The sequence below is a fragment of the Miscanthus floridulus genome, chromosome 1, assembly GCF_019320115.1.
Source record: "Miscanthus floridulus cultivar M001 chromosome 1, ASM1932011v1, whole genome shotgun sequence".
Lineage (NCBI taxonomy): Eukaryota > Viridiplantae > Streptophyta > Magnoliopsida > Poales > Poaceae > Miscanthus > Miscanthus floridulus.
The window spans coordinates 65,507,748-65,579,836 of NC_089580.1; the positions used below are offsets into that span (position 1 = coordinate 65,507,748).

At 44.1% G+C, this 72,089-nt stretch overlaps 2 protein-coding genes and 1 non-coding gene across 7 annotated transcripts; 1 reads left to right on the plus strand and 2 right to left on the minus strand.

Annotated features, from left to right (window-relative positions):
• Window positions 1-19,392: 19,392 nt before the first annotated feature.
• TRNAE-CUC (transfer RNA glutamic acid (anticodon CUC)) lies at window positions 19,393-19,465 on the minus strand. Its single transcript has one exon. It is a non-coding gene; the product is annotated as a tRNA-Glu (tRNA).
• Window positions 19,466-20,613: 1,148 nt separating this feature from the next.
• Window positions 20,614-29,239, minus strand: LOC136534230 (uncharacterized). Its single transcript, XM_066526716.1, has 10 exons — window positions 28,806-29,239; window positions 28,524-28,667; window positions 28,297-28,421; window positions 27,386-27,682; window positions 27,175-27,308; window positions 25,959-26,058; window positions 25,530-25,622; window positions 25,384-25,452; window positions 25,219-25,290; window positions 20,614-21,126 (listed from the first exon to the last, which is right to left on the minus strand). The coding sequence occupies exons 1-10, from the start codon at window positions 29,227-29,229 to the stop codon at window positions 21,103-21,105; spliced, it is 1,482 nt and encodes a 493-aa protein (XP_066382813.1). The 5' UTR covers window positions 29,230-29,239; the 3' UTR covers window positions 20,614-21,102.
• A 158-nt stretch (window positions 29,240-29,397) lies between these two features.
• On the plus strand, window positions 29,398-34,153 carry LOC136534320 (uncharacterized). Of its 5 annotated transcripts, none has more exons than XM_066526804.1 (14): window positions 29,398-29,526; window positions 29,627-29,959; window positions 30,057-30,110; window positions 30,195-30,322; window positions 30,800-31,177; window positions 31,255-31,385; window positions 31,747-31,864; window positions 31,928-32,017; window positions 32,160-32,187; window positions 32,264-32,332; window positions 32,429-32,513; window positions 33,201-33,261; window positions 33,343-33,494; window positions 33,687-34,153. In XM_066526804.1, the coding sequence occupies exons 1-5, from the start codon at window positions 29,451-29,453 to the stop codon at window positions 31,004-31,006; spliced, it is 798 nt and encodes a 265-aa protein (XP_066382901.1). In that variant the 5' UTR covers window positions 29,398-29,450; the 3' UTR covers window positions 31,007-31,177; window positions 31,255-31,385; window positions 31,747-31,864; window positions 31,928-32,017; window positions 32,160-32,187; window positions 32,264-32,332; window positions 32,429-32,513; window positions 33,201-33,261; window positions 33,343-33,494; window positions 33,687-34,153. The 5 variants fall into 5 exon arrangements, with proteins under 5 accessions (XP_066382901.1, XP_066383107.1, XP_066383057.1 ...); XM_066527010.1 differs by having other exon boundaries at window positions 30,926-31,177; XM_066526960.1 differs by having other exon boundaries at window positions 30,195-30,321; window positions 30,904-31,177.
• Window positions 34,154-72,089: the final 37,936 nt, after the last annotated feature.

Here is a 72,089-nt window from a genome sequence, read left to right on the forward strand (position 1 = left end):
ATGCCTCCACAATGACATGATGCTGAGGCCGGCAGCTCTAGTTCAGCGCCACCTGCCCCGTAGACAGACCCTGCTCTTCTAGCTATCCTTGAGCGGATGAGGCAGGACCAGGCACGACAGGCTTAGGAGACAGCTGCTACATTTGCTTAGTTCTAGACTCGGTAGGACGAGTTCCAGTGATAGCAGCTAGTTATTCAGCAGCAGACATAGGCTCTACAGCAGCAGCAGCAGCAGGCTATGCATCAGCAGTAGATCCTCATGCAGCAACAGCTTCTTGGATTCATGTAGCATATAGTGACAGCGATTGGGGCCCCACCGCCACAGGCTTTGCCCTAGCTTGGTCAGCCCGCCACCACTTCGATGACTCCAGCGTTATAGCCCAGTGGGCTTTAGAGTCAGGGACAGCCACCAGCACAGTATGCTTCACTGATAGAGCAAGTGTCCTAGTGGTTCGCTTCGCCAGTGGTAGCCCCATAGGTTCACACCACTCTAGACGGGCTTCACACCGGCACAGACGTCGTTGCTGCTTGAGCCAGACACTTTAGTCTCTAGGAGTCTTGGAGCCTCCTTTAGTGAGTTGACAGGGTAGCCCACTCCTCCATACCTACATGCTCTAGGTCCTTCTATGGCTGCACCTATCACAGCGATGATAGAGATGCTCCCCTCCTCCATGGTATCATCAAAGCCGGTTGCTTCAGTTATACCAGCTCAGCCTACTGCAGCACCAGTTCCTGATCTGACCCAGACTGCTTCAGCATCACTACCAGCTATAGAGGGTCAGACAACTCAGAGCTTAGGATCAGATGATGATGGCACCCAGTTCCACCTCGCTCCTCGTACCTCAGTGCCCGACTTGTCCACTGCAGCCCCGCCAACCGACCCTTAGATTTTGGTGTTTGACGCCAAAGGGGGAGAGGGTTCGAGTATGTTAGGCTTAGGGGGAGCTACTTATCTAGGGGGAGCTTAGTTTTTATATTAGCTTATCTATTACATTTGGAGTTTTTATATGTGAGATACACTATTATGCATTTGTGTGTGTGATACATTATGCATTCATGTTTACTACTATTTATGTGATAGTGCTATCTACGTGATCGTGATATATGACATGTGTGCTCTCTACTTTGAATTCTTTATATGTCATATCACTTGTGCTTTACTCATTTGCCTTTGCTTCCGCGTTTTACTCCATCGCAAATGAGCTCTATTACTTGTACTCATGCTTATTTCATATCTTTTGAGTACATCATGATGGCTTGGGTCATATAAGCTTGTCTAACACTTTTGTTCTTATTGCCAAAAGCTTATATGAACCAAGCATGTTAAAAATCTCATCTCTTTCACATACTCGAGGTAGTATTGTCATCAATCACCAAAAAGGGGGAGATTGAAAGCATCTAGGCCCCTAGTTGAGTTTCGGTGATTAATGACAATACGTGATTACTGTGACTAACATGTGTTTTGCAGAAACAATTGAGTTAGGTCACAGTAATGGAGATTGATTGGGCAATCAATGTTGTCATGCCCCTACGATGGAAATCATTTCGGTTTTCAAAGGATGGACGACAAGGTTAAGGATGGACTAGTTCTAAGTGTCGATTGGAGTTGGAGAGACACTTAGAGTAGTTTAGGACTTTGTTTTTCCTTTGGTCATACTATTAAGGGGGGTATGAACAGGTAGCTTGACCTAGGTGAGACTAGTGAGTTAGGTGTGGTGCACACTTATTAAAACTAGCACAAGGTAGCTCCACAATAGCCCTTTGATCCAATGGAGCAAACTTCATTCACATATGTTCGGGAGTTGGAAGTGAATGGAGGGTCAAATACTAACCGGACGCTGGCTCCAGTGTGACTAGATGCTGGCTCAGGGTCTGGTCAGTTCATTTGACCAAGGTGAAAGCGTCTGAAAGTGACTGGACGCTGTGAGGTCATGTCACCGGACGCTGAGGGCCAACGTTCAGTCGACTCTAGTAAGGTCCTAATGAGGGAGAATCCTGATCGGATGCATCCGGTCAATGCTGACCGGACACTGATCAGGTTTCGGTTACTGACCGGACGTTGCTCAGCAAGTGACCAGATGAAGGGTTGAGATGGCGACTAGAGGGGGGGTGAATAGTCTTTTCTAAAACTTAATCGTGTCGGCTAACCGATACAAATGCGGAATTAAAACTATCGGTCTAGCCAAGACTATACCCCACTATATATGTTCACTAGCACCTTGCAAAGATAACAAATATGCAACAAAGGTGCCGGGCTAGTTAGAGCTCTCCTAAACAATTCTAGGAGCAAGGTCACACAAACCTATGCCACTAGTACTTTAAGCAACAAGGAAGCTCCTACACATGCTAGTAAGCAAAAGCACAAAGCCAACTAAGCTCACTAGCAAAGCTCAATAACAAGGCAACCAATGCCTAATTAGAGAGCGCAAATACTTAGCTACACAAACTAAGCAATGTGACTAACAAGGTTACTAAAACCAAATTAGCCACGCAAGGGAGCTACTTCTATGCTACACGAGCAAGAAGATAATTAGCAAGCTATACAAGCTATCTAATTACAAGAGCAACTACACAAGCTTAATATGTATAAAAGTAATTGCAAGCTTGTGTAATGGGGATGCAAACCAACGGGAAGAACAAGGTTAACACGATGATTTTTCTCCCGAGGTTCACGTGTTTGCCAACACGCTAGTCCCCGTTGTGTCGACCGCTCACTTGGTGGTTCGGCGGCTAATTAGCATCACCCGCTAAGCGCACACGTCGGGCGCCGCAAGAACCTACTCCTTGAGTGAGGGTAGCTCAATGACATGCTTTACTAGAGTTGCTCTTCGCGGCTCCCGCGGGGCGAGCACAATGCCCCTCACAAGCACTTCTCCGGAGCGCCGCACAAGCTTCTTGCGCGCTTCGACGGAGACCACCACCAAGCCGTCTAGGAGGTGGCAACCTCCAAGAGTAACAAGCACCACTGGCTCGCAACTCGATCACCTAGTGCCACTCGATGCAACCTCACGATGCAATCGCACTAGAATCGCTCACTCACACAATCGGATGATCACTATCAAGTATATGTGTGATGGAGGGCTCCCAAGCACTCACAAGCATGGACACTAAGTCCCTTGAGGTGCTCAACACCAGCCATGGCCGAAGGCCACTTCTATTTATAGCCCCAAGGGCTAAACTAGTTGTTACCCCTTCACTGGGCAACGGTCGGGCCGACCGGACGCTCCGGTCGTGTTGACCGGACGCTGGACCTTAGTGTCCGATCGCCCGCAGATGGCCACGTGTCCTGATTCCAACGGTTACTGACCTGACCGGACGCAGCAGCTTCAATTGACCGGACGCTGGACCCCCAGCGTCCGGTCATTTCTAGTAAGGTACCAACCTCGACCAGACGCGTCCGGTCACACTTGATCGGACGCAGCCAGCGTCCGGTCACACTCCAGCTTCTACGTCATCGTACGTCAGCCTGATCGGACGCAGCCTGCCAGCGTCTGGTGCATTCAGATCCAGCGTCCGGTCACTTGACCGATGCTGGCATCTCCTCCATTCTCTTCACCCTTGCTCAAGTGTGCTAACCACAAGAATTTGCATCCGACGCAATAGAAAATAGACATTCCATTTTCCCGAAAGCGCCGAATATCAACCCTGCAAACACCACCTCCTTTGTAAATGTACCAACACCACCAAGTGTACACCACCATGTGTATGTGTGTTAGCATTTTCACAATCATTTCCCAAAGGATGTTAGCCACTCAACTTGCCACGCCACTCGATCCTAGCGACAATGCAAAGTTAGATCACTCGAGTGGTACTAGATGACCGATATGCAAACAAGTTTGCTCCTCTTGATAGTACGGCCATCTATCCTAAACTTGGTCATAAACTTCTCTACACACCTATGACCGGTGAAATGAAATGCCCTAGGTTATACCTTTGCCTTGCGCAATCCATTCCATCTCCTTCAATGTCAATGCAACACATGCACCAACACGATCAACAATGATATGATCCACTTCATATCATCACATGATCATATTGGTTCATCGATCTTGACTCTACTTGCTCTTCACCGTTGCCATCGTCCATCAGCGCCAAGTCTTGCTCAAGCTTCACCGCCACGCGGTCCATCACTCCAAAGCCTTCGACTTGCCCTTCACGCTTACAACCGGTCCATCAAGCCAAGTTATGTCTTGATCTTCTCCACCTTGATCACATGACTCAATGTCATGTCTCATGTGCAATAAGCTCCTTCATCATCACATGTGTGAGCTTTGCAACATCTCCAAGCCATTTTCACCTTCATGGCATATGTTGCTCACACACATGTACCTGTGGACTAATCACCTGTGTATCTCACATAAACACAATTAGTCCACCTAAGTTGTCACTCAATTACCAAAACCAAACAAGGACCTTTCACCGGACGCTGGTGGTCCAGAGTCCGATCAACATCAGTAAGGTTCCAGTGAGGGGAAAATGTGACCGGACGCGTCCGGTCAGTGCTGATCGGATGCTACCAGTGTCCGGTCAACACTTAACCACTGGAGTTCGGGGTGTACTGACTGGTGCGTCCGGTCAACATGACCAAAGTGTCCGGTCACCCTGTAGAGGCACATAGCGGTTCATTTTTCGGCCGGTGTTATAAATACCACCTCTGCTCGTGTGTGGGGGGTACTTTTGCTCATTCCAACAGCTGAGAAACACCTTAGAGAGTGCCAAGAAGAGCAAGGTCCTAGTGAGGTGATTGAGATTTGAGAATCCCAAAGAGAGCCCTCATTAGTGAAGATCAAGAGTAGCAAAGTGTGCATCCACCTTCTCATTAGGCTTGTCGTGGTCAAGTGAGAGTTCGTGCTTGTTACTCTTGGTGATCGCCATCACCTAGATGGCTTAGTGGTGATTGGGAGCTTGGTGATCACCCGGTGGAGCTTGTGGGTGACCCAACTCAAGTTGTGAACTGTTGTGGGTGATTCACCACGACGAAGTGTTGAAGAATCAACCCATAGAGAGCACTTGATCCTTGCGTAGATCAAGGGGGAGCTACACCCTTGCGCAGGCGCTCCAATGAGGACTAGTGGGGAGTGGCGACTCTCCGATACCTCGGCAAAACATCGCTGTGTTCCTCCCTCTTTATTTACTTTGAGCATTTACTTTGAGCAATTCAATTCATGTCTTTACATTCTTAGAATTGCCATGCTAGAGTAGGATTGGAACTTAGGTTACAAGTCTTTTGTGCGGTAGAACAATTAGGAACACTTTCTAGGCACAAGGGGTTAATTAGGCTAACCATAGAATTTAATTATTGCAAAGAAATTTAGAATTAGCCCAATTCACCCTCCCTCTTAGGCATCTTGATCCTTTCACTCGCTAATACCAAGAAAGGTAATCTCTCCGCTACTAAATATTTCCCTAAGATGAAAGGTTTCAGTGATGAGATGGTGGCAGCGGGGCGATCTATCACCGACGACGAGCTGGTTGAGTACATTCTCACCGGATTGCCCACGGAGTATGAGTCGCTGGTTACCTCTCTCGTTATGAGGGTGGAATCGGTGATGCTTGATGAGCTGTATGCACAGCTCCTCAACTTTGAGACCAGGATAAATCTGGTCCATGGTAGAAAACAGACGTCAGCCAATCTGGCCGGTCGCGGAGGTGGGCGCGGTTCAAACCATGGCTATGGCTCCCCATGTGGGCATGGTCGCGGTCCTCCCAGCACTAGAGGCCATGGTCATGCCCAAGGATGCAGCACCAACAGTCAGCAACACGGCAGCTTCAACAACAACAAGAAACATGACAAGCCAATCTGCCAAGTGTGCGACAAGGAGGGGCACACCGCCCTTCGTTGCTGCTACCGGTTTGATGAAAACTACACAGATGAGAAGGTAGGGGCGGTGGCTTCTTCAAGCTCCTACAACATCGACAACAACTGGTACACAAACACTAGTGCCTCTGATCACATCACCAGCGAACTTGAGAAGCTGGCGGTTCGTGAGAAGTACAACGGAGGAGATCAGATCCACACTGCGAGCGGTGTAGGTATGGCATTTAGTCACATTGGTTAGTCTATGATTACTACCCCTAGCCATAATCTTCTTTTGAATAATGTTCTGCATGTTCCTAAGGCAAACAAAAATCTTATATCAGTTCATCGTTTCACATCCGACAACTCAGCATCCATGGAATTTCATCCAAATTATTTTTTGGTAAAGGATCTGGACACCAAGAAAATTCTGCTTAAGGGTCCATGTCGGTGCGGACTGTCTCCACTTCCTTCCACTTCAGCAATAAAGCAGGCCTTCACCGCGTCCAAACCATCCCTATCCTAGTGGCATGAGCGTCTAGGTCATCCTACATCTCCTGTAGTTCGTCAGATTGTTAGTAATAATGAATTGCCATGTACCTCTGATTCCAGTCATGAGTATGTGTGCGATGCGTGTCAGCAAGCTAAAGCACATTAGTTACCATATCCCATATCCACCAGTGAGTCTAGTGCACCTTTAGATTTGGTATTCTCTTATGTGTGGGGTCCTGCTCTTGAGTCTGTTGGTCGCAAACAGTATTAAGTGAGTTTTATTGATGATTACAGCAAGTTTACATGGATTTATCTTATAAAGTTTAAGTCTGAAGTATTCCAGAAATTTCATGATTTTCATAACCTTGTTGAGAGGTTATTTGATTGAAAGATCAAGGTTGTCCAAACGGATTGGGGTGGTGAATATCAGCGACTTAATTCCTTTTTTACCAAGATTGGTATTTCACATTTAGTCTCATGCACGCACACACATCAATAGAATGGTGCTGCGGAGCGAAAACATCAACATATTGTTGAGGTCGGGCTTGCCCTTCTCTCCCATGCGTCTATGCCCCTAAAGTTTTGGGATGAAGCCTTCATAGCCGCAACATACTTAATTAATCGCCTGCCAAGCAAAGTCATTGCCTCCTCCACGCCTCTAGAGCAACTATTTCATCAAAAACCAAATTACTCAGCCCTCCGTACGTTTGGGTGTGCTTGTTGGCCAAATCTTCGACCATACAACACACACAAACTTTAATTCCGATCCAAACAATGTGTCTTCCTTGGCTATAGTGCTCTTCACAAAGGATTCAAGTGTCTAGATGTATCTTCTGGACGGGTATATATTTCTCGTGATGTAACATTTGATGAAAATGTGTTTCCCTTTGCAAAGTTACACCCTAATGTAGGTGCATGGCTAAGGCTAGAAATTCTCCTGCTTCCATCTGAAACAATGGCTAATCCTGGGGCCAGTGACATAGCTGATCAATCCACTAATATGCCAGTTAGCACTGTTAAAAAATTTGAGTGCAGGAACTCTGGATATCAAGAAAATCCAGCATCAAATGGTACTTCTACCAGCTGCATGGAGTTCCAGGAGGATTCAGTGGAGACAAACAGCACAATGCCTTCTACGCCAGGTTCTGCATCTGCGCCAACATCCCCCTCGGGATCATGGCGTGAGACTCGCGGGCCCTTGCCAGCCCACGCGCTTTCTCCGTCTGGCGAACCCAGGGGCGCCACGCATCCTTCGCTCTCGTGCATGGGCCTCGATGGTGGTCCACTCACTGAATCTGTGGGTGCCACGGCCTCGCCACGTGACGACACCGATGGCGCGGGCATCCAGAGCCCTACATCATCCACGGACGCGACAGGTGCATCGGGGGCTTAGCTTCCAGGGGAGATTTCCTCTCTAGAATCTGTTGTGCCGCCTGATGCTATGCACCGCCCTACAACGCATCTTCAATGGGGCATCAGAAAACAAAAGGTATACACCGATGGAACCATTTGTTATGGATTACTAACTTCCACTAGTGAACCTTCTGGTCTTGACGAGGCATTAGCAAACAAGAATTGGAAAGAGGCCATGAACTCTGAGTATGTAGCACTAATGAGGAACTAGACATGGCACTTGGTTCCACCGTAGAAAGGAAGAAATGTAATTGGGTGCAAATGGGTTTACAAGATTAAAAGGAAGGCTGACGGGACTTTGGACAGGTATAAAGCTAGGCTAGTAGCTAAAGGGTTTAAATAGAGATATGGCATCGACTATGAAGATACGTTCAGTCCGGTTATTAAGGCAACGATAATCCGAGTTATCCTATCTTTAGCTGTCTCATGTGGCTCGTCCCTTCGGCAGCTGGATGTACAAAATGCCTTCTTACATGGTCTCTTAGAGGAAGAGGTGTATATGCATCAGCCTCTAGGTTTTGAAGATCCAGAGAAAATAAATTTTGTATGCAAGCTGGACAAAGCATTATATGGGCTCAAACAGGCTCCAAGGGCTTGGTATTCTTGCCTCAGTGACAAGCTAATTCAATTGGGATTCTAGGTGTCCAAGGTAGACACTTCACTGTTTTACTTTAGCAAGGGAGGCATCACGATGTTTATACTTGTCTACGTCGATGACATCATTGTTGCAAGTTTAAGTGAAGCAGACACAGCCACCTTACTTCAAGATCTTAAAGGGGAATTTGCTCTTAAGGATCTTGGTCCTCTACATTACTTTCTTGGTATTGAGGTCACAAAAGTGCGTGATGGCATTGTTCTCACACAGGAGAAGTATGCGCAGACTTGTTAAAAAGAGTCGGCATGGGAGATTGTAAATCGGTAAACACACCTCTCTCTAGCAGTGAGAAGTTATCTTTATTTGAAGGAACTCCATTAGGTCCAAGTGACGCAACAAGGTACAGAAGTGTCGTTGGGGCATTATAGTACTTGACTCTCACTAGACCTAGCATTGCATTTGCTGTAAACAAGGTGTGTCAGTTTCTCCATGCTCCAACTACAACACACTAGGAGGCAGTGAAACGAATTTTGAGATATGTGAAACAATGCACCAAGCTCGGTTTGAAGATTCATAGGTCGGCTTCTACCCTAGTTAGTGCCTTCTCTGATGCTGACTGGGCTGGCTGTGTTGATGACCGAAAGTCCACTGGAGGCTTTGCAGTATTCCTAGGCAGAAATCTTGTATCATGGAGTGCAAGGAAACAACCCACAGTATCTCGCTCTAGTACAGAAGCAGAGTACAAAGCGATTGCCAATGCCACAGCTGAGGTAATGTGGATCCAGACTTTATTATATGAGATAGGGGTTAAAGCACCTAGAGCAGCTAGATTATGGTGTGATAATCTAGGAGCCACCTATTTGACAAGCAACCCAGTGTTTCATGCTCGAACAAAACATATTGAGGTGGACTATCATTTTGTGAGAGATCGTGTGAAGCAAAAGCGACTTGAGATCGACTTTGTGTCTTCTAAAGATCAGATGGCGGATGGATTCACCAAGGCTTTGCCGGTTCGGTTAATGGAGAACTTCAAGATCAATCTCAACTTAACCAAGTTGTGATTGAGGGAGGCTGTTAGAAGTAAAGTTTGTAACGTGTAAACATGCATGACACATATGTAATCTGCTAACATGGAAACTTGTCATGGCGCTAGGATTGGGGTTGATTGTTAGTTGCCTTGTAAATAGGATCTGCTAGGATCCCACCTGTGCCTAGAAGGTTCCATGGGCGCGTATATGTACTACCATGGATGGGGTTGTTCCATCCACTGATTTAACACGCAACATCGTCGGAAGTCCCCGACGTTCAACTACGCAAGTTCTGCCCTCTGTTATTTTTCACCTACTTCGTGCACAGTAGAGGATGAAAGCCCAGGCAGACAAGCGCCGTTCTGAGCACATGTTCGAGGTCGGCCACTCCGTCTGCAGCCGTACGTCCAGAGCTCGCTATCGCCATGCTCCTACCACAAGCTCTGCTTCAAATACTTCGGCCCCTTCAAGATCATCGCCAAGGTCGGCGTGATGGCATACAAGTTGGTGCTTCCTCCTACTTCCACCATCCACCCAGTGTTCCACATGTCGCTCCTCAAGCCAGCACCACCTTCTGCTCCGGCTGTGGCGGCGTAGCTGTCGGACCCCGACGACATGCTCCAAGTGCCTAAACGCGTCCTCTAGACAAGGCTTCACCAATGCGGCACCCACGCCGTCCAACAAATGCTGATCAAGTGGAGCGGCCTCGACTACGACCTTGCCACCTAGGAGGACTCCGACGCCATTCAACAGCACTTCCCCGGCGCACCGGCCTGGGGACATTTTTTCCTAGACAAAGGATAGTTCATACCAGGCTTCGTCTTGTAGAATCAGGGGTCCGTAGGCCATCACATGAGCTATAAAGAACTCCATCTTATAGCCACCCACGTGGAGGGGTTGATGTCAGCGGGCCACACCCGAGTGACCCGTCTGCCGCTCCTAAGCCCAAGAGATAAGGAGCGTCAGGATCACTGGCCAGAATGGGCCTATGAAGCTTGTAACACGAAGCCCATCAATGAGTGAGGATAAGTAGCAGAGAGCAAGTAGCTATGAGGCATCAGAGAAACCCTAAACTTGTTATTACTATTTCAATTCCTGTAATAGAAGGGTCGTCGCTGGCCAGCTACCGCCACACCACTGTTCTTCTTCTTCCCTTCCGTAGTTTAGTCGCCGACGCGGCTAACAGTTATGCAGGCCATAACTTGTGAGCCAAGGTCATCAACCACTCAGAGTTTGGTCGATGGCCATAGAGCAGTGCTGAATCTAGCCAAAAACTTCATTGGAATCAACTTCTTCACGTGATATAAAAATTTTTGAGCTTAGATGGCAATTTGCTAAAGGATTATTTATAAATTTTATTAGGGTCGATGGTCCATGATAAACCGTCATAGGCCCGCCTTTGCCGTAGAGAGGAAATCAGGAATCCACCTTGATGGGTGAAGTATTAGAGGTGTTGACGTGTAGTATTTGTTTCTTGCGTTGTATTCTACTATAATGCAACTGCCAGTGTTATCTCATTGCTTCATATGCTTTTCAGTTAGGTTTAGAAGCACTAAATCGTATGGCGCATGTCAAATGTTTTGAGGTTTGACGGTGGATTCGACGCAAGGATTCTAGTCTGCCTTCAATGTTTAGTGGCTCTGTCCAGCCAGAGCATCGCATAGATTTGATGAACACCATTGGGAAGCAAACTATTGAAGCACCGAGATAGAAAATTGTATTTTCTTAGTTTCATGTTTTTTATATATAATTTGAGGATGTAGCATGCCAACTTATTAACATACTTCATCTTCCCTTAAAGAAAAATTGTGCTCTTCCTGGATGTGTTCAAGAAAGGTTGGGCAGATTCCCTCTTCAGCTGATTGATGTGAACGGCGGTAGATGCAGCCTTTTTTTATTTATCATCAGTAGAAGAATTTGAGGTCATTTGCTATGTCGTCCATTTATCAATTTCATGCTGTCACGAGGATCGGCTATTAACTGGCTCCTGCTGAAATCACGATGCTAGAAGAGAACGTAACCTGGTGTTTGACGGGTGTGTATGGGCCACAGAACGATCAAGAAAAAAATTATGTTCCTTCAAGAGATTACAGACCTCAGGCAGCATATAAGGACATCATGGCTTATCATAGAGGACTTTAACCTCATTTATAGAGCCAAAGATAAAAACAACGATAGGTTCAACGTTCAACGTCCGAATGCTCAACAGATTTCAAAATACAATAGACAATTTGCAGCTAGCACCTCTGGAGTTGAAAGGGAGGCAATTCACATGGTGCAACGACTAACAAAACCCAACGATGACGAAAATTGATCATTTCCTAGCATCAACCGAATGGTTGGAAATCTTCCCAAGAACTGACCTCCAGGCTTTAGCATCTTTGGGCTCTGATCATTGCCCATTATTTCTTTAGGGAGATACGGATTTTGACTTCTACCGAGGTTTCCATTTTGAGGCGCACTAGAAACACATGCCGGAATTTACACAAACGGTCCAGGTGGTATGGGAGCAACCAGTAAGCTCTCAGGACCCGATGCTGCGTATGCATGTCAAACTTTTGTGCACAGCAAGAGCCCTTAAAATATGGAGGCGAACACAACTCAGTGATTGAAAACTAAGAGACGCCATTCTTCACTTGACTCTATTAGAACTAGAGAAAGCACAAGAAAGATGCACGCTGACGACGGAAGAGTTGGAATTTAAAAGATACCTGAAGATGAAATCTTTAGGCTTCACTGCCATTCAAAGGGCAAGAGCCAGACATCATTCCCGGCTGACTTGGATTAGAAAAGGGGACACTAATACCAAGTTTTTTTAGCTGCACACTAATGCTAGACATTAGAAAAATTATATTAGCACAATCCAAACTAATGAGGGGCTCGCCGTCACTCAACAGGACAAATCTAAAGCTGCACTAGAGTTCTTTTCCAATGCTGTTGGTAGTAGAATGCCGAGAGGTCAGGCTATCAATTGGGAACTGCTGGGCTATTCCCCGCACAACCTCGATGATTTAGACACGCCATTCATAGAAGAGGAATTGCTCAACACAATCAGGGAATTACCGTCGGAAAAAGCTTCGGGCCTGGGCAGCTTCATTGGAGTTTTCTATAAAAAAATGCTGGGAAATAATCAAAGACGATCTTTACGCAGCAATACTTGGTTTCTATAACCACAGAAATGCTAAGATGAGTTTGTTCAACGAGGCCAATATTGTGTTTGTGCCGAAAAAAACAAGATGCAAGGACTTTAAATGAATATAGACCAATAAGTCTCATCAACAGCATGGTTAAAATCATCACTAAGATGCTGGCGAACAGATTGGCGCCACACTTGAATGAGTTGGTGTCGCATGCCCAAAATGCTTTCATCAGGAAAAGGTGTATTCATGATAATTTCATTTATGTACAAAGGGTCATCCAACTCCTACACAAGAACAAGAAGCCAGCTTTGTTTATCAAATTGGACATTTCGAAAGCTTTCGACTCAATAGAATGGCCCTATCTCCTTGAGGTGCTTAAAGCACTCGATTTTAGCAGGAAGTGGCACAACTGGATATCAGCAATTCTCGGCACTTCATCATCCAAAATTCTCATTAATGGTAGACCGACTCAAAATATTCCTCACGCGAGAGGTCTCAGGTAGGGCAATCCATTGTCACCTCTATTGTTCATCATCGCCATAGACCCGTTACAACGTATCATCGAACATGCAACTCAGCGGGGTATTCTACACCTGGTTTTGCCCAAGGCTGCAAACTTGCGATGCTCTTTGTATGTGGACGATGCAGCCATATTTGCAAACCCGAACGTTACAGAGTTGAAGAATTTTCAAAAAATACTAAAGTTCTTTGGAGAATGCTCGGGGCTAAAAATTAACATGGAAAAGACAGAGATCTTTCCGATAAGGGTAGAGCCCGACTTAATACCTTCATTCATCTAGAATTTCCCTAGGAAAATTGGAACTTTTCCAGGAAAATATCTTGGGCTACCACTTCACACAAGGAAGCTAAGGAAAATTGAATTCCAACCGCTAGTAGATAAGATAGGAGCCAGGCTGCCAGGATGGAAAGGAAAATTATTGTCAACCTCTAGAAGAGAAACATTAGTAAAAATAGTTCTTTCCTCCATTCCAATCTACAACTTCACAATTTTCTAGGCGCAAAAAAGGGTGCTCAAAAGGATTGACAGATTACGCCGCAGTTTCCTTTGGCACGGTGAACTCTAGAGAACGTTACCGGGGGACATTCACTTATAAACTGGACAACCACATGCCTCCCAAAGGAAAAGGGGGGATTGGTATCATGGATTTAGAGAGATTCACAAGAGCTTTAAGGTTGAGATGGCTATGGTTCAAGTGGAAACAAAAGGAAAGAGCATGGTCAAACCTGGAAGTCCCATGCGACAAGACCGATCATGAGCTTTTCAACGCATCAACCGTAGTAAATATTGGCAATGGAAAAACAGCTTTGTTCTGGACTTCGTCATGGATTAACGGCGCTTCAGCAAAAACAATCGCGCCTAGCTTGTTTAAGAAGACGCACAGGAAGAAGATTACAGTGCAAAAGGCTCTAGAAAATAACAGATGGATTGGCCACATATATCCTCCGAATTCACAGGCAGATGTCTCTGAATTTGCCGACCTTTGGGAGGCCATCAAGGATACGCAGTTGATCAACAATATGGAAGACCATATAAGATGGTGTTGGACAGAAAGTGGAGAGTACACAACAAAAAGTGCTTATGAAATTCAGTTCTAGGGGACCTTTTCCAAGCTCAGAATTATGCCAATTTGGAAGGCCAAGACAGAACCAAAATGCAGATTCTTCGCATGGACACTAATGCACAAAAAAATTCTGACGGCAAACAACTTGATGAAGCGAGGATGGACAGAAGACCCCATATGTAAACTATGTGCAAATGATCAAGAGACTAAAAAGCTCTAGTTTGGTTTTGGTGAATTAATGAAACCCTAAGTGTTAACCTAGTTTATCAAGTGATCATGAGATAGGTAGCACATTCCAAGTGGTGAAGCAAATGAAGATCATAACATGATGATGGTGATGCCATGGTGATGATCAAGTGCTTGGACTTGAAAAGAAGAAAGAGAAAAACAAAAGGCTCAAGGCAAAGGTATAAATGGTAGGAGCCATTTTGTTTTGGTGATCGAGACACTTAGTGAGTGTGATCACATTTAGGATCGATAGTCATACTATTAAGAGGGGTGAAACTCATATCGAAATGCGGTTATCAAAGTGCCACTAGATGCTCTAACTCATTGCATATGCATTTAGGATCTAGTGGAGTGCTAACACCCTTGAAAATGTTTGTGAAAATATACTAACACATGTGCACAAGGTGATACACTTGGTGGTTGGCACATTTGAGCAAGGGTTAGGAACTTCACCGACGGAGTGTCCGCCCGTAGAGTGCGGACAGTCCGACGGTGCCACCGGCGCTCTATACAGAAAAGACAGAGGTCACTGTAAGTGACTGGACGCTGGTCTTGGTAGGACCGGCGCGTCCAGTCAGTGGATGCGTGAAGACGTTGGCGTCGGTCCACAACTAGACACTGGGTCACTTGGTGACCGGACGCTGAAGGGGTGCATCCAGTCCTGCTAACGTGGCAGCGCACAGACGAGACGCCGAGTGACCAGACGCTGGGTGAGTTCGGTCGAGCGTCATGATTTTTCGCTTCTGAATGCTTACTAGAAACGACCGGACGCTGAGGTCCTACGTCCGGTCACTTTGCAACAGCGCGTTCGGTCATCACTTGACCGTTGGGATCGGGCGCTTAGTATTTGAAGAGAGGAGACACGTGGCGTGCATCGCACGACCAGACGCTGGGGTCCTGCGTCCGATCGATATGATCGAAGCGTCCGGTCACTCCGTGTTGTGCCCAGTGAAGGGGTACAACGGCTCTATTTCATGGGGGCTTCTATTTCAGCCCTATGGCCAGCTCAAACTTACTCTCTTGGCCATTTGCATTGACATAGCAACCTTATGAGCTTAGCCAAAGCCCTCCCACTCATCTCCATCATAGATTCATCATCTTTGTGAGATTGGGAGTGAATCCAAGTGCATTGCTTGAGTGTTTGCATCTAGTGATACTTGGTGTTCGTGTTTCGCTGCGGGATTCGCTTTGTTACTCTTGGTGGTTGCCGCCACCTAGACGGCTTGAAGCAGCGAGGATCGTCGAGCAGAGGTTGGTGATTGTCTCCGTCTCCGATCGTGGTGATTGTGAGGGGTTTTTGACCTTTCCCCGGTGGAGAGCTAAAAGATACTCTGGTGAATTGCCCATGGCTTGTGTGATCCTTATCTTGTGTTGGTTGTGCGGCATCCTATTGAGGGTTTGACGTGTGATGCCAATTAGCGCGTGAACCTCCAAGTGAGTGAATCACCACAACGGGGACTAGCTTGCCAACAAGCAAGTGAACCTCGGTAAAAATCATTGTGTTCATCATTTGATTCCGAGGTGATTGGTATTCATTCTTGTGATTGATTGGCTCCTTCCTCGACACAGCGGTATAAACAAATCGCTCACTCTTTTTATATTACCGCAAACTAGTTATCAAGTTCTTTAGTGTAGCTAGTTGTGAGAGCTTGTTAGTTTGGTTAGTGTGGCTCTTTAGTTAGCCTTTGAGAGCACACTAACTTAGTGTAGTGACATAGCTATTGTATGGATAGAAACTATATAAACTAGAATTGTGATAGGTGGCTTGCATTTTTAGTAGGCTAGCACAACACTTGCTTCGCCTCATAATTGTCTAACCGGTTTGTTAAATATTGTTGTAGAAATTTTTAATAAGCTATTCACCCCCCCCTCTAGCCATTAGGACCTTTCAAGTGGTATCGGAGCCGAGATCACCGTGATTTCAGGCTTAACAACCTTCGGTGTAAAAATGGCTCAAATCAACAACACCAAGAAGCCACCCCAATTTGATGGCTCAAATTATCCCTATTGGAAAGCTAAGATGATAACTTATATCAAGTCAATCAATAGGAAGGTTTAGAAGGTGGTAGAGACAAAGATTGATATTGAAGATAAAGAGGCTCCCACCGCCACCGAAGAAATGCTACTCCAAAATAATGACATAGCTCTTAGTGCCATCCATGATGCTTTGGATGAGAGAACTTTTGAGCAAATCAAGAACATTGAGAGAGCTCATGAGGCATGGAAGAAATTAGAGGAATCATTTGAGGGCACTCAAGCCATGAAGGGTGCAAAGGCATACATTCTCAAAGAGAAGTTTGCAAGCTTCAAGATGAAGGAGGATGAGAGTGTGCCGGAGATGTTTCATAGGCTTCAAGTGCTTATCAATGATCTCAAAGCACTTGGAGAAGAGGTGAAGGACAAGGACTTCTCCCACAAGTTCTTGAGATGTTTGCCTTCAAGATTTGGCACATTGGTCACTATTCTAGTGAGGAGTGGTTTGGACACCATGACACCAAACCAAGTATTGGGAGATATAAAGATCGATGATACATATAGAGATGATAATGAGAAGGAAGAAAAGAAGGAGAAGAAAGATGAGAAGAAGGATGACAAGAAGAAGAGTGTGGCATTCAAGGCCACATCATCCAAGGGCAAAGCAAAGCAAGAAACATCAAGTGAAGATGATAGTTCATTTGATGAGATGGATGATGAAAAGATGGCTCTCTTTGTTAAGAGATTTGGTAAGTTCATGATGAAGAAGGGCTACCGTGCTAGAAGAAAGAAGTCTTCATCCAAGAACAAGGAGTCAAGAAGGTGCTTCAATTGTGGAAGCAAATATCATCTTGTTGCTCAATGCCCATACAATAGCGACAAAGATGATGATAAGAAGAACAAGAAGGACAAGAAGGAAAAGAAAGAGAAGAAGGACAAGATGACATTCAAGAAGAAGAAGGGTGGTTCATATGTGGTCACTTGGGATAGTGATGCTTCCTCAAGTGATGATGATGATAGTGACGATGACAAGACCATCAAGAAGAAGGCACTTGCAAGCATTGCTATCAATAAGAAGCCTTCTCTCTTCGACACTCCATCATGCTTTATGTCTAAGGCCACTAAGGTACAAATTTGTGATGATGAAAGTGATAAAGAACATGAAAACAAAAATGAAAATAAAAGTGATAGTGATGATGAACCTACTAAGGATGAACTATTTGACATGCTAGAAGATGCTAAAGAACACTTTCAGAGACACCAACCTCATAATTGTCTAACCGGTTTGTTAAGTGTTGTTGTAGAAATTTTTAATAGGCTATTCAACCCCCTTAGCCATTAGGACCTTTCAGAGACACCAACACACCTGTGTAAAGATTGCCCTTTCACTAAGGAAGTGTGGGAGTTGATCAAGATATGGTTCATTTTAACTGACCTCAGCTCCATAAACACGACTGGGTCGCTTCATAATTACTGGCGAAGATATAGGAGAAAAGTTGACAAAAATCAAAGACGGCGCTTCGACGGGATCATAATCTATTTTTGGTGGAATATCTGAAAAGAGAGGAATAGGCGAACTTTCCAAAAAAAAAAGTTTGAGCCCAAGACAAGTCGTAAGTTTGTGTAAAGATGATATAAGTCGGTTTTCTTTGGCGACGGCTCCAATTCATAATACGGCGAACTAGCAGTAGACCTCTTCTACAGTTTGGGCCAGGGTTCTTGTTTTCGGAGTGTCCCTAGTCTCAGTCTTTTACATGTTTTCTTTCGTGCAATTGTTTTTTCTACAGTTTTGCTGGTTCCATTTTGATTAGCTGGGGATGCTGGGTGTAAATAAGGAGTTGTATTTGCTCTTTTTTTTTATATCGTCTAATAAAATCCACGGCAAAGCTTTTGCCGCCCTTTCGAAAAAAAAACTTGGCTTGGCTCGTTAGCTCGTTGACAGAAGTTGCTATGTTGTTTGTACTTTGAACACTTGACCTAGCTATGATATCTGTGGCCGGGTAAGATCCGGTGTTGCTTGTATATACATGCTAGAAACACATTGCTTGAAGTGCTTGGACTGTTTGGATGCCCGCAGCGCTCTGTGTTTAGTTCACGAAATGAAATTTTTTGATGTCACATCGGATGTTTCGAGAATGTCGGAAGGGATTTTCGGATACTAATAAAAAAACTAATTACATAGCTCGAGACGAATTTATTAAGCCTAATTAATCAATCATTAGCGCAAGTTAGTACTTTAGCACTTATGGCTAATCATGGACTAATTAGTCTTAAAACATTCGTCTCGCGATTTCCAACCAAACTATACAATTAGTTTTTTTTCGTCTATATTTAATACTCCATGCATGTGCCACAAGATTCGATGTACTCCCTCCATTCCTTAATATAAGCCATATAGATTTCTAAAGAAAATTCCAAAATATAGGTACGTATCAGCTCCCACAACGATTAATTTAGAAACCTTTCCACCGTACATAGCACATGCCTCAACCAATCCCTTAGATTTAGGAAGTAATCTGATTGAGAGAGAGAAGATGGCCTGATTTTCTTTTTTTTCCTCGGTCTCACATCATTCCCCAAGCTGTGCGTTAATATTGGTGCTAAAAACTATATGGCTTATATTAAGGAACGGAGGGAGTAATAATTTAGGGTAAAATTTTTTGGAAACTAAACCAGACCTAAATAAAAGCCTAAAACATGTTTGGTTCACGTTCACCTGCTTGCAGCTTGCACCACCTCTACATTGACAAACAGCTCCACATTGGTTCACGTTCACATTGGTTCACATCTGGCGAATCGAACTTGAAAAGTGAGAGAGGTGAAGCATTCTTTAATATCTTGTAGGTTGCCAAAAATGCAGAGATTCTCGAATTGGACAGTTTGGGCATGAGTACATGCATGAGAGCAGCTTTTCTCCGGAAGACCGGAACGTCATGTTTAAATAGTGAAGATAAAGTAAAGTTTACTACAAGCAGACAAGATATATATCAATTGTATGAAGAGGCATACAGAAGAATTACATATGCATTTGGAACAAAAAAAAAAAGTAATCATTTTGGATAGTCCCTAAGGCCTAAGCAGCTTCTTATCCACCGGTAAAATCTCTGCCAGCGATAAGAAAAAGAGGAGTTGGGCAAAAGTATTTCCGTTGCCGGGACTCGAACCCGGGTCTCTCGGGTGAGAGCCGAGTATCCTAACCAGCTAGACTACAACGGATTCTGTCAGGCCTGCGTTAACTTTTCCGTTTATAACATAAATCTATGCTATTCTAGTTCAGAGCAGTATGGTTATGTTCAAGTATTGCTACAAGTGACTAAGTGAGGATCGAATATTCGAATGGACTTGGAGTGACTAGCGGCAATAATTGAATCAGAGAATGATTGACTGTATCGCCAGCGATTTAGATCGGTATCATCACTAACTAATATACCAATACACATTGCTACACTATTCATCGATGAAGGTGGGTTATACCAACAGGCATTAGTAAACTAATATAGCAGTGAATTATTGACCACCAGCAAGTTTTGCACGTTGTCGTACTACAAATAGGTTATCCATGGCCTTGGTTATTCTAAGAATGGTAAAATGTGCCTTGTGCCAGCTATGGCCTTGGTAACGGATGCTAATCTTGGTAATCGATGCTAATGTATAGGGCCTGCAAAATATACTCTAGCACACACACACACTGGATCGATTTCCATATGCAAACTATGTACCATACCATGCGTGTGCACCTTTCAATATAATAGTTGTCGATGTTCCAGTCTCAGGCCTTGTTTAGATTGGGGTTAGGAATCAGTATTTGGCACCGTAGCACTTTCGTTTGTATTTGATAATTATTGTTCAATCATGGCCTAACTAGGCTCAAAAGATTCGTCTCGTAATTTACAATCAAACTGTGTAATTAGTTATTTTTTTATCTACATTTAATACTCCATGCATGTGTTCAAAGATTTGATGTGATGGAGAGAGAGTGAAAAAACTTGCAATCTAAACAAGGCCTCAGTAAAGTTATTGCTTTATGCTAGCCTTGCATCAATATGAACAATTACCGGTTGTTTTGAGAATAATAAAACAGCAAACGCTTGGTTTTCCATTTATGCCCAGTTCACCAATGCTCTTAATTGTTCTCGCTAACAATTTCCCTGCAAAAGTTCCCAATCTACGATGTTAGAATCGTTCATGATCACTATACAAAACTCTTGGCAGTTGGCATTTCCCCACATAGACTGAATTCAGTGCTATCGCTTAAAAAAGATTCATCAGAACAAAAACACGTCAAAGCTTGTGGATCTCGCTTATATATCTTTACTCACGTAGGAGTACACAACAGCAACCCTATAGCCTTCAGCTCTTTTCTTGACAAAAGTTACAGCGCCAGCAGGACTTCAAATCGATACTGAAAACGTCAACCTGTCTGTCGGATGTCCTAACAACGACGGTTCGCCGCGCCTCCCTTCCTAGTAGAGGCTATATACCATGAGGTGGGAGCCCTGATGTACAAAGAGGTGGGGCCTTTTAACTTGGCCTCTCAATAGTCATATATAGTCATCATTAAGATAAGTGCAAGAATGCTCTAGTTGAGTCGCTCTTGTTTTGATAGCTACGATTTCACAATAATTACCAGAAATTGAACCATTAATGAAGCTAGTCAAGCTCCATAAATTTACTCCCCCAGCTGCTACCGTATGGAGAGATTACACATATTCTGCCAGAACTATTTCTCATTCAAAAGGTTACACCATCTGTAAAACCACAATGGTCTGGAGACCCCAACCATTGAACATACTTGTTCTGTTAAAGACGAGCATGACAACACTGTACAATCCAGTGAATTCATGCAGTGAGGTTTATAGAAGTCTGGAGAACCGAACCTGCAGTCATCAAATACAATCACAAAAAAAAAGTCAGTTTATAGAAGTAATCCAGTGAGGTAAGTCACTAAAACAAAATTCTGCCATAGGGCACGCTGAATTCATGCTTTTTGCCAAAGTTGCCAAAAGACAACAACAACCACAAAGCATTTAAGTCCCAAACAAGTTGGGGTAGGCTAGAGTTGAAACCCATCAGAAGCAATCAAGGTTCAGGCACGTGAATAGCTGTCTTCCAAGCACTCCTATCTAAGGCTAAGTCTTTGGGTATATTCCATCATTTCAAGTCTCCTTTTATTGCCTCTACCCAAGTCAACTTCGGTCTTCCTCTGCCTCTCTTCACGTTACTATCCTGACTTAGGATTCCACTACGCACCGGTGCATCTGGAGGTCTCCGTTGCACATGTCCAAACCATCTCAACCGGTGTTGGACAAGCTTTTCTTCAATTGGCGCAACCCCTAATCTCTCACGTATATCATCGTTCCGAACTCGATCCCTTCTTGTATGACCGCAAATCCAACGCAACATACGCATTTCCGCGACACTTAGCTGTTGAACATGTCGTCTTTTCGTAGGCCAACATTCTGCACCATACAACATAGCAGGTCTAATCGCCGTCCTATAAAACTTGCCTTTTAGCTTCTGTGGTACCCTTTTGTCACATAGGACACCAGACGCTTGCCGCCACTTCATCCACCCTGCTTTGATTCTATGGCTAACATCTTCATCAATATCCCCGTCCCTCTGTAGCATTGATCCTAAATATCGAAAGGTATCCTTCCTAGGCACTACTTGACCTTCCAAACTAACATCTTCCTCCCGAGTAGTAGTGCCGAAGTCACATCTCATATACTCAGTTTTAGTTCTGCTGAGTCTAAAACCTTTGGACTCCAAAGTCTCCCGCCATAACTCCAGTTTCCGATTCACTCCTGTCCGGCTTTCATCAACTAGCACTACATCGTCCGCGAAAAGCATACACCAAAGGATGTCTCCTTGTATGTCCCTTGTGACCTCATCCATCACTAAAGCAAACAAATAAGGCTCAAAGCTGACCCTTGATGTAGTCCTATCCTAATCGGGAAGTCATCCGTGTCTCCATCACTTGTTCGAAATCTAGTCACAACATTGTTGTACATGTCCTTAATGAGCCCGACGTACTTCGTTGGGACTTTATGTTTGTCCAAAGCCCACCACATAACATTCCTTGGTATTTTATCATAAGCCTTCTCCAAGTCAATAAAACCATGTGTAGGTCCTTCTTCTTCTTCCTATACCGCTCCATAACTTGTCTTACTAAGAAAATGGCTTTCATGGTTGACCTTCCGGGCATGAAACCAAATTGGTTCATAGAGACCCGCGTTACTGCTCTCAAGCGATGCTCGATAACTCTCTCCTATAGCTTCATAGTATGGCTCATCAACTTAATTCCCCGGTAATTCGTACAACTTTGAATATCCCCTTTATTCTTGTAGATCGGTACCAATATACTTCTCCTCCACTCATCAGGCATCTTGTTCGATCGAAAAATATGGTTGAACAGCTTGGTTAGCCATACTATAGCTATGTCCCCGAGACATCTCCACACCTCGATTGGGATACCATCTGGTCCCATCGCCTTACCTCCTTTCATCCTTTTCAACGCCTCTCTGACCTCAGATTCTTGGATTCTCCGCACAAAGCGCCTATTGGTGTCATCAAAAGAGTCATCCAACTGAAAGGTTGTGTCCATATTCTCACCATTGAACAATTTGTCAAAATACTCTTGCCATCGATGTCGGATCTCACCCTCCTTCACCAAGAGATGCTCCCTTTCATCCTTAATGCACTTAACTTTGTTGAAGTCCCGTGTCTTTCTCTCACGAACCCTAGCCATCCTATAAATGTCCTTCTCTCCTTCCTTCGTACTCAAATGTTGGTAAAGATCCTCGTACGCTCTACCCTTTGCCACCCTTACAGCTCGCTTTGCAGTCTTCTTTGCTACCTTGTACTTCTCTATGTTGTCCACACTCCTGTCATGGTATAAGCGTCTATAGCATTCTTTCTTCTCCTTAATAGCCCTTTGGACTTCCTCGTTCCACCACCAAGTATCTTTAGCCTCGCGTCCCCTTCCTTTAGTTACTCTACACACCTCTGAGGCTACCTTCTGAATGTTGGTTGCCATCTTGTTCCACATGTTGTTTATGTCGTCTTCTTTCTTCCAAGAGCCCTCTTTGATAACCATTTTCCCTAAATACCTCTGACGTCTCCCCTTTCAGTTTCCACCACTTTGTTTTTTCAATCTTAGCTTGTTTATCCCTACGGGCACGCACCTGAAAACGAAAATCTGCCACCAAAAACTTATGTTGAGAAACAACACACTCCCCTAGTATCACCTTGCAATCCAAGCATGCTCGTTTGTCCTTTCTTCTTGCGAGGACAAAGTCAATCTAGCTACAGTGTTGTTCGCTACTGAAGGTCACTAGATGAGATTCTCTCTTTCTAAAGAAAGTGTTGGCTATCATCAGGTCAAAAGCTACCGCGAAGTCCAGAACTTCCTCCCCCTCTTGATTCCTACTACCATACCCAAAACCTCCATGGACTGCCTCGAAACCTGCGCTTGTAGTACCTACATGCCCATTAAGATCTCCTCCTATAAAAAGCTTCTCACTACTAGGTATAGCTCTAACCAGGCCATCTAAGTCTTCCCAGAACTGTCTCTTAGCACTCTCGTCAAGGCCTACCTGGGGGCATACGCACTAATTACGTTCAAGACCAAAGTTGCCAAAAGACAATAAAAATTAATTTGCCTGCTTAAAAATAAACATTAGAATTTCCCAAAAACGGTAAGATTATGCATTGGCCTCATGTAATGCAGCACACCTCGCGAGCCAACTAGACAAGGGTGACCAGCCAATGGTGATCTCTAAAAAGTGGTCTGTATTGTCATTCTTTCAGCAAAAAGTAGTCAATTCTATCTGCTGCAGTTTTGGAGGGATCTAACGGTAGCAGCAAATAAGGGAAGCAACATTTCGACCAGTGGCACACATGGAAAACTTTGGCACGCTAGGGAACACTACAATTTTCAATGGCATAGAAGGAATTAATTTCACCCATAGAATCGATTGGCGCACAGTTGAAAATTATATGAAAAATTCCTTCTATACCATTGAAAATTATAGATTCAAAAACTTAGTTTTCCTTGTGTGCCACTTGTTGAAATGTTGTTTCCCTTATTTGCCACTACCATTAAATCCGTTCAAAATTGTAGCAGATGCTAGGTTTTGGTTGTAGTAAGGCCATTTTTGCCCCTTCTATGGACTAATAGATGGGCCCAGCTAAGTACACCCCTAAAGCCTCACAGCCCCAAATCCCCCATCCTCATCCTCTGGCCGTTACATCTGAGAGAGAGGAAGAGGACTTCCGTGGAGCGCGCGGTGGAAGAGCAGAGGACCTAGCGGTGGGCGTGCATGATGGGAACCGGGCTCGCGGCCTAGGCGGGCGAGCGGGCGAGCAGTTGAGGATACGTGGCCTGGGCAACTGCCGGCAGTGGGAGCCAAGTTGTGGTTTGCAGAGTGCATGGACTGGGACGAGCAGTATAGCAGACGGCAGCTTCAATGTCAGAAATTTTGTTTTGCTCATTTGTGTGATGAGAATTGGATGGTCTCTATGAACTATTGGCTAACTTCTGTATGTTAAACATGTATAAGCTTATTCAAATTTTATCAAATGACTATTCTGTCTCACGGGTGTATTTCCTCTAGGAGGGGCATGCTCGTCTTTTCTACAGCTACTTAACAGTTTGCTAATGGAAGTGGCATAGAGGGGAACCAAAATTTCATCTAGTGGCACACAAAGGAAACAAAGTTTTTGAATTAATTCCTTACATGAGACTGGTGATGTCATGGCAAATCAACTCATGTGGCATTGGAGGGATATCAGGTTTAGCAGTGGCAGATCTGGGATATATGCTTATTCTAATGTCATATAAGGAATTAATCTAAAAGGTGACGTTGTCAAACTCAACATGTAACAACATATGAAGTATCAAGCTCTACAGCTGAGGGTGCAGCTAAGGATGTCCTGAGAGATGCAGAGAATGTGCTATAACCACTCACATTGGCAACATCAGAGAATGGCACATGCAAGGTAATGCTTCTCTTGACATCGGGGGCATCTTGAACTTCCAGCTACAAAGTACAATACACATTTGTAAATAATTTTGCTATTTTCGATCATTCTGATAATTTCTTTTCATCAATATATGCAACAATTAATCACACCTTGAAATCAACCTCCGTGTATGTCCCATGGAGGTACTTCGAACCATAAGATAGTAGAAAACCTTCAAACTGCTCAGAAAGATTGACCACGTAAACTAAAATCATAAGTAGATTATTGATCTATAGGTATGAGAGAGATGTGTCACCTCAGGCAGAGGTTTATGAGACTTCTCATCAAAGGAAACAATCACATTCCCACTTCTAATGCCATGCTTCCATGCGGCGGAATTGTATTCAACCTAGACAGATTAAAAGAGTTACAATATTTCTACACCTTGGGGTACAATGGTATTCAACATCCAACATATTGAAGAACTTTGAATTATCGAATTATTAAACCTGCTCAATACGACTAAACCACTTTAGTAATAGGTCCTGTAATTGGACATTTGGACTGAATTACTTAACCGAAATCCTAAAATTCAGTGGTCCAATAACTGATCACGACTAAGACCTATTATTGAACAACTTTCACTGGAAAGATGCTTTCAGTTCAGTAAATATGCTGGGTGTAGAACACTACTAGAGCTACCTCGTCTACAATGTGATTATACCAGAAGAGAACTCAGGTATACCTCATCTACAACTAAACCATCAAACCTGATGTCACCAGAGACACCATCCAGAACCTCCACATTCCTAAAGTGCATACCGAGCAAGGGACGTGCAATCCGTCTGCAATAAGTTGCATCAAGCTTTTTAGCGCTGAAAATTGAACTCCAGAACATTTTCAATATAATCGAAAGAAGAAGCTCCATAAGACATGATAATTCAAAGAGACATTGATTTAAGGGTCCATTTAGTTAGTCATGTAATTCAATTAGTATTTCTAACTACTAAATTTCTACTGACTCAAAAAGTACAGTCTAAAGCTTCACTCTACTGGATACTTGAATTTTGAAAAGATCTAACCAGGGGGTGTATTGTAAACCTACCGATCCTTAGCAAACATACTTGATACCAGTTTTATGTACTTAAAACTAATACTTATCACATCACACGTCCAAGATTTTGTCAATATAGTTATCAAAGATAGTAAACAAGGAGTGATAGCAACACCTCGAGTGGCTACCTGCCTATAAGTTTGCTGTATCTGTAATAATAGGTAATATGCGAGCCCCGCTTTTCTGATTCATATAAAGTTTACTAAATTAGCTAGTGTTATGTGCAAGCTATTGAGTAAACATGACATGGAGTGCAACAAATTGTTTGTGCACACCATCAGAACAGGGCATTGCTGTGCCCAACACGACATCTGGAGAAATAGCACAACTGGTTGAAAGTATTAGTGATGAGGCCAGGTAGAATCAGCTTGATAACTGGTGCATATTGATGGCTTATCTGAGCATATGATATGGGTGCAGTGGCTACTGGTGCTGGTGGTGGTGGCTCCAAGGTGCTACCAGGTCTGGCCCTGGAGTTGATGCGGAAAATCAACAGAACTGCAGTTTTTGGGGGATTGGAGTATAGTGAGATGCTTAGATGTGTGTTCCTTTGAGTTTGATGTGAGTGACGAGTCTTCGTGCTCTCTAGTAGCAGATGGCTTATGCTATGAACCTGTGTGCATTTGAGCAGGAGCAATGCTCCCTGCCGGTTGATCCTGTTGCAATAAAGCATACAGACAGGGGGGATGATCCCTGTGACTATAAAAAAAAGTCGTTGACTTTAAAACTGGAAACCCCAAAATGAACCTACCCAGAAAATGGGAAACAAATCCAAACTTAATCCACATAGCAATACATAAGAAGGTGGTAGAGATAGAAAGAGACTGGCACAAGAGGGGAAACAAACCCGAATTCAGTCCACATATTAAGACATGAGAGGGCAGTAGAGATGGGAAGAATAGCTGAAATTCCTTCAATGGAAGGTATTGACAGCCCTACAACATCACCATGATGATCAACCACCGGTCCTCCTGTGCCACACTGCACCAAAGAAATGGTTCCAATATGAATAATTAAGCAATAATAATGCATCAGGAGAACTCTATGATGATCATTACCTCAGGTAGTTCATAGCCCACAAAGAGGTATCCTTGGCGCAACGCACAAAAACCCTGTTCCTGCATAATTGTCCCACGATGGACCACCAATGACAAATCTTTGTCCCAACCCAATGCAAATACCTCATCACCATGTTTTGGAGGGCTCAAACAAAAATGAGGGATCTGTGTTGGTATATCCAGGAGTATTCCCTGAAAAGCAACCTCCAGCAAAGAAAGGTGATAGAAGTTGCTGAAGAAGAGCAATTTTGCCTCAATTAAGCCATCATCTTCCTTGTATTGCCAACGAACGAATATCTGCAAGGACAAGACATGCTTAGATACAGTTCAACTGTGTGAAAGGGTTAAGAATAGAGGAAAGTTAATGATGAACCAAAGAAGGCACCACTAGAAGAAGCAAAGATGAAATCATAGGTAAAATGTGGGAAAACGGAGCTAATGATGGAAATAACACATAAATGCGTTGAAGCAACATCTGGCAGCGTTAAAATAGCAAATCAGGGTCATGGAAATGTTGAAGATGGGAGAGCTTGAGCCAGCGATAGGAAGTGAGAAAATAATTCAAAGCAGAGACAAGCGCTTGCTGCTGGTTACTTCTAGAGACCTTTGAACTTGATAGAGAACTGATATCAGATTGCAGGTATCTCTGTAACACCAAAGGGGCAGGAACATAATCTACTTGGAACAGCGCAAGAAAACAAACAGTGTTTACTCTGGTACTACAGTATGGCGTGATAGGTGTGGCTAATCCAATGCGACAAACAAGTGAAGGGTTTCCTCATCTGAAGGACAAAGGAATAACGAACCAATCAACATGCCATGATGCAATGAGAAGGTAGCCGATCATGAAAATCAATACTCCGACAACACACGGTAACATATATTTAGCACAGCAGAGGTTTTGTTAGCACCTTGCTCTTGGAGTTATCATCAATGCCGTAGCCAAAACAATCACACGTGAGGATCTTTGCTGTCTTATTGACCATGTCCCAGGCAACGATGACGCCAGTACAGCACCCATCCAAATCTTCCAGATCTGAAAAATAATGTGCCCGCAATCAGAGCTGGAATCATCAGCGACGGATTTGGAGGAAAGCAGCAAGATTGAGTGAACTGAACATCTTCCGTCGATTGTTACCTTGAATTTCTATGGGATAGGAAACATTGACGATTACCTTTGCCACATTTATGAGCTTCATCTTGTCATCCGGGTCGACCACAGCGGCAACAGTGGCGGGATCCTTGTGGCCATGGGTCTGAGTGGGAAGGTTATTGGTAGCAGCTGAAGAAGGCAAGAAAAATTATAATTTAGACAAGGGGGGGCATACGATTAAACAATTTAGGCAAGAGAAATAGAAGACGATAATCTATAGCAATGGTAACAACTAAAATAGCAATGCAATTGAGAAGAAGATCGAACCATTGAGATCCGGTTTTGCCTTAACTTTCTGCTTGTTCTTCTCGTCCTTCAGCTTCTCCTCCTGCTCCACCAGCTTCTGCGCAGCCTCCATGGAAATCGATCTCTTCGCCGCCAAAATAATACACTTCTTCCTCTTCTCCATAAACTTGATAGTCTTCTCCACAGAGTTGATCTCCCTTGCATGCTTCTTCGCGTCCTCCAGACCTGCCTGCCCCACCAACTTCTTCCGCGTCTCGGGATGCTTGATCTTCCTCTCCAGAGACTTGACCTCCTTGAAACGCTTCTTCCTGCCCTTGCAATCCGCCAGCTCCGTGAAAAATGTCGTCAACTTCATCTCAAGTTTCCTCTTCTGACTCTTCAATTGCTCAATTCTGCTCTCGCAAAACTCAACGGTGAACGGATCCAACCTCGCTGTGTTCCCCATCAGAAGAATTTCGCTCCAGCAGCGGCCGATGGAAGTCAGATTTCTTAAGTGGCAAAAAAATTATTTCTTGTAGTAAATAAGGAATTCTCAAATAAGGGATGATTTATCCCGGCCTTCAAGAGTCCAAATAGGACATAGGAGCGAAAACACCCTCCCAAGTCCCAGCTCCAAGCACATCCTCTCGGGGGTGTGGAAAACACCCTCCAAGCACCTCGCCGAGCATGAGTGGTGGCGCAACCGGCGACAGGCGCGGCACGGCCGCAGGCAGTAAGGGCGTCGGGAGTGGCACGGCGACAGGTAAGTCCGGATCTGCGCGATTACATTTCTGTTTGGTGGTTTGGTGGTAGAATTTTGATCCGGTCCCTTATTGTACGTGCTCACAACGAGACGAAATCAGACAGTCTTGGGGATCACGACGGCTCCCAATTGAGGGAAAGGGGGAGCAGTGCGGCGGCGGCGGTGGTCGACCGGAGACTCACACGGTCGAGAGCAAGAGAGCTGGGGCTGGGGATGCAGAATGCTGCATGGCCGGAGCTTGGAGGCCGCAAGGGCAAGAAACGTGGGCTCGCGGCGGAGGAAGGCCCTAAAGAGCTCGAATCGCTTCCCGAACAGAAGAATTTGGAGGAGCAGGAGCAGGAGGGGATGCAGATGTCCGTCCCGGCAAGAGTAGGCCCACGCAAAAGTTGTGGTAACTGTCGCGATCGCGGCAGCATGATCAGCAAGCGTGATGGTTTGGTTTCGCTGATTTAACTGTGCATTGCTGATTTAACCCTGCAGTTTATGTACAACTTATCAGTTTTTTCCATTTCCCTTCATCTGTCTTTCAGCACAACTCTTGGATGGGGTGCCTTGGCTCGTCCATGTTTCATCCACAGATCTTGGTGAGGCAGACTAAACCACACCAATAAGTCCAATCCCTCCTGATATCCCCCCTGGTGACACCTCTCTCCGTGCTTGCACTGCAGATGAGAAGGAGATTCTCCGGTGCAGTGGCACAGTCATCCACTGGGATAAGGAAAAAGCTTGGATACTGACTTCATATCATGTTGTTTTCCGCATAAATGAAGCTAGATTGTATAGCCCTACGCCTAAGGTACCATCAACTGTTTTGCTTTAGTAATTATGTTATACACAAGTCTAACCTCATTGGTTTGAAGTCCATGGAGCCTGCTATAACTGGTCTGCTTGATCTTATCACCATCTAGGCTTCTAGCACATCTCTTTGTTGCCTGTTCCTGTTGTCACATTCCCCATGCCTCATGTAAATATTACGATTTGAAGTTCAACACACTGTCAAGTATCTTATCTCTGCATTATTGTATTGTTCTTGTTCATTCTATTAGCAGCATTTGAATTTGCAACCCCTAGTAAATTAACTGCTCTCTTTCCGCTTTGGGAGTGTATTTATTATTATGCATGCTAAGTTATGGCTTGTCTTTTGATATGCATCTCATCTAAAGATATTGTGCATATTGCTGTGCTTGCATGCCTCTTGTTTTACTGATAGTTTACTGTCGACCTCCTTTCTCTGATGTTGACATCCTGTTACCTGTTATTTGGTATATTCCAGCTGTTGATCCAAGGTTTCTTTGTGCTTTCTCTAGTGGTACATTCTTGTCCATTATTATCGTTTCACATAGTTGAACTGCATCAATATGTTTCTCATCTTTGCAGGCTGGCAATCCATGTGGAGAAGGCTGTTCACTTGCCGAACAAGGGCAAGTATGATGGAAAAATGTTGTTCTTCAGTGAACGCTATCAACTTGCTTTGATATAAGTGGAATCAACTGTTGAAGTGATTCCCCCTCGTGATGGTTCTAGACCCTGGTACAATGAGAAGGTTAAAACATTGGCTAGGGATAAAAAAATGTCTTTGAAGCTTCACCATGGGACAATCATGTGGGAGGAAGAAAACTGCTTTCTCTTTGTCAACTGTAAACTCTTGCCGGTAATAATCAATCAATCGTATCAGTAAGTTCTTTTCACGTTATTCTGGTTTCATTATTTATTAACTATTTGGTGCAGTGTGGCATAGGTGGTCCGGTGATTAACCATGCTGGTGAGATCGTAGGGATGTCATGTTATTACGACGAAGACCTGGCTATCATTTCTATCACCACGATCCGTATATGCATCACGATGTGGACCAAGTTTGGGTGTGTTTCCCTTTTCCATACATTGCCTTGCCATCTCCATTCGATAACTTGGATGAGTTGTTCCCCACCTGTCACAACCATTGAGTATAATAACATAAGTTGTAACTTGGGATACTTAGCAGTTGAGAAACACAAAAGTGGTGTTAAACAACCAGTGATCTAAATTGGCGTTGCATTTTTTTTCAAATCAATGAGTACCACATTGTCATAAATGGTAGCAGGATTATCAGACAAGCTAAATATATGCTAAACACATGAGTCTTTAAAGTGATGATTATCTATTCTTATGAAGCTGCTTTCATTGGATTAAATCCAAAATTCAATTTTTAGATCTGAGTTTCTTAATCCAAATTAGTTGCAGCTGTATTGCTCGTCCTATGCTTGGTATGTCCTTTAGAACTGTGAAGCTTTTGGATATTGTACGCCAAGATCGTCTCAGTTACAAATACAAAATCAGTGACGGCTTCATTGTAGACGAGGTATAACTAAATTCGATCTATATGTGCTGTTGGCCATATCACAACTCTTTTGATTTTATCTAGGTGACAGTTCCTTCTGATGCTGAGAAGCGTGGCATTAGACGAGGAAATGTAATTAGCTTCTCCAATGTGGACCCTCGCTACCTACCAGAGGTAACTATCTCTTGTGGTCGTGTTTTCTCTGTCACGGGCGCGTTAGTTTCCTAGCAGCAGCTTCTGCAGAGTGTGTTGTGTGTGTTGTGTTGTATGGATTCTTACCCCTTTTTATTATCTTCTTAATATAATGAAGCTGCAGCTCTCCTGTGTTTTCGAGAAAAAAAGAGGTAACTATCTCTGATATCAGTGTATCAATTTAATCTAGATACAATTATGGTTTACATGGTCAATCTTTCTGAATAGTTTGAAGATCATCTTCTCAATATTGGTTTGGATTCACTCAATGGGATGAGACGGGTGAATGATTTCAAGGTGTGTTAATGTTACTTGCAATGACAAAAATTATCAAAGTGGAATTATGATTGAAAATAACATTTTTAACAAATATTTTTACTCTGTTCATTGTAGCTTGAAGTTAATGATCTTGTTGGAAAGGTTAAGAGAACCATTATTCTGCCCTTGCAGATCTCTTATCGTTCTGAAGATTGAGAAGGTAGGCGCTTAACAGAACTGTTGTAGCAAGCACCGGAATATGAATATCTCCTTGTTATTGTTATCCTCAGTCTCTTCTCATCAGGCGCTTAGTTGCACCACATTGGCAGTACCACATGATTCATCATAGTATCTCACTGCATCACTTGATCCAGTTTGGCATTCTCTTTAGTTATACTGTTAGCCATATTTGATTTTGCTTCCTGTGCCCTTCGTAGCTGAATGAATGACTGCACCAATTACTCGTGCTACAAAATCACTGTGTGAACGGGCCTCTAGCTAAGTTGGTTAGGTGGCTCTAATAGCATTCCTCAGGTCCTGGGTTCAACTCCCCGTGGGAGCGAATCTCAGGCTGAGGTTAAAAAAATCCTCTCATTTTTCCCAAGCTAAAGCACAGGTCTAAGGCCCGGCCCAGGTCGTTGGTCTTCTCACATGGGTAACGTTGCCACTGTGTAAGGGTGGGGCAGGGAGTTCGGGGGTTTTCTCGACCTGCTTGAGAAGGTCTTTTCTTAGAAAAATCCCCAGGGACTGTCTTACCCCCCCCCCCCCCCCCCCCCCCCCCTGTAGGTCAAGTTAAAAAAAAAAACACTGTTGCTGGCCCTTTTCTAGTTGGCTGAACATACTGGCCCTTTCTCGCCATGTTTGATCAGTAGTGGCACTCATGTCGTGTTGCTATTCCACCCACCAGCTGTGATCACGACCAACCGGTTTGTTGTTGTGGCCACTACTTGGATTTCGTTGAGAATCAGGTGAACCCTCTTCAGTCTTCACATCGAACAGACAAACACTAACATCTGACCCCTGAAATCTCCCTGTGTGGTCTTCATCAGATGATGAGAAAGGAGCTCCCCTAAAATCATGGTCCTGGATGTTAAGGTGCATCACAAATCGGCTGCGATGGTTACGATGCAATGGTTTAGTAACAGATGCCGCGGTGATCGATTGCAGCCTAATATAACCAAACATAAAGTTACAGTAACAGGTACCAATGTAAACTGATTACAGTCCTAAATGGTTGAACGAAACAGCACCTTAGATTGATCTTTTTACATGGTTGCTTGTTTGATTCAATTTCTATAGCTGACATACACCTATAATTCAACTGAACATCAAGCATCTAAGCGGAAGCTCTTGCTGCCCTGTGTGGAAGCTGATAAATAGTTTTTGCTTTCAGGGCCTTATGTGGAAGAGTGGTTGTTCCCTGTTACTGAAGGTAACAGTCATGCTTCAAAGTCAGAGTATTCTTTGCCCACAGGAGAAGAATGGGACGTTCATGACAAGTCTGCAGAAGATGAAGCATTTAACTACAAGACCTCACAGCCTACATGGCTGAGTCAAGTGTCTAACAAAGTGGGAGAAGTATCTATATCAAAATGCGCTTGATTGGAAGTGCGTTCAGAAGTTCCAACTGAAGCTGAAGCTTTGCTAGTGAACGGTCGTAGTTTGGAGGAGGCGCTGTTGGGAAGGAAATGGGTAAATCTGTTCACATTTGGTGTGGACTGGGGTGTGTAATAAGCTGGCGTTTCTTGTTGGCGTTTGGCTAGTTGTTGTAGCGTTGCCTAGTAATTTGCCTGTTCCTGGATCCTGGTGCTGTAACTGAATGTTGTATCTGCTCGTCTTTGGTAATGCTAAGGCCGGGGTCAACTTCTAGCGAAAGCTTAGATGTGAAATACAGGTTCAACTTCTCGAACTCCAAAAAAATCCAAGCGATAGCTTTAAGCTTACATGTGAGATACAGGTTCAACTTCTAGCTCCAAGCAATACGGAAAACTCTTGGTTTGCTCCTAATTAATTCCAGTCTCAAATAGATATCCCATTGCTGAACATCCAACGATGCCACATGATTGCTGAACATCCAACAATGCCACTAACTGGCAACTATTGGATTTTCGTACCAACGATAACTGGAACACGCTAGTTTTCATAAACACAAGTTGAGGTACTGTTCGTTTCCCCCCCCAAAAAAACATTAGCTGTTGGCGGGCGTGCTATTGGATTTTTTTTACCAACGATAACTGGAGCACGATAGTTTTCAAAAACACAAGTAGAGGTACTGTTCGTTAAAAAAAAAAGCAAAACCATTAGCTGTTGCTCTTTTAAAAATTAGATGGGAAAAAAGGGGATCATTTTAAGGATAAAATAAGAAATAAAAATAGGAGCTGGAAAAAAAATTCCGTTGCCAGGACTCATACCCGGGTCTCTCAAGTAAGAGCTGAGTATCCTAACAAGCATACTACAACGGAATCTGGTCGATAGTGTTAAGTTCATATTATAAATCATCCTGGGCTCTGTTCGTTTTGCTTAGCTTATGTTGATGTTTATGCTAATTTGTTGTGAGAGAAAAATATTATTCGTTCGCTGAAAAATACTGTTGAAGTAGTGCTGCGGAACAGGACGCTAGTTGTTGGACAATTGTATGGTTGTGTCCAAGTATATTGCTACAGGTGAGGATCAAATGGACTTGGTAAGTTCAGTCACCAGCTGCAATAATTGAAGCAAGAGAATTATTGACTATAGTGTTGGTGATTTACTTACTCCGTAAAAAAAATGTACTCCCTCTGTTCTAGAAAAGGAGAAAAAAAAATGGTATGGACGATGGGAGCACCGTGCTGCTGGTGCGACCCAAAGCGCGATGGCTGCCGCGTGGAAGCCCGTTCCATCGGACGGCAGCAGTAAAGGCCGCGGCCGAATCGATTCCTCATCGCAGACGGCTCGGCTCCGCATTGGCAGATGGCTCGACTCCATCGGCTCCACATCGCAGACTGCTCGGCTCCGCATCGCAGACAGTTCGGCCTTCACATCGCGGCTCCTTTGACTCCGCCGTCGCCAGAGCATGGCACGGCCTGTACCCGTGGTGTCCGGGGAGGTCACGAACGACCAACGCGCGGCTCGACGAGGCGCGTCTGCTGAGGCGCCTGCGCAGACGGGCAGGGAGAGGAGAGGGAGACGGGAGTGGCGGCGGCGGATTGGGAGGAGCTGCAGTATTCAAACTCTGAATATAGCTGCAGTATTCAACATAATTAGATTTGGAATATATGTAACTGAGTTCTTTCGGCGTGACTTAAAATTAGCATCCAACTCATTTGCACGGAGACTACTGTAACCTTCTCACGTTCTACAAGAAGTTTTGAAAGACCGAGCTTCCCACGAAATCTTTTCTTAAAGATATTATTCATACATTCATTTCTTCGGGTCGAATTCACGTCTGCTATAAAAGAGTCCTGTATACCGCAGCCCACTTTGGTGGTGTTCGCTGGTCTGGACTCGTTCAGCCAGCCGGCTGATCCCCCTCAAAAGTTATTGTTCATCAAATCAGTCGAACAGTGTTTTTCTCTCACAACAAACCAGCCGGAACAATATTTTCAGTCAAGTTTCAGACCAGCGAACGGGGTCTTTGCCCTCAAAGCACATAGGTTTGCCATCCATGAGTTATTCTCAAGATTGTATTTAGCCAACAATTCATGTCATTTATCTATGAAGTAAGTCTCTGGTCTGTCTTCATACACACATTTTTTGAAATCCGATAGACGCATGAATCACATGACTAGGATATTTAGCAGCATTTAAGCAAATGTGCCACAAACAAAGACGGTGGCTTGTATTTAGGAATACATAAGCAATTGCTGCTGCCATAGCTACGTCTTAATCTATAAAAAATGTGCTGGGATGCTTTCCTGACATTGCCATGAGAAAGGTTTCAAAAAACCAAACAAATAATACAATAGTTTCATTAAATAGAAGTGCACATCCAAAAATACTATTTACTTATGATGGTTACAGCCAAGAATCGGAGCAAAAGGCATTTAGTTTGAAACGTGGTGTCAAATGACACAACATCACCAAAGCATTTGTAATCCATGATAGACTGACCATCTGCCCAAAAGAAATTTGCTATACGACCATCTTCCTTGTCTACCTGAAATACATAAAAAATGTAGGATCTTGTAACTGTTTATTTCTCAGATATTCAAACAGTGTTTGTGCATCATTGGCTTTTAAGTACTGTCTGCGCTCGCGACCAATCTCATTATCGCAATCAATCTTAGCAAATGGTGTATTTTCTTCCCCTCCATAAAACTCCTTTATGAACTCATAAACTTGGGCCGGCTTCATTCCAGCTTTCCATATCTGTCCACTTAATTTCCTGTCTATCTCTATAACCTGTCGTTGGGACCTCAGCTTGTGTGACTTATTTGGACTAGATAATGATTGTGATCTAGTACAACCTTTTGCACTGTCCAAATCCCCTCTTTGTTGATACTAACTTGAACACGAGCATCACAACCCGTCCTTTTAATGTCCTTTTGTGATAACTCATTTTGTCGATGTCCTTGGCTACTGCAAACTACATATTTCTGACATAAACTACCATCTTGATGGTGCTTTGTCTTGCTCTTTCTAACACTGAACCCAACCTTGCCGAGGGTCGCACCAGCAGCATGGTACTCTCATCACCCATACAATTTTTTTTCCAGAAAAGGAGTCATTCTAGGACAGGGCATAGGTACCAAGACCAGAGAAAAAAGACTGTCATACCCCTATTCTAGTAATCTCTGCTCTCTTGTGCTCCTCTTCCCCATCCAAACCCGTGCCTCCTTCTCCGACGCCGATTCACCCCTCCAGAAGCGGCTGCGCCACGCTCGCCATCACTAGGAAGAGGCAGTGTGGCTACAGCTACGTCAAGAAGGGGTGCAGCGTGGATCTCCACCGCACTAGACTAGATCTCCGCTGCCCCAACCTGGATCTCTGCCGCACCAGCTTGGATCTCGGCCACCACGGCCTGGATCTCCGTTGCATCGGTCGACGTCGGAGAAGAAGAGGAGGGCGAGCGCGGCCTCCACGCCGGTGGAGGAGAAGAGGGGCTAGGCCAGCTTTGCGTCAGTGGAGAAGAGGGGCCCGGGCACTGGCCTCCGCGCCATAGGAGAAGAGGCAGGCGTTGGCCATCGCGTCGGTGGAGGAGAAGAGGTGGGCAGGCGCTGGCCTCCTCGCCGGTGGAGGAGAAGAGGAGGGCAGGCACCCTCACCCTAGGCGCTTTTTCACCGAACACCGAACTGAACCGAACCGAAACTGAACCGAATAGTCGGTAGTTCGGTTTCGGTTTTGGATCCTGGAAACTTCAGTGTTCGGTTGAGGAGTCGGTTTCTGACCTGAACAGAACCGAACTACCGCAGAACCGAAGTCAGGCTCGTAGCTCGCAGCAATCTTCGTCTGACCATCTCCTCTTCCCCAACGTTTGATGGTCGATGCAGCCCACCAAGGCCCACGACGTACCTATCTAGGCAGGCCCGTGAGGCCTTAGCCCTCTCCCTCTCGTAGTCTCCCCTCTCCCATGACCCGTCTGACTCCCTCTAGCCTCTCTCCCTCTCCCATCCGACTCCCCATCCCAAACCCTAAATCCAGCCAGTGGCGGCGCGACTGTGAGGTGTTCTAGCGAGCGCAGAAGCGGTGGCGGGCGAGGCGATGTGTGGACAACAAGCGACTACTACGAGCTGCGGCGGCACGGGCGCGGCACGAGGCAAAGGCGTGCTCGGTGGCTGCATGGCGCGGCTGCTCCACGGCGCGATGGGAGGCGACGGCGGTGGCGCGTCGCGCGGATGCGAGCAGGCGACGGTGGTGGCGCGTCGTGGATGCGAGCAGGCGGCAGCGGTCTGTACGAGTGGAAGGTGGAGCCGGCGGCACATTTGCTACTCCAGGTGAAGCTCCGCGCGTTGCGGATGCGAGCGACTGCGAGGGCTGGAGGTAGGCTCGGCTTTCTCGGTTTAAACCGAAAAACCGAAGTAAGAAACCGAAACCGAAATGGGCGGTGTTGCATTCACTAATTAACCGATCGGCTTCTCATTCTTAAAAACCGAACTTTTGTGAAACCGAATAAACCGAACCGAATTGTCGGTTTAAACCGAATGCCCAGGCTGAAGGCACCCGAATCCGTGCAGCAGAGAAGAAAACGCCGGTCGCTGGCGGTGCGAGATGCGAGAGAAAAGACGAGAGGCAAGATGCGGGGGAGGAAAGGCGAGGCGGGGAGAGTGTAGGCATGTTGCCTCGATTCAGGGTAAAGTGGTGGGCCTACACCTAAAACAACTGTTTTTTTTTACACATTTCAAACCCCAGAACAACTGTTTTTTTTTTGGGGCGGAGGGAGTAATTCTTTTTTTCGAGAAGTCAAATAATCTAAATTTAACTAAAGGTATATAAAAAATTAATATTCATGATAAAAAAATAAGGATTACTAGATTAATTATGTAATATATATTTTTTTAGTAAATTTAATTGGAGACAAAAAAATGTTAATATTATCCATTACAAGCTTGGTCAAAATTAAATTAGTTTGACTACCAAAAATCCTATAGTTGCATCTAATTGTGGACAGAGAGAGTAATTGGTATCACCAATGAATATAGCAATAGAAATTGCTACATTAATCATCGATGAAGGTGGATTAGACCAGCAAACATTGGTAAACGAATATTGACCTATGGCAACGCTTGAGGTGCTCTCTCAAGTGTAGGCACTGTGCCTATTCATCGATGAAGGCGATGAGCACGGGGGCTGGTCCAAGCCTCTGTGGCAATGTTTGGCCAAACAAAAAGGACATAGATCAATTCTGTTCGGTAGGATTTATCGTGGCTGCGGCTGATTCGTAGTGCTGATTTGTTGTAAGAGAAAAACGGTGTTCCATGTGATTTGTTGTTTTCCTCCCATCATTGGTACTGAAAGAGAATAAGAAGTGGAGTCACAAGGCAAAACTGTTCATAATGGAATTATTGCTGAACCGAACACATTTTCATTTTTACTCTGCATGAGTTCATCATGGTCCAGTGCTTGTAAACACAGGTCTCACAGTTCAACCAACCTACTGGACCACAAAGGCCATGTCCACGGGATCAATGGGTCATTCCTTCCGGGCTTCAGGCAACACAGAAATCCCCAGCGAACTTAAACGTGGGCCTTGCTTGGAACAGCGGCAGTAGATTGCAACACACCACCAGCAGCGAATGCACAATCTGTAGCTGACCTGTCACGAAGAAGCTAAGCTCGTTAAGGCTGAAAGCATCTACATCTCTAGTTGGGATTTTGATAATTAATGACGACATAAGATTACTATGACTAACGTGTGTTTTACAGATACAATTTGAGTTAAGTCATAGTAATGAAAATTGATTGGACAATCATGATTGTCATGCCCATGTCGATGGAAATCATTTCGGTTTTCAAAAGATGGACAACAAGATTAAGGACAGACTAGTTCTAAGTGTTCGTTTGGTATTAGAGAGACACTTCGAGTAGTTTAGGACTTTATTTTTTCTTTGGCCATACTTATTAAGGAGGTATGGACTAGTAGCTTGATCTAGGTGAGTCTAATGGATTAGGTATGGTGCACATATGTCAAACCTAGCACTAGGTAGCTCAGGAATAGCCCTAAGATCGATAGAAGTCAACTTTCATTCTCGAAGGATTTCGAATTGGAAGTGAATGAATGGTCAAATGACTGACCGGACGTTGGTTTGGTTGTGACCAGGACGCAGCGTGAAGAGTCCGATCAGTTCATTTGATCAGCAGCTACAGTCATGTACTGACCCGGACACTAAACAGTACATAATTGGATGCTAGGGTGCCTGCAGTCCGATCAACATCAGAGAGCATCCATAGGGGCATTTTGCCGACCGGACGCGTCCTGATGGGTGATGACCGGACGCAGGTCAGAGTCCGGTCAGAGCTAACGGCTCTATCTGACACAGTGACATGTACTACTGACCGGAGTGTCCGATCACCCTGACCGGCGCGTCTGGTCACCCCGAAACTTGCTGAGTTGGCCTCCAACCGTTATATTTTGAATGAGAGGGTATAAATACTTATTCCACTCGTTCATGAGAGGTCTCTTGCCCAATTGTTCAACTGTGAAATGCCTTTGGAGTGCAAGGGAGAGCAAGAGCCTAGTGTGGTGATTGAGAGTTGATAATCTAAGATTAAGGACCTCACTAGTGCATAGGGAGTAGCAAGTGTGTATCCATCTTGTCTTGGTCAAGTGAGAGTTTGTGCTTGTTACTCTTGGTGATCGCCATCACCTAGATGGCTCGATGGTGGTTGAGAGCTTGGGGATCATCCGACGGAGCTTGTGGATGACCCAAGTTATGTTGTGAGCGGTTATAAGCGATTCACCGTGATGGAGTGTCAAAGAATTAGCCCATAGAGAGCATTTGATCCTTGTGTGGATCAAGGGGAAGCTACACCCTTGCGTGGGTGCTCCAATGAGGACTAGTGGGGAGTGACGACTCTCCGATACCTCAGAAAAATATCACCGCGTTCTTTACCCTCTCTTTATTTTGAGCATTTATATTTGAGCAATTCATTTCATGTCTTTACATTCCTAGAATTGTCATGCTAGAGTAGGATTGAAACCTAGGATGCAAAACATTTGTACGGCAGAACAATAGAAACACATTCTAGACACAAGGGGTAAAATAGGCTAAGTGTAGGGCTTAATTATTGCAAAAAATTTAGAATTAGCCCAATTCACCTCCCTCTTGGGCATCTTGATCCTTTTAATTGATATCAGAGCCTCGTGCTCCCAAAATTAGGCTTAATCATCTAGAGCAAGATGTCCCACGGGGATGGACCCACTCCTATCATTGAGGGAGATAATTTTTCTTATTGAAAATTTCGCATGGAGGCATACCTAGAGGCTTTAGATGTTGGAGTTCTTAGAGCCGCCTCATAAGGCTTCCCAAAACCTAAGGATCCCGCCAACCTTAAAGGCGATGAAGTTAACTACGAGAAGTGGAATGCAAAGGCTAGAAACACCCTCTTTAGAGGAATTTACAAGGATGTCTTTAATCGTGTACGGAACCACAAAGACGCTCATGCACTATGGTCTGACATTTGTGCGCTCCATGAGGGAACCAAGAGTGAGCGTGAGAAACGCTATCACCTTGTGATGAAAAAGCTTAATTCATTTGAGATGCTTCCTAGAGAAAGTGTCAATGAGATGTATTCATACTTGAATGTTCTTATAGAGGAAGTCAATAGGCTTGGACTCACACAAATGCAACCATCCAATGTTGTGAGAAAGATCTTGAGTGTTCTCCCCATTAACAAGTATGGGCATATTGTGATGGTGCTTCATCAAGGTGATCTTTCCTCCACTACACCAACTCAAATATTGGGGAAGATCAATGCACATGAGATGTACATGCACATCACTCCACGAGATGGCTCTTCTTCCACCAAGAAGAAAGATTTTGTATTCAAAGCTAGCCAAGAGAAGAGGGGCAAAGCAAGAGTTGATCATGATAGCTCAAGTGATGATGATATTGATGATGCAAGTTTCGCTCTCATGGTGAGAAGAACCACCAACATGCTCAAGAAGCTAAACAAGAATGGTATTAAGTTTGATGGCAAGAACAAGAAATTCTTCACTAGTAGTAGAAGGAAGCCCATCTCCGAAATGGATTGCTATAATTGTGGAGAACTTGGTCATCTAGCTCATCAATGCCCCAAACCCAAGAAAGACAAGTACAAGAAGAAGTACACGGGCAAGAAAGATGACTCAAGTGATGAAGATGATGATAAGAAGAAGAAAACAAGCCATACAAGAAGGATGGCAAGAAGAAAGAATTTCACAAGAAGAAGAAGAATGGCAAGTCATACATTGTTGGTGATTGGCTCACGGACATTAAATCATCAAGTGGCTCATCCAAGGATGAAAGTGAGAATGAGAAGGAGAAGGTGGCCGCTCTTGTGATTGATTCTTCACTATTTTCACTGACACCGCCGCCATCATCCTCTACACATCTATGCCTTATGGCCAAGGGTGAACGAAAGGTACAAAATGATGATGATAGTAGTGGTGATGATAATGCTAGCAATGATGAAAGTGGTAGTGATAGTGATGAAGAATTTGAATCACATTATTATGATGATCTTATCAAGTTGCTAAACCAATACACTAAAATCATTAAAAAGACAAGAGCTAAAAATGAAAAGCTAGAACTTGCGAAGGACTCACTCTTAGCAAAATATGACATAGCCAAAAAAGCTAGTGTTGAGCTTAGAGAAGAAAATAAAGTTGTGTCATCCAAACTCAAGGAGCTCAAAACCTCTAAAAATGAGCTTAGAGAAAAACATGATAAACTTGAGGGGATATATAATGAGCTAACAACTAGTTACAATTTGCTAAAAGAAGAGTACACCTAATCCCAAGATTAATCATGACAATCTTGTTCTTTCTCATGAGTTATTATCCAATGAGCCACATGATGCTACTAACAATGTTGTTAAGATTGATATAGCTACATCATGTGATGACTTGATTGTTGAGAGCATTGAGCAGGGTTCTAGTAGCAAAGGCAAGAAAGTGGTTGAGTCTGACAACTATGATGATTATGTCAAACTCTACCACCACAACCCTTACCCAAGCATGCTAGACCCTTTGCCTTCAATGCTCACTACATGCTTAGAAAGGAATTCTAGTGGAAAGATAAAGTCATGTTCTTAGGTCCACCCAACAAGAATAGGACTAAGCAAATTTGGGTTGCAAAGTCACTAGTTGAGAAAGTCAAGGGCCTCCATCAAGTTTGGGTCCCTAAACAACAAGCTTGATCTCTTGTGTGTAAGTGAACTACAAGACCGGTGGAAGTTATTGGGTTATTGATAGTGGTTGCACTCAACATATAACCGGTGATCCTCGTATGTTCACCTCACTAGATGAAGAAGTGGATGGTCAAGAAAGGATTACGTTTGGTGATAATTCAAAGGGTAAAGTTCAAGGATTGGGCAAAGTTGCAATATCAAATGATCATTCAATATCAAATGTGCTATATGTTGCTTCATTGAGTTTCAACTTACTATCCGTTGGTCAATTGTGTGATCTTAGCTTTCAATGTTTGTTTACCGAGAAGGAAGTGGTTGTGTCAAAGAAAGATGATGATCAAGTTATATTCAAGGGTTTTAGATACAACAACCTATATCTAGTGGATTTCACCTCCGAAAATGCCAACTTAAAGACATGCTTATTTACCAAAACATCACTTGGGTAGCTATGGCATAGAAGACTTGCACATGTTGGGATGAGCTCACTCAAGAAGATAATGAAGAATGAATTGGTGAGAGGTTTGAAGGATGTGAAATTTGAGAAGGACAAGATTTGTAGTGCATGTCAAGCCGACAAGCAAGTTGCAAACACTCATCCAATAAAAGCTTATATGTCAACAATAAGAGTGAAAGGATCAAGATGACTAAGAGGGGGGTGAATTGGGCTAATTCTAAAATTCTTTGCAATAATTAAACCCTACACTTAGCCCACTTCACCCCTTGTGCCTAGAATGTGATTCTATTGATCTACCGCACAAAAGTTTAGCACCCTAAGTTCCAATCCTACTCTAGCATGGTAATTCTAAGTATGTAAAGACAAGGATTGAATTGCTCAAATGTAAATGCTTAAATAAAGAGAGGAGAAGGAACGGGGCGATGTTTTGCCGAGGTATCGGAGAGTCGCTACTCCCCACTAGTCCTCGTTGGAGCACCCACACAAGGGTGTAGCTCCCCATTGATCCGCGCAAGGATCAAGTGCTCTCTATGGGTTGATTCTTCGACACTCCATCGCGGTGAATCACTCACAACTTGAGTTGGGTCGTCCACAAGCTCCACCGGATGATCACCAAACTCCCGATCACCACCAAGCCATCTAGGTGATGGCGATCACCAAGAGTAACAAGCACGAACTCTCACTTGACCACAACAAGCCTAATGAGAAGGGTGGATGCACACTTGCTACTCTCCTTGCACTAATGACACCTTAATCTTAGATTCTCAAATCTCAATCATCTCACTAGGCTCTTGCTCTGCAAAGCACTCTCAAGGGTGTTTCTCAGCTGATCAAATGGGCAAGAGACCTCCCTTGGATGAATAGAGGAAGTATTTATACCCTCTCATTCAAAACGAACTGTTAGAAGGTTGAGTCAGCACCCTGTGGGGTGATCGGATGCTTCGATCAGTTATCCCCACCATAGAGCCATTAAGTTGTGAACGGACTCTGACCTGCATCCGGTAAGCACTGACCGGATGCGCCCGGTCACGAAAACTGCTCTCTGGACCCTTACTGATGTTGACCGGCCACTGGGGCCCAGAGTTCGATCACTTTGCTGTTCAACATCCGGTCAGTAACCAGAACTTGACCAGCATCCGGTCAGCACTAACGGATGCGTCCGATCAGGATTCTCCCTCTCTAGAACCTTACTGGAGTTGACCGGACTCTGGTACCCAGTGTTCGGTCACTTTTCACTCAGTGTCCGATCGTAACCAGATGACTTCTGCTAGATCAAATGAACTAACCAGACTCTACATCCAATGTCTGGTCACAACCGGATCAATATCCGGTCAATATTTGACCCTCCATTCACTTTCAACTTGAAATCATATGTGAATGAAGTTCGCTCCAATTAATCTTAGGGCTACTTCAGAGCTACCTAGTGCTAGATTTGACAAATGTGCACCACACATAACCCACTAGACTCACTTAGGTGAAGCTACTAGTCCATACCCATCTTAATAGTATGACCAAAGGAAAAACAAAGTCCTAAACTACTCTAAGTGAATCTTCAACACCAAACGACACTTAGAACTAGTCCATCCTTAACCTTGTCATCCATACTTTGAAAACTAAAACGATTTCCATCAGTAGGGGCATGACAACCATGATTGCCCAATCAATTGCCATTACCATGACCTAACTTAATTGCCTCTGCAAAACACATGTTAGTCATAGTAATCTCGTATTGTCATTAATCATCGAAACCCAACTAGGGGCCTAGATGCTTTCAATCTCTCCCTTTTTGGTGATTGATGACAATACAACCTCGAGTATGTAAAAGAGATGAGATTTTCAACATGCTTGGTTCATATAAGCTTTTGACAATAAGAACAAAAGAGTTAGGCATGCTTATATGACCCAAGCCAACATGATGTACTCAATAGATATGAAATAAGCATGAGTACAAGAAATAAAGCTCATTTGAATAGGAGTAAAACGTGGAAGCAAACCAATGAGCATAATGAAGTGACATGACATATATAAAGATCAAAGTAGAGAGCACACATGTCACATATCACATAAATATCACACATATCACTTAAATATCACAATCACACGTATGCAGTTCAATGCATGAAAGTAAACATAAATGCATAGTAATGTATCACACATAAAAAACCAAATGTAATAAATAAGCTCCCCCCTAGATATATCGCTCCCCCTAGATCTAATCATACTCAATCCCACTCCCTCTTTGGCATCAAGCACCAAAACCTAAGGGTCTGTCGGTGGGGCAGGAGTAGGCGAGTCGGGCGCTGAGGTGCGGTGAGTGATCTAAAACTATGTAGCATCATCCTCTGATCCAAAGCTCTGAGCTGTCTGACCCTCTGTCGCTAGAAGTGAAGCTAAAGCGGTCTGGGTCTGCTCTGGGATAGGTACGGCCTGTGACTCTATAGGTATCACTGAAGCAGGTGGCTCTGATGATGCAACAGATGAAGGGAGCACCTCTATAGTCCTAGTGACTGGAGCAACGGTGGTAGGTATAGGGACATGTAGCTCTAGCGGTGTAGGCTGCCCTATAAGCTCGCTGAATGTCACACCGAGGCTCCTAGAACTAGGGTGTCAGTCACAAGCACTGAGGAGCTCTGAGCTAGTGTGAAGCCTGTAATAATAGGTGTGAAGTGCAGGGTTGTCACTAGCAAAGCAAACCACTGGGACACCTACTCTGTAGGTGAAGCAAACTATGTAGCTGGCTGCCCCTGACTCTGAAGCCCACTAGGCTATAAAGCTAGAGTCACTGCAGTCGGTGACAGGCCTGACCAAGCTAAGCTATGGTGTAGACAGTGGTGGTGCAACCCCAATAGTAGTGACAACAGCTACATGAATCCATGTAACTGCTACTGCCGCATGGCCTACTACTGCTGTATGGCCTGCTATTGCCTCTGGAACTCATCCTGTCTGGCATAAACCTATGCAAGGGCAGCTGTGATCTCCTGGGCTTGGCGAGCCTGATCCTACCTCATCCGCTCAAGAATAGCAAGAAGAGTGGGGTTTGTCTATGGTGGTTGAGGTGGAGCTGAGCTGGAGCCACCAGCCTCACTGTCATGTCATCGAGGAGGCATCTGAGGGATATCCTAATAGTCATCATCTGAACTGTCACTAGGGTCGCTCTCGGCCATACCCTCCTGCTAACATCTAGCTCCTCCTCCTCTATCGCTGCAACACCCCTGATGATCTCATCCTGCTAGGCTACAGTCTCTGGCACCTCTAGGGCGATGGCGCGGCTAGCTAGGTGTCCTTGTACTACTATGATGGAGCATCTAGGATCATGTTGTATGGAGGAAACTCAGTAGTAGCAACAATATACTCTGCCATAGTCTCTGGGGACTTCACTATAACTGCCTTGTGAATCAAGAATGTGATCCAGTGAGCATAAGGTAGCTGACGATGGCCTCTGAACCCCTCTGCTAGAGTGTCCTCCATCTCTGATAAAATAACATCCCTAAATGTTAAAAATTGTCTACTGAATCAGAGAGTTCACTAGCCATAACTGAATGCGAGTCAATCCCTTGTGATAACACATCCTCGAGGGCAAAGTCCTCCTTGTGATAGCATCAAGTAGTCCTCGCTTGCGGAGTAAGATCTCTAGGTGTCCTACTTCGACCCCTCAGCAAAAGGCTCTAGTGATGCAAGGTCGGAATCAAGTCTCACAAGACCAGCCAGTGAGGGCGTCAGGTAGGCTCTGTCTGACCATAGCAAACCTCATGTAGGATGAATGAGTGCCTCTAGAATCCTAAGAATCTCTCTGACCTTGTAGCTCATCAACCTAGTAGTCACAGCCTCTGAAATGCAAAGTGAATGAATCTATGGACCAGGGTCAATCCAAAGTGAAGCAGTAGAACTCATGGACCCATGATAGAACATATCGGCCTAGTCCGTCCAAGTAAGTCTAGTCAGCCCTAGTAGATAAGATAGGTGAGGGCTGGATCTGCTCTCCTACTGCTGCAATAACTAACTCAATGGAGCAAACACGCTGAGATATGAATGCAACCCCACTATTAAGATATGTCATTATAGAAATCCTCCTGCAGCGGTGTATAGAATCCTCTCTGAAGCACACTCATCCCTCCTCGATGGGAACTAGTCCTCAAACTACATGAACCTGAGCTGTTGCACCTGTTTGGTTATGGCTGCCCTTAGGTCAAGATGAGTCATTGTAGGTGGACCCTGTGGTCTGGGAGGCAGACGAGAACCCCTCCTCTATGTCTTTGGCCTTGGTGTCACCTGAGCACGAGTACAACCAGAGCGTCATAACTGTGGCTAAGGTGCCTACTCTGTCTCCTCGGTCTGCTCTACCTCCTGAGTCTGCTCTATCTACTGGGTGCCCTCTGATTGCTCTGCTAGCTGTGTATGCTGCTATGGCTCCCCCTGAGACCGACTCTCCTCTAAAGCAACCCACCGTTCTTCAAGCATGACAGTCCTAGCTGGAGTACCATGACGACGCTCAACCTGCTCGACGACGACCCTCTGAGCTGTAATACGGACACCACTCCGAGCTCCTCCTCTCTCTCTCTCTGTAAGCTCTATGGCAGCTGCAACTGCTACTTCTCTCTCAGTATCAGCATCTGCATACTTGTGCTTCTTTGTCGTAAGCTTCTTCACCTTGCCTTTCACCTCAGTAGGTAGGCAAGGCAGAGGCCTTAGGATCCTCATCACCTGGACCACCTTGGCGTTCTTGACACGTGCCATTGCTGGAGCTAAAAAGAACAACTGCCACTGACAAGAATCAACTGCCAACTATCACTTCTAAGGCTTGGCCTCGATCCATACTCGTGGGCTTAGGCCCTGAGTTAACTGTCAACTAGCCAAAGGAACCTCAAAAACACTGACTTGCTACATGATAGAATAGATTGGATATATGAATAATTACAATATACATCTAGAGATACGAAATTCTAAAGAAGCAAGCAGTAGATATAAAATTAGAATCGAAGGGCATTGCTACCTAATGAATTGGTGAATCGATGACCCAACTAGCAGAGGAATGAATCATGGGAAACCATCGAGAATCGGCTAGGGTTAGGGTTTGTGGTAGTGCGGCGGCCGATCAACGCAATGTAGGCATGGCAATGGAGGCGCTAGGTGATGTCAGTGCTAGCATGGGTGCGTGAAGCAGAGATGTGGGCGTACCATGGCGAAGCTAGGGCACAGGAGCACACGGTGGCTTAGGAGCAACACTGGCATGGGAGCGTGCGGTGGCGCTGCTATAGTGCGGGCTTGGCGATGCTGGTGTTGGGCGCGAGGCGAGCACGAGCGGTGGAGGCACGATGAAGCAGAGGCTCAGGCTCAGTGGTGCTTAGGGCACGGGCGCACGGGCAGGTGGCACGAGCAGGGAGCACGGTGGCGAGGGCAAGCGACGGCAAAGTTGGCGGATTAGGGTAAAACACGTGCGTGGCTATTTTGGTTATATGGTGTCCCCCCATGATGTAAGAGAAAAGGAAACCATAAAGAGTTGGAGACCCACATGATTTCTACTGACCGGACGCTGCCACCCGGAGTCCGGTTGACAACAGAGAGGTCCAAATCCCCTCCAGTCACAACCAGACGCGTCCGGTTACCCCTGACCGGACGCAGCTAGAGTCCAGTCCACCCTGTGTTCATCTTCTTTGCTTGATCGGACGTAGGACCACCGTCTGACCGGACACAGGGAGAACACTGTTTCAGTGTCCAATCACTCCTTTACGCTTCTGTTCACCTCCTATGAACTAACCGAATGCTGGACTCCAGAGTCCGGTGCAGCGTCCGATCACTCTTTTTCAGCAAATCTTTAATGTTCCTTCACGCTGCCTATTCCCAATCAAGTCCCAACTTCAATAAGACCCAAATAAACACCAATTTGGACTGATGTGAGTGACCTCTCTCAAACCCTCAAGTTTTTCAAAATATTTTGCCTTAGGCGATACTTCTTTTAAGAAAATAGGCAATAAAAAGGGTAATCGAAAGGAAACGACAAAACAACACACATGCATATGCAATGCAATACTTGAAAGTAATTCTAGTTGCTTGTCAAGTTTGATCCAAGGTTAAGCTTCTTCACACGCTTTTTGGCGGTTATCTTAACCATGTTAGACAAGCCCTAAATGCATTACCAAAAATTAAACATGTTGTATATTACAATGCAATGCAAGGGACAACACAAGCTCATTTTCTAGTGAAGTTACTAAAATCAAGCACATTGAGCTCATTCCTCAACCGACAAAATGTAGCCTCATCTAGCGGTTTAGTGAAGATATCCGCCAATTGATCCTCGGTCCTTACACCTTCTAGTGATATATCATTCTTAGCAACATGATCTCTAAGAAAGTGATGGCGGATATCTATGTGCTTGGTGCGAGAGTGTTGAACCAGGATTATTAGCAAGCTTTACCGCACTCTCATTGTCACACAAAAGAGGTACCTTTTCTAGAACTACACCATAGTCTAGCAAAGTTTGCTTCATGTAAAGTATTTGTGCACAACAAGCACCCGCGGCAATGTATTCCGCTTCGGCGGTGGACAAAGCCACACTATTTTGCTTCTTGGAGGACCAAGACACAAGTGATCTACCAAGCAAATGGCACCCTCCGGATGTGCTTTTCCTATCAACTTTGCAACCGGCATAATCCGAATCAGAATAGCCAACTAATTCAAATCTAGCTCCTTTGGGATACCAAAGGCCAATGCTTGGTGTGTGCTTAAGGTACCTAAGGATTCTTTTAACTGCAACCAAATGAGCTTCCTTAGGATTAGCTTGAAATCTAGCACACATACACACACTAAACATGATGTCGGGCCTAGATGCGGTTAAATATAACAAGCTACCAATCATAGAGCGGTAGAGAGTTTGATCAACCATTTTACCTCCCTCATCTAGGTCGAGATGTCCATTAGATGGCATTGGTGTCTTGATTGGCTTACATTCATCCATATTGAACCTCTTGAGAAGATCCTTGGTATACTTTTCTTGAGAGATGAAAAATCCCTTCTCTCATTTGCTTGACTTGAAAACCAAGAAAGAATGTAAGCTCTCCAATCATTGACATCTCGAACTCCTTCGACATCAATTCACCAAACTCTTTGCAATAATCTTCATTTGATGATCCAAAGATGATATCATCAACATATACTTGACAAATGAAGATTTCTCCATCAAGCTTCTTGGTGAATAGTGTGGTGTCGACCTTCCCAATGGTGAAGCCCTTCTCAATGAGGAAATCCCGAAAGGCGCTCATACCAAGCTCTTGGGGCTTGCTTAAGCCCATATAGCGCCTTGGACAACCTATAAACATGATTAGGATATCTAGGGTCTTCAAACCTAGGAGGTTGATCAACATAGACTAGTTCATTTATGAAGCCATTTAAAAATGCACTTTTAACATCCATTTGATATAATTTCATTTCATGATGCGATGCATATGCAAGGAGGATACGAATGGCTTCAAGTCTTGCAACCGGTGCAAAGGTCTCTCCAAAATCCAACCCTTCAACTTGAGAGAACCCCTTTGCAACTAGTCTTGCCTTGTTCCTCACTACAACGCCTTGATCATCTTGCTTGTTGTGGAACACCCACTTTGTTCCAATGACTCTTGCACCTTGTGGTCGCTCTTCAAGAGTCCAAACTTCATTGCGAGTGAAGTTGTTCAACTCTTCATGCATGGCATTTATCCAATCTGAATCTTGAAGAGCTTCTTCTACATTCTTAGGTTCAACACAAGAGACAAAAGAGTGATGTTCAATAAATGAAGCAAGTTTTTGAGATCGAGTCATTACACCCTTTGAAGGACTCCCTATGATGAGATCTTGTGGATGAGCTTGTAGTAGAGGTGAATTTCTTCTATCAACCACTTGAGGGGGAGGTTGTGGAGCATCAACATCTTGTGCTTGTGCCACCATTTGATCATGAGAGACATGAGTATCTTCATTTTCTACTCTCCATCTTTATCACCATCTTGTGGCACATTTGATGAAGAAGGTGGATCAATCACTTGTACATCATCTTCATCATCTTTAGGCTTGATGTCTCCAACCAGAATGTTCTTCATGGCCTCCCTCAATGGTTCATCACCTACATCATCAAGATTCTCATGTGCTCCTTGGGAGCCGTTAGATTCATCAAATTCCACATCATATGTTTCTTCAACCAAGCCGGTGGCATGATTAAATACTCGATATGCTTTGGACTTTGATGAGTAACCAACAAGAAAGCCAATATCACAACGTCTTTGAAACTTCCCTAGGTGTTGCCGCTTCTTGTAGATGTAGCATTTGCAACCAAACACCTAGAAGAATGAGACGTCCGGCTTCTTCCCATTGAGCAACTCATAAGGTGTCTTGCCAAGAAACTTTTGAAGGAATAGGCGGTTGGATGCATAACATGCGGTGTTGATAGCTTCCGCCCATAGAGCTTCGGGTGTGTTGTACTCATCAAGCATTGTTCTTGCAAGTGTGATTAGTGTCCGGTTCTTTCTCTCAACTACACCATTTTGTTGAGGAGTGTATGTTGCGGAGACCTCATGCTTGATTCCAACTTCATCACAATAAGCTTCAATGTTTGTGTTGTCAAACTCTTTTCCATTATCACTTCTAATCTTCTTGAGCTTCACTTCAAACTCATTTTGTGCTCTCTTGGCAAACTTCTTGAAGCATGATGCAACCTTCGGTCTTGTCATGAAGGAAGAACACCCATGTATATCTAGAGTAGTCATCAACAATCACAAGACAATAAAGATTTCCTCCCAAACTCTTGTAAGTTGTTGGTCCAAATAAGTCCATGTGAAGGAGCTCTAGCACTCTTGTTGTTGACATGAAAGCTTTTGTAGGATGAGTGTTTGCAACTTGTTTGCTGGCTTGACATGCACTACAAAGCTTGTCCTTCTCAAATTTCACATCCTTCAACCCTCTCACCAATTCATTCTTCATAAGCTTCTTGAGTGAGCTCATCCCAACATGAGCAAGTCTTCTATGCCATAGCCACCCAAGTGATGTTTTGGTGAATAGGCATGTCTTCAAGTTAGCATCTTCAGAGGTGAAATCCACTAGATATAGGTTGTTGTATCTAAATCCCTTGAATATAACTTGATCATCATCTTTCTTAGATACAACCACTTCCTTCTCGGTAAACAAGCATTGGAAGCCAAGATCACACAATTGTCCAACGGATAGCAAGTTGAAGCTCAATGAAGCAACATATAGCACATTTGAGATTGAATGATCATTTGATATTGCCACTTTGCCCAATCCTTTGACTTTGCCCTTTGAATTATCACCAAATGTAATCCTTTCTTGGCCATCAACTTCTTCATCTAGTGAGGTGAACATACGAGGATCACCGGTCATATGTTGAGTGCAACCACTATCAATTACCCAATGACTTCCACCGGTCTTGTAGTTCACCTACACACAAGAGATCAAGCTTGTTTAGGGACCCAAACTTGTTGAGGGCCCTTGACTTTCTCAACAAGTGACTTTGCAACCCAAATTTTCTTAGGCCTATTCTTGTTGGGAGGTCCTAAGAACATGACTTTCATTTTACCACTAGAGTCCTTTCTAAGCATGTAATGAGCATTGAAAGCAAAGGGTCTAGCATGCTTGGGCAAGGGTTGTGGTGGTGGAGTTTGACACTCATGGGCAAAGTGACCTTCTTGTCCACACTCAAAACACCTCTTTGGCTTTGGCTTTGACTTGTGTTGTTGTTGGTGTTGAGCTTGAGCCTTCTTCTCTTGATGTGCCAAGTATCCAATTCCACTTCTATCCATCTTCATGATGGTGTTCATGAGTAGCTCACTTTGAAGATGTTGACCTCTTGTGAATTTGCTCAACCCGGTCTTGAGATGTTCTTTTTCTAACTTGAGCTTCTTGTTCTCTTCTTTTAGCTCATCATGATTTTTCTCCTTCTTGAGCCTCTTGTTCTCTTCTTTAAGCTTCTCATTCTCAAGAGCTAGATCACTATCATGGTCAAGGTTCTCTATCACAATGGTGTTGGTGGTTGAAAGCTTCTCAAGATCTTTCTTTAGCTTCTCATTCTCATTCTTGATCTTGACATACTCATCATAGTTATCGGACTCAACCACTTGCTTGCCTTTGCTACTAGAACCTTGCTCAATGCTCTCAATAATCAAATCATCACATGATGTAGCTATATCAATCTTAACAACATGGTTAGTAGCATCATGTGGCTCATTGGATAAAAACTCATGAGAGATAACAAGATTATCATGATTGATCTTGAGATTTGTATATTCTTCTTTTAGCATTTTGTAGCTAGTGATGAGCTCATTATGTATCCCCTCAAGTTTATCATGTTTATCTTTAAGCTCTTTCTTAGAAGATTTGAGCTCCTTGAGTTTGGATGACATAGCATCATTTGCTTCTCTAAGCTCAACACTAGCCTTTTCCGCTATGTCACATTTAGCTAAAAGAGAATCATTCTTAAGTTCTAGCTTTTCATTCTTAGCTCTTGACTTTCTAATGATCTTAGTGTATTGATTTAGCAATTTAACAAGATCATCATATGAAGGTGATTCAAATTCATCATCATCACTATCACTATCATCATTGCAAGCATGTTCATCACCACTACTTTCATCATCATTTGATACCTTTCGTTCACCCTTGGCCATAAGGCATAGGTGTGTAGAGGATGATGGCGGTGGTGTCGGTGAAGATGATGAAGAGTCAATCACAATAGCGGCCACCTTCTCATTCTCACTATCATCATCGGATGAGCAACTTGATGAATCAATATCCGTGAGCCAATCATCCGATGATGTATGCCTTGCCATTTTCTTCTTCTTGTGGAAATCCTTCTTCTTGCCATCCTTCTTCTTGTATGGCTTGTTTTTCTTCTTCTCATCTTCATCTTCATTACTTGAGTCATCTTTCTTGCCCTTGTACTTCTTCTTGTACTTGTCTTTCTTGGGCTTGGGGCATTGATGAGCTAGATGACCAAGTTCTCCACAATTGTAGCAATCCATCTCAGAGATTGGCTTCCTTCTATTGCTAGTGAAGAACTTCTTTTTCTTGCCATCAAACTTGACACCGTTCTTGTTGAGCTTCTTTAGCATCTTGGTGGTTCTTCTCACCATGAGAGCAAGACTTGCATCATCAATTTCATCATCACTTGAGCTCTCATATTCAACTCTTGCTTTGCCCTTCTCTTGGCTAGCCTTGAATGCCAAGTCTTTGTCTTTCTTCTTGGTAGAAGAAGAGCCATCTTGTGGTGTGATGTGCATATACATCTCATGAGCGTTGATCTTTCCCAAGATTTGAGTTGGTGTAGCGGTGGAAAGATCACCTTGATGAAGCACGGTCACAATATGTCCATATTTGTCAATGGGGAGGACACTCAAGATCTTTCTTACAACATCGGATGGTTGCATTTGTGTAAGTCCAAGCCCATTGACTTCCTCTACAAGAACATTTAAGCAGTGAGTACATCTTCATTAGCACTTTCTTTAGGAAGCATCTCAAAAGAATTAAGCTTTTTCATGACAAGATGATAGCGTTCCTCACGCTCACTCTTTGTTCCCTCATGGAGCGCACAAATGTCCGACCATAGTGCATGGGCGTCCTTGTGGTTCCGCACACGGTTAAACACATCTTTGCAAAGGCCTCTAAAGATGGTGTTTCTAGCCTTTGCATTCCATTTCTCATAATTGACCTCATCGCCTTGAAGATGTGCGGGATCCCTAGGTTTTGGGAAGCCTTGAGAGGCGGCTCTAAGAATTCCAACATCTAGAGCTTCTAAGTAAGCCTCCATGCGGATTTTCCAATAAGGAAAATCATCTCCCTCAAAGATAGGAGGAGGTCCATCCCCGTGGGACATCTTTCTCTAGGCGGTTAAGCCTAAATACGTGAGCATGAGGCTCTGATACCAATTGAAAGGATCAAGATGCCCAAGAGGGGGGGTGAATTGGGCTAATTCTAAAATTCTTTGCAATAATTAAACCCTACACTTAGCCCACTTCACCCCTTGTGCCTAGAATGTGATTCTAATGATCTACCGCACAAAAGTTTAGCACCCTAAGTTCCAATCCTACTCTAGCATGGCAATTCTAAGAATGTAAAGACAAGAATTGAATTGCTCAAATGTAAATGCTTAAAGTAAAGAGAGGAGAAGGAACGCGGCGATGTTTTGCCGAGGTATCGGAGAGTCACCACTCCCCACTAGTCCTCGTTGGAGCACCCGCGCAAGGGTGTAGCTCCCCTTGATCCATGCTAAGGATCAAGTGCTCTCTATGGGTTGATTCTTCGACACTCCATCACGGTGAATCACCCACAACCGCTCACAACTTGAGTTGGGTCATCCACAAGCTCCGCCGAATGATCACCAAACTCCCGATCACCACCAAGCCGTCTAGGTGATGGCGATCACCAAGAGTAACAAGCAAGAACTCTCACTTGACCACAACAAGCCTAATGAGAAGGGTGGATGCACACTTACTACTCTCCTTGCACTAATGAGGCCTTAATCTTGGATTCTCAAATCTCAATCACCTCACTAGGCTCTTGCTCTCCAAAGCACTCTCAAGGGTGTTTCTTAGCTGATCAAATGGGCAAGAGACCTCCCTTGGATAATAGAGGAAGTATTTATACCTCCTCATTCAAAATGAATCATTAGGAAGTTGAGTCAGCACCCTGTGGGGTGATCGGACGCTCCGGTCAAGGTGACCGGACGCTCTGGTCAGTTATCCCCGCCATAGAGCCGTTAAGTTATGACCAGACTCTGACCTACATCCGGTCAGCACTGACCGGAACGCTTCGGTCACGAAAACTGCTCTCTAGACCCTTACTGATGTTGATCGGACGCTGGCGCCCTAGAGTCCGAGTCACTTGCTAGTTCAGCTGTCTCGGTCAGTAACCGGAACCTGACCAGCGTCCGGTCATCACTGACGGACGCGTCTGATCAGGATTCTCCCTCTCCTGGAACCTTACTGGAGTTGACCGGACTCTGGCACCCAGCGTCCGGTCACTTTTCACTCAGCAGTTCGGTCGCAACCAGATGACTTCACCTTGATCAAATGAACTGACCGGACTCTACTAGCCAGCGTTCAGGTCACAACCGGACAGCGTCCGGTCAACATTTGACCCTCCATTCACTTCCAACTCGAAATCATATGTGAATGAAGTTTGCTCCAATTGATCTTAGGGCTACTTAGGAGCTACCTAGTGCTAGATTTGATAAGTGTGCACCACACCTAACCCACTAGACTCACTTAGGTCAAGCTACTAGTTCATACCCCCTTAATAGTACAGCCAAAGGAAAAATAAAGTCCTAAACTACTCTAAGTGTCTCTTCAACACCAAACGATACTTAGAACTAGTCTATCCTTAACCTTGTCGTCCATCCTTTGAAAACCAAAATAATTTCCATCGTAGGGGCATGAAAACCATGATTGCCCAATCAATTGCCATTACCATGACCTAACTTAATTGCCTCTGCAAAAACACATGTTAGTCATAGTAATCTCGTATTGTTATTAATCACCAAAACCCAACTAGAGGCCTTCAATGCTAGAGCTTCTTCACATGGATCTATTTGGACCAACAACTTACAAGAGTTTAGGAGGCAATCTCTATTGTCTTGTGATAGTTGATGACTACTCTAGATATACTTGGGTGTTCTTCCTTCATCACAAGACCGAAGTGGCCGCATGTTTCAAGAAATTTGTTAAGAGAGCACAAAATGAATTTAAAGTGAAGCTCAAGAGGATAAGAAGTGACAATCGAAAAGAATTTGACAACACAAACATTGAAGCATATTGTGATGAAGTAGGGATCAAGCATGAGGTCTCCGTAACATATACTCCTCAACAAAATGGTGTAGTAGAGAGAAAGAACTAGGACACTTATCACCCTTGCAAGAACAACTTGATGAGTACAATACACCCAAAGCTCTATGGGCAGAAACTATCAACACTGCATGTTATGCATCCAATCACCTATTTCTTCAAAAGTTTCTTAGCAAGACCCCTTATGAGTTGCTCAATGGAAAGAAGCCGGACATATCATTCTTCCTGGTGTTTGGTTGCAAATGCTACATCTACAAGAAGCGGCAACACCTAGGGAAGTTCCAAAGATGTTGTGATATTGGTTTTCTTGTTGGTTCTTCATCAAAGTCCAAATCATATCGAGTATTTAATCATGCCACCGGCTTGGTTGAAGAAACAGATGATGTTGAATTTGATGAATCTAACGGCTCCCAAGGAGCACATGAGAATCTTGAGGATGTAGGTGATGAACCATTGAGGGGGCTATGAAGAACATTCCAGTTGGAGACATCAAGCCCAAAGATGATGAAGATGATGTACAAGTGATTGATCCACCCTCTTTATCAAATGTGCCATAAGATGATTATAAAGATGGGAGAGTGAAAAATAAGATACTCATGTCTCCCATGATTAAATGGTGGCACAAGCTCAAGATGTTGATGCTCCACAACCTTCCCCCTCAAGTGGTTCATAGAAGAAATTCACTCCTACTACAAGCACATCCACAAGATCTCATCATAGGGAGTCCTTCAAAGGGTGTAATGACTCTCTCTCAAAAAACTTGCTTCATTTATTGAACATCACTCATTTGTTTCTTGCATTGAGCCTAAAGATATAGAAGAAACTCTTCAAGATCCAGATTGGATAAATTCCATGCATGAAGAGTTGAACAACTTCACCCTGAAATAAAGTTTAGACACTTGAAGAGCGACCACAAGATGCAAGAGTCATTGGAACAAAGTGGGTGTTCTACAACAAACAAGATGATCAAGGCATCATTGTAAGGAACAAGGCAAGGCTAGTTGCGAAGAGGTTCTCCCAAGTTGAAGGGTTGGATTTTGAAGACATCTTTGCACCAGTTGCAAGACTTGAAGCCATTCAGTATCCTTCTTGCATATGCATCCCATCATGAGATGAAATTATATCAAATGGATGTTAAAAGTGCATTTTAAAAGATTTCATAAATGAACTAGTCTATGTTGATCAACCTCCTAGGTTGGAACACCCTAGATATCCTAATCATGTCTATAGGTTGGCCAAGGCGCTATATGGTCTTAAGCAAGCGCCAAGAGCTTGGTATGAGCGCCTTCAGTAACTTTCCTCATTGAGAAGGGCTTCACCATTGGGAAGGTCGATACCACACTATTCACCAAGAAGCTTGATGGAGAGATCTTCATTTATCAAGTATATGTTGATGATATCATATTTGGCTCATCAAATGAAAACTATTGCAAAGAGTTTGGTGAATTGATGTCAAAGAAGTTCGAGATGTCTATGATTGGAGAGCTTACATTCTTTCTTGGTTTTCAAGTCAAGCAAATGAGAGAGGGGATTTTCATCTCTCAAGAAAAATATACCAAGGACCTTCTCAAGAGGTTCAAAATAGATGAATATAAGCCAATCAAGACACCAATGCCATCTAATGGACATCTCAACCTAGATGAGGGAGGTAAATCAGGTTGATCAAACTCTCTACAGTTCTATGATTGGTAGTTTATTATATTTGACCGTATCTAGGCCCTGACATCATGTTTAGTGTATGTATGTGTGATAGATTTCAAGCTAATCCTAAGGAGGCTCACATGGTTGTCGTTAATAGAATCACTAGGTACCTTAAGCACACACCAAGCATTGGTCTTTGATATCCCAAAGGATCTAGATTCCTAACTAGTTGGATATTCCTGATTTGGATTATGCTGGTTGCAAAATTAGATAGAAAAAACACATCCAGAGGGTGCCATTTGCTTGGTAGATCACTAGTGTCTTGGACCTCCAAGAAGCAAAATAGTGTGGCATTGTCCACCGCCGAGGGGAAGTACATTGCCACGGGTGCTTGTTGTGCACAAATTCTTCACATGAAGCAAACTCTTCTAGACTATGGTGTAGTTCTAGAAAAGGTACCTCTCTTGTGTGATAATGAGAGCGCGGTAATGCTTGCTAATAACCCGGTTCAACACTCTTGCACCAAGCACATAGATATCTACCATCATTTTCTTAGAGATCATGTTGCTAAAAATGATATATCACTAAAAGGTGTAAGGACTGAGGATCAATTGGCAGATATCTTCACTAAACCGCTAGATGATGCTACGTTTTGTCGGTTGAGGAGTGAGCTCAATGTGCTTGACCTTAGTAACTTCAATAAAAAATGAGCTTGTGTTGTCCCTTGCATTGCATTGTAATATAAAACATGTTTAATTCTTAGTGATACACTTAGTGCTTGTCTAACATGGTTAAGATAACCACCAAAAAGCGAGTGAAAAAGCATAACCTTGGATCAAACTTGACAAGTAACTTGATTTACTTTCTTGTATTGCATTGCATATGCATGCGTGTTGCTTTGTCGATTCTTTTCGATTATCTTTTGAGCATCTGTTGTGTTTGTCCACAAATAGAGAGAGCATTTGAAGCTCCCAATGGTTGATTTCTCTATTTGTGTGGCCACATGTTGCTCCTCACCCTTTTCTTGCCTATTTTCCTAAAAAGAATTATAGCCGAAGGCAAATTATTTTAATTTTTTTTGAGGATTTGAGAGAAGTCTCAATCTATGTTTCTTTTTGGTCTTATTTAAGTTGGGACTCGATTGGGAAAAAGCGACGCACATGATCAAAGCAAATCAGCAGCTAAAGAGTGACCGGACATGGCACCGGACTCTGCTACCAAGCGTCGGGTCAGTACTTCTAAGGAATTACTGCTGAAGGAGGACCAGACGCTAAATAGTGTTTTCCCAGCATCTGGTGTGACGTGCCTCCGCATCCGGTCATGTGCGTGTTGATTCTTGAGAATGATCGGACTCTATGGCGCGTCCAGTCATGTGTCATCGGACGCGTCCGATTGCCATTTGGGCGTTTTTGGACCTCTCTATACTCGACCAGACTCTGGTTTGCTATGTCCGGCCGTTTTCACCGGCGAGTCTAGTCTCTTCAACTCATTTGGATTAGATCCATTTCTTCTGTAACTATCATGGGGCCCTCATTTATATTACCGTGTTCGTGCCACCCTACCATAGCCGATGCGTCGCCCTCGCATCTCCGCCACCATGCCCGTGCCTATGCCTCCACCACTGTGTCCACGCCGCCCTGCCCTAGCTAACACGTCGCCCTCGCATCTCCATTGCCGCGCCTGTGCTCTCCGCACTGGCGCCCTTCTCGCGCTCTCGGTCTTGCTCTCGCCATGCCTCACCGGTGATTCTCTTGGTCGGCTACCATTCCTCCAAGTGCTCCACCTTGACGTCCAGCACCGTGCACTAGCATTTCTATGACCTGCTATGCCCCTAGCTTGTTCTGGTTGCCTTGATTCGTGGTGTCCCTGCGTTTGTCAGTGACTTACCTTTTCATAGGGATTCTTCTTGTTCTAAGGTAGTAAGCCAAATTCATTCTATTCGTACCTCACTACTTGCTTTTGATTAGGATCTCACTCATCTCTAGAATATAATGTGATGCTTATATGTATTCCATCTATTTCTATCCATGCAGTGAGATGGTTCGTTTGAGGTTACTTAGCAGCCAGTGGCAGTTGAACCTGGGGCCAACTCCACGAGTACGGAACAGAGGCCAAGCCTCTTGAGTGTTAGTGGTTCTTATCAACTTTAGAGATGGCATGTTGCAAGAATGTCGGGGGTGGTCCCGGCGATGAGGATCTAGGACCTCCACCTCACCTGACTGCTTAGCAAAAATGAAAGACGAAAAAGACTACAAAGAAGAAACACAAGTTCGATAATGTTGAGGCAGAGAGGGTAGCAGCAGTGGCAGCCATCGTAGAGCGTGCCAAGAGAGGTGGATCTGGCAGTGGCATTCACATAGGCGATCAATTATCACCAACTCAGAGGGCCGTTGTTGAGAAGATTGAGGCTAGTCTTGGTAGTCCACCTAGGACTATCATGCTTGGAGGATGGTGAGTCTCTTTAGAGGATGCTCCAAAGGTCTCTCGTGCAGAGGAGAGTCAGACTCAGGGGGTGACTAAGCAGCAGACATAGTCGGTAGAGCAGACAGAGAACCCTCAATGGGGAGAGAAGGTTGAGGCGACAGAGTAGGCAACACAGCTATAGCTTCGACGCTCTAGTCACACACGCACTCAGGTGTCACTGAGGTCTTAGACACAAAGGTGGGGCTCTTGTCCACCTCCTAGACCACAGGGTCTGCCTCCTATGGTACACCTTGACCTGAGGGCAGCCATAGCTAGATAGGTGCAGTAGCTATGGTTTGTACAATTTAAGGATTGGTTTCTATCAAGGCGGGATGAGCGTGCCTCAGAGCACTTCTACACTGTGTTGCAGGAGGACTTCTATAGTGCATATCTCAACACCGGTGTTGCCTTTAGATCCCATTAGGTCTGCTTCATAGAGTCTCTAGTTGCAGCTGTAGGCGAGTAGATCCATCCTCACCTTTCTTATCTGCCAGGCTTGTCAGATCTCCTTGGATGGACTGGTTGGTATGTTCCATCTTGGGTCCGTGAGTTCTACTCCTCCTTGTGGATTGACCCGAGTCACATGTTTATTCATTTTGCTTTCTAAGGGTGTGACTATAGGCTCCAGAGCTCAAGGGTTAGAGAGATACTAAGGATTCTAGAGTCACCTATTCATCTTCATGAGGTATGCTATGGATAGACAGAGCCTTCAAGATGCCCTCACGATGGACTTGTTCCACCTACAGATCTTGTTAGACCATGCTTCACAGAGCCATTTGGCGAGGGGTCGAGCAAGATACCACGTGACCTTACACCTATAGCTTGGCTCCTTGATGCTATTATGAGGAGGACTCTGCTCCCGAGGATGGGCTATCACAAGGGCCTGACTCGAATTTAGCTGTGGCTAGTTCATTGCCTGGTGTCTCAAACTATCTTTAATATTTGGGATATGATGCTTTTAGAGATGGAGGACACACTAGCATAGGGCTTTAGAGGTCATCGTCAATTGCCTTATGCTCATTGGATCACTTTCCTACTCTGAAAGTGCAAGCTCTAGTTTGGTTTTGGTGAATTGATGAAACCCTAAGTGCTAACCTAGTTTATCAAAGTGATTATGAGATAGGTAGCACTACTCCAAGTAGTGAAGCAAATGAAGATCATGACATGATATTGGTGATGCCATGGTGATGATTAAATGCTTGGACTTGGAAAAGGAGAAAGAAAAACAAAAGCTCAAGGCAAAGGTGAAATTGATAGGAGCTTTTTGATTTAGTGATCAAGACACTTAGAGAGTGTGATCACATTTAGGATTGATAGCCGTATTAAGAGGGGTGAAACTCATATCGAAATATGGTTATCAAAGTGCCACTAGATGCTCTAACTCATTGCATATGCATTTAGGATCTAGTGGAGTGCTAACACCCTTGAAGATGTTTGTGAAAAATATGCTAACACACATGCACAAAGGTGATACACATTGTGTTTAGCACTTGGGAGTAAGGGTTTGAAACTTCACCGATGGAGTGTCCACCCGTAGAGTTTGGATAGTCTAATGGTGCCACCGGCGCCCTATACAGAAAAGACAGGGTTTCATAGAGTGCACCGGATGCTGGTCACGCGGTGACCAGACGCTGCGGTCCTACGTCCGATTAGTGGCGCACAGTGAAGGCCACCCTCAGTCTCTTGACCGGACATAGGCGACCAGACTCTGGCTAAACACTATTCAGCATTCGGTCATGATGATGTGGTAGCGCACAGAGGAGAGGGAGAATGACCGGACGATGAGTGAGTCCGATCAGGCGTGACCGGACGCATCCGATTGTGACTGGAACCTTACTGGAAATGACCAGACACTAGGGTCCTACGCCCGGTCACTTTCAAGTAGCGCGTCTAGTCACAACTTAAATGTACTGATGACCGTTGAGATTGGGCGATCAACGTTTGAAGCAGGGGCCACGTGGAGTGCATCGCATGACCAGATGCTGGGGTCCTGCGTCTGATCGCCCTGACTTTTTAGAGAACATAGGGCCAATGGCTCTATTTCATGGGGCCTCTATTATGCCCCATGGCCGGCTCAAGCTCACTCTCTTGGCCATTTGCATTGATATAGAAACCTTGTGAGCTTAGCCAAAGACCTCCCACTCATCTCCATCATTGATTCATCATCTTTGTGAGATTAGGAGAGAATCCAAGTGCATTGCTTGAGTGATTGCATCTAGAGGCACTTGGTGTTCGTGTTTCGCTACCGGATTCGCTTGTTGCTCTTGGTGGTTGCCACCACCTAGATGGCTTGGTGCAGCAAAGGAGGATTGGCACAAGTTAGTGATTGTTCGTGGCCATCTCCCAGTGATTGTGAGGGGACTTGTACCTTCCTCGGCGAAGCGCCAAAAGGTAACCCTAGTGGATTGCTCATGTCATTGAGTTACCTCACTTATGGGTAGGTTCTTACGGTGTCCAATTGTGTGGACGAGGTTCGTGCAACACCTCTTAGCCACCGAACCACCAAGTGTTGGTCGACACAACGGGGATGTAGCGTGTTGGCAAGCATGTGAACCTTGGGAGAAAATTGGTTGTCTCTTGCCCTTTGGTATTCTCCCAGTGATTGAGTTAGTATTCATCTTGTGATTGGTTCACTCCTCTATGCGACGGTATAATCACCTTGCCTACTCATTTACATACCCACTAACTAGTTGTAGTAAGCTCTTTAGTGTAGCTAGATTTGAGAGCTTGCTTTGTAGCTTAAGTTCATCTAGTGGAGCACTTTAGTGTAACAAGTGTGAGAGCTCTTAGTGAGTAGTGACATAGTAAATTGTGTGTCTAGTGATCATAGTAACTAGAATTGTTGGATAGGTGGCTTGCAACCCTTGTAGAGCTAGAGCAAGTATACTTTTCGCTATTTGTCATACTAATTAAATTGCTCTAGTTGGTTTGTAGATTTTTAAATAGGCTATTCACCCCCTCTAGCCATATTAGGACCTTTCAAGTGGTATCGAAGCCATGGTCACCGTTTGATTGAAGGCTTAACAACCTCGGTGTCAAATTATGGCTCAAGTTGTGTTCAACCATATGGGGGGCAAACCACCATTTTTTTATGGCAGAAGAAAAGAAAGATGAGGATGTATCTTGGTTCAATCAACGATCAAGTATGGGATGTGACCGAGAATGACTATGCTATCATTGATCCCGACAATCTCACCAACCAAGACAAGACCAACAAGCAATGTAATACAATGGCCCTCAACACCATATATAATGCCATTGATTCCAAGGTGTTTGAGCAAATCAAGGATTGTGAGAGAGCTAATGAGGTATGGAAGAGATTGGAGGAAACATATGAGGGCACACCGGAGGTAAAGAGTGCCAAGTTGTATATTCTCAAGGACAAGTTGACAAGCTTCAAGATGAAGGAAGATGAGAGCATTCCGAAGATGTTCCATTGATTGCAAGTAATTATCAATGATTTGAAGGCATTGGGAGAAAAGATCAAGAATGATGATGTCTCTTATTGGTTCTTGATGTGCCTGCCTCTAAGATTAGAGATGTTGAGATTGCTTATCATAAGAGGAGGATTGAAGGAGATTACCCCTAACTAAGTACTAGGTGATGTCATGACACAAGAGACATATCGTGTGGAAAGGGAAGGGGTTAACAAGGATGACAAGAAGGAAGACGAAGACAAGAAGAAAAAGAGTGTAGCATTCAAGGCTAGCTCATCATCCAAGAACAAGGGCAAGTCCAAGAAAGAATCAAGTGATGATGATGATCTTAGTGATACTGATGATGAAGCTATGGCTCTCTTTGTGCGCAAGATGGGCAAATTCATGAAGAAGAAGGGCTATGGTGCAAGAAAGAGAAGAGATCACACCAAAAGCAAAGAATATGTGAGAAGATGCTACAATTGCAACAGCCTCGATCATGTTGTAGCGGATTGTCCCTACAATAGTGACAATGAGGATGAGAAGAAGAAGCACAAGAAGGAAAAGAAGGAGAAGAGGATGACCTTCCAAAAGAAGAAGAAGGGTGGAGGCTATGTGGTCACATGGGATAGTGATGGCTCTTCGGATAGTGATGGCTCTAGTGATGATGGCAAGAAATCTATCAAGAAAGCACTAGTAAGCATCGCCATCAACAACAAGCCCTCCATCTTCGACACTCCATTGACATGCCTCATGGCAAAGCCTACCAAGGTAAAATATGATGTGAGTGATGATCATGAATGTGAAAGTGATGCTTGTAGGAGTGATGAGGAGGAGGAGGAGTACACCAAGGAGGAGCTCATGGACATGTGTGAGCAAGTGCACACCTGCTTTGAGATGAAGAGAAAGGAGTGCAAAGAATTGTCCAAGAAAGTCAAATTTCTTGAGAAATCCTTTGATGAGCTAAATGCCACTCATGAGAGGCTAATAGAAGCCCATGAGAAGCTTGCAGGTTGCCACCACCTAGATGGCTTGGTGCAGCGAAGGAGGATTGGCACAAGTTGGTGATTGTTCGTGGCCATCTCCAGTGATTGTGAGGAGACTTGTACCTTCCCCGGTGGAGCGCCGAAAGGTAACCCTAGTGGATTGCTCATGTCATTGAGTTACCTCACTTGTGGGTAGGTTCTTGCGGTGTCCAATTGTGTGGATGAGGTTCGTGCAACACCTCTTAGCCACCGAACCACCAAGTGTTGATCGACACAATGGGGACGTAGCGTGTTGGCAAGCATGTGAACCTCGGGAGAAAATTGGTTGTCTCTTGCCCTTTGGCATTCTCTCGGTGATTGATTTAGTGTTCATCTTGTGATTGGTTCACTCCTCTATGTGGCTATATAATCACCTTGCCTACTCATTTACATACACGCTAACTAGTTATAGCAAGCTCTTTAGTGTAATTAGAATTGAGAGCTTGCTTTGTAGTTTGAGTTCATCTAGTGGAGCTCTTTAGTGTAGCAAGTGTGAGAGCTCTTAGTGAGTAGTGACTTAGCAAATTGTGTGTCTAGTGTGAAAGGACCAAGATGCTCAAGAGGGGGTGAATTGGGCTAATTCTAAATTCTTTGCAATAATTAATCCCTACACTTAGCCCACTTCACCCCTTGTGCCTAGAATGTGATTCTATTATTCTACCACACAAAAGTTTTGCACCCTAAGTTCCAATCCTACTCTAGTACGGCAATTATAGGAATGTAAAGACATGAAATGAATTGCTCGAATGTAAATGCTTAAAGTAAAGAGAGGGAAAGAAACGTGGTGATGTTTTGCTGAGGTATCAGAGAGTCGCCACTCCCCACTAGTCCTCGTGGGAGCACCCGCATAAGGGTGTAGCTCCCCCTTGATCTGTGCAAGGATCAAGTGCTCTCTATGGGCTGATTCTTCAACACTCCGTCGTGGTGAATCGCCCACAACCGCTCACAACTTGAGTTGGGTCATCCACAAGCTCCGTCGGATGATTGCCAAACTCCCAATCACCACCGAGCCATCTAGGTGATGGCGATCACCAAGAGTAACAAGCACAAACTCTCACTTGACCACGACAAGCCTAATAAGAAGGGTGGATGCACACTTGCTACTCTCTATGCACTAATAAGGACTTTAATCTTGGATTCTCACATCTTAATCACTTCACCAGGCTCTTGCTCTCCTTTGCACTCTCAAGGGTGTTTCTCAGCTGAATAAATAGGCAAGAGACCTCCCTTGGATGAGTGGAGTAAGTATTTATACCCCCCTCATTCAAAACAAACCATTGGGAGGCTGAGTCAGCACTCTATAGGGTGACCGAACGCTCCGGTCAAAGTGACCAGACGCTCTGGTCAGTTATCCCCGCCACTATGTCAGAAAGAGCCATTAAGTTCTGATCAGACTCTGACGTGCGTCCGGTCAGCACTGACCGAATGCGTCCGGTCAAGAAAAACACTCTCTAGAACCTTACTGATGTTGACCGGACGCTGGCACCAAGAGTCCGATCACTTCACTGTTCAGCGTCTGGTCAGTTACCGGATCATCAACAGTGTCCAGTCAACACTGACCTGATGCGTCCGGTCAAGAAATTCCCTCTCTGAAACCCCTCTGGAGTTGACTGGACGCTGTCACCCAGCGTCCGGTCCACTTTTACTTAGCGTCCAGTCAGTACCAGATGACTTCAGTTGATCAAATGAACTGACTGGACTCACCCTCCAGCGTCCGGTCACAACCAGACCAACGTTTGATCAATCATTTGACCCTCTATTCATTTCTAACTCAAAATCCTATGTGAATAAAGTTTACTCCAATTGATCTTAAGGCTACTCCTAAGCTACCTACTGCTAGATTGAATAAGTGTGCACCACACCTAACCCACTAGACTCACCTAGGTCAAGCTACTAGTCCATAACCCCCTTAATAGTATGGTCAAAGAAAAAACAAGATCCTAAACTACTCTAAGTGTCTCTTCAACACCAAACGACACTTAGAACTAGTTTGTCCTTAACCTTGTCGTCCATCCTTTGAAAACCAGAATGATTTCCATCTATAGGGGCATGACAATGATGATTTCCCAATCAATTACCATTACCATAACCTAACTCAAATTGCCTCTGCAAAACACATGTTAGTCATGGTAATCTCGTGTCGTCATTAATCACTGAAACCCAACTAGGGGCCTAGATGCTTTCAATCTCCCCCTTTTTGGTGATTGATGACAACACAACCTCGAGTATGTAGAAGAGATTAGTGAGGTTTTTAACATGCTTGGTTCATATAAGCTTTTGACAATAAGAGCAAATGGGTTAGACATGCTTATATGACCCAAGCCAACATGGTGTATGTAACACCCTAGGTGTTAGCCTTGCATAACTTGACTTGCATAGCATGAGCATGATCATCAAGCATTCATAAACAAGCATTTACACTTGAAACATTGGATTGAAACATATGCAACATTTGCTTGTTATTGCATGTTTCCTTGTACATATGCAAATGATCATGAATCTAAACATGTACTTGGTGGATGTGAGTCACAAACACATTTAACAACACCTAGGTTAGCAAATAGGACATTGTTCATGAAGGTCACCTTTCATGACCAAACACTTAAGTAAGATTTCATGTGTTAATCTAGATAGCACTATGTGTGACTAATACATGAAATGATTGTATGACCTTGCAATTTGCTTAAACATGTTTAGAGTATCATTATGAACAACTTTGATATTCATGGTTAGGGGTAAATAGGTCATTAAGCCATAGTTTGAAGTATATCATCATTTAAATGTGACATGTTTGACCAAGTTTGAACTATGTGTTAGAGACCTTGCATGGAGGAGGTCACTAAAGCAAAGTTGTAGTGTTTGGCAAAAGGAACAACTTTTATTTTTGGGTCATTGACTGGTTTAGCTCCTAACATGCTTGAAATTGGATCACAAGAATCAGCAAAACCAACATTTCAAGACTTATAAAATTTTTTGCTAAGTCATTGTAACAGACAACCTGACAAGCTGACCTTCATGGCGATATAACTTGAATTCAGTTGCGAATTAGAGCATAATTATTTAACAACAAATGAAGTTGGTATATAGGTCTACGATTTTGGTTTAAGGAGTTTTCATTGATATGCCTTGGATTAGGAATTTGAACGTTGTCTTTTGGCGCTGTTAGTCGGACTGTCGAGCGCTGTTGAACTGAACCGAAGCCGTTTCAGTGGCCGACCACCGGCAAGCTTCGCGCGCCACATGGAGCCAGTGGCTGGCCGCGTGTCGCCGGCGCCCTACCCAGCGTGGCAAAGGCAGGCCAGCGTGCGCCTTAACCACCCTGCACTCGCCCGCACTACCTAGAGCACGCCATTCACCTCGCCTCGGCCTCTTTCCTCGCCGCAGTGGCAGCCGAGCTCTTCCCCGCCTCCACCGTCGCCATAGCCAGCGCAAGCTCATGCCGAGCCACCCATTCGTCACCACAGCAGCACCACCAGCTCCCCAGCAACCCGCTGCGTCCACCCGTGTTCGCTGACTGTGTTTGGTAAGCCACAGCGCTGCGCGCAAGCTCACCGGAGCCTCGCCGCCAACTCCATCGTCGTGGCCACGCTGCCACAGTCCACCTCTCGCTATGCTAGTTGGTGCGCTAGGTTCCCCGTAGTTCGTAGATACTTGTCCGCGCGTTGGGTTGAGCCGCCGAGGTCGTCACCGGCGTACCACCGTCGTCCCGCCTCGCCGTGCCGCCATGGCCGCCGCCGTGGTCACTAGCACCAACGACAGGGCCGGCCAAGTAGTGCAATCGATGCGCTAGGTCGAGTAGGTCATACCGTGATGATATCACCACCGACAACCTCGCTGTCGGTGAGCTCTGGCCGCGCAACCATCGTGCAGCGCCGCTGCTCTGCTTTCGGGTCACTGACACGTGGGGTCGTCTAACTTGTGGGTCCCGCTTGCCGGTGACAGCAGTACTTAAGGATAGTTCATTTTGATTCTAGATTTCATGTATTTTGTGATTTTTAGATCTCCAGTTGTATAGCTTCAAAAATTGTGAAATAAATTTGGTAGTATTCCTTAGGAAGTGAAGTATTTAAGAAAAATATGATCTTGACACTTATAGTAGAAATTTTGGTAGATTTAAATGGAAATTTAAATGTGTTTTTGAATTCATGTAAATTTGTTTATTTTATACCTAGAGTTCCTATGCTTCAAAAATTATGAAATTTTTGTGGTAAGCTATTCTTGACATGTATGAGCTCTGGTAAAAATTTGAGGATCAGTGCATGTATAGATTTGTAGTTATAGATTTTTCTTTTATAAATAGGTAATCCTTGTATGAATTTTTATAAATTATTTTGGAATCCAATATTCATGAAATTTGTTGGAGGTTATCCTAGTACCAAAAGGATGCTAAAAAATAGGAAATCTGTTGCTTGACACTTTTCACTAAGGTTTTCTATTTTTGTTATTGTAAGCCTTTCTGTCTTGTCATTTTTGTATAGAATGTTTTACTGTATAAAATGACATGAAACTTTTACAGTAGTCTTTTGGTAACATTAGTAAGACATTGTAAATTTTTGAGAATTTATGAAGTACATCTAGTATATGTTTATTATTTAACCTAAGTATCTAAGTAAAATAATAAAGGCATTTAAAGAAATAGTTTGGGCTTCACCATTATATTTTCTTGAGTGTATTTCGTATGCTTAAACTGTTGGTAGACTTTGTGTTGTCAAACTTTGAATGATTACATGAAGTAGAAGTATTGTTACTTTGTAATGCGAATTGGAAGGATTCCGGACAGATTCTGGAGTTTGATAAGTTGCATGATAAAAATGATGTTTACTATAAAAATGGCTAATAACAAAGTTATAGATAATTTTGTAAACTTTCTAGAAAGTCCAAGATCACTGCATTTGGATAATTAGAACTCCAGTTGTGAGCAAAACAAGTAGCTGCTGTTTGTGAAATAATAGATGCATTGTAGAAGTAGTTAATTACATAATCGAGAAGAGATATGCACCTACTCAGTAAATGCGATGAACTTGTTGTTACTTAAACCACATGTTGTTAAGAATAATTGCAAGAATGCATTCTTCATGTATCATCATACCACACTTGTTAATATATATGCATTCGCAATATCTTATGCCATATTCATGCATCTAGGATCAGAGGAAGAAATAACGTTGCTGGAATTCGACAAGGTAGAGGAAGGGGACCAGCAGAAGAATCCTCAAGTCACAGCTCCCAAAGGCGTGGAGCAAAATCCTAAAGAGCTTCTGGAGTGTCCTGACCACCGCCCCACTTTCTTTCTGCGAGGCAAGCCTCGGAGCATTTTAAGTCTCTTAGTATTTTACAAATGATTACTTAAGTACTTATGATTGATGCATTAGGTTATAAGAGTTGAATGGAACCACTTGATGCATATTAATTCCTTGTCCAGATATTACACCTTTAACCGGTATAGGTCTAGGATCGAATATATGCTTAGCCATGCTTAGACCGGTAGAAGTCGGGTGATGTCCTGTCACCTACGAGATATATGTGGATACCGGAGCACGATTGGCTATATTTGCTATCGTGGAACAGAACCATGGGGTAAAAGAAAATCGAGGCCGGGCAGAGTCTATGCGTTGGATGACTCATGTGATTCCGTCTGAGCCAATCAAGGACCGTACCATTGTTGGAACTTCTGACAAGATTGAATGCATGCCTATCACTTAGCTGGCCGGATAACTCGTTTCGACCACGAAGTCGAGTAGCTCAACTTAGGTCGGGACCCATTCTGTTGTGCGCTCCTTGTGGGGGGGGGGGCAATCAAACTGAGCCCAAGGGCAGGCTAGGCCTGAACATCCTGACATCTGGTGTCCTAGATTGTGCAGCGTGGTATGGACCCGCAAAATGTGGACCTAAGTGGTACCAAAGGTGACCTAAGGCTACCTTCGCACGGTATGCCTGGGTTTGTGTTAGGAATAAATTCCCAGCTGGTTGAAATCGATTTGAATCACCGTCTCTCCTAGATAGTGAGAAACTTGGCTAGCTCCAACATCATAGTAACTATGTTATGGAACATGATGGTTTGGATGAATATGGAATTACAAATCCTGCTATGGTTACTATTGTATGTTTATAAATGGATATACCACATGTTTGGCACAGGATAGTTGCTAATCTAGAGATGGATAGTTATAATTAACT

What these genes read in the sequence shown, in the direction of transcription:
- LOC136534320 (XM_066526804.1), top strand. Translation starts at nt 29,451, where the DNA reads ATGAGTGGTGGCGCAACCGGCGACAGGCGCGGCACGGCCGCAGGCAGT. An exon ending in CGGGAGTGGCACGGCGACAG is followed by an intron (nt 29,527 to 29,626) that starts GTAAGTCCGGAT and finishes AGACGAAATCAG; the next exon opens with ACAGTCTTGGGGATCACGAC. An exon ending in CATGATCAGCAAGCGTGATG is followed by an intron (nt 29,960 to 30,056) that starts GTTTGGTTTCGC and finishes TCTGTCTTTCAG; the next exon opens with CACAACTCTTGGATGGGGTG.
- LOC136534230 (XM_066526716.1), bottom strand. Translation starts at nt 29,229, where the DNA reads ATGGGGAACACAGCGAGGTTGGATCCGTTCACCGTTGAGTTTTGCGAG. An exon ending in CTCATAAACCTCTGCCTGAG is followed by an intron (nt 25,453 to 25,529) that starts GTGACACATCTC and finishes CTTTCTGAGCAG; the next exon opens with TTTGAAGGTTTTCTACTATC. An exon ending in ACACGGAGGTTGATTTCAAG is followed by an intron (nt 25,291 to 25,383) that starts GTGTGATTAATT and finishes TGTACTTTGTAG; the next exon opens with CTGGAAGTTCAAGATGCCCC.